This window comes from Rhipicephalus microplus, chromosome 8 (genome assembly GCF_043290135.1).
Source record: "Rhipicephalus microplus isolate Deutch F79 chromosome 8, USDA_Rmic, whole genome shotgun sequence".
NCBI lineage: Eukaryota > Metazoa > Arthropoda > Arachnida > Ixodida > Ixodidae > Rhipicephalus > Rhipicephalus microplus.
Window position 1 is genome coordinate 104252814 of NC_134707.1, and position 72089 is coordinate 104324902.

At 47.1% G+C, this 72089-nt stretch overlaps 1 protein-coding gene across 1 annotated transcript; it reads right to left on the reverse strand.

Annotated features, from left to right (window-relative positions):
* Positions 1–681: 681 nt before the first annotated feature.
* Positions 682–32556, reverse strand: LOC142768707 (uncharacterized). Its single transcript, XM_075870716.1, has 4 exons — positions 32381–32556; positions 26297–26394; positions 23927–24028; positions 682–852 (listed from the first exon to the last, which is right to left on the reverse strand). The coding sequence occupies exons 1-4, from the start codon at positions 32395–32397 to the stop codon at positions 728–730; spliced, it is 342 nt and encodes a 113-aa protein (XP_075726831.1). The 5' UTR covers positions 32398–32556; the 3' UTR covers positions 682–727.
* Positions 32557–72089: the final 39533 nt, after the last annotated feature.

Below are 72089 nucleotides of genomic sequence, written 5' to 3' on the forward strand. Positions count from 1 at the left end.
CACCCATACAACAGTAGTAGCACCAGACAGAGGACACTTACGCCGATGATAAAAACGTTAAAATCGCTTTCACGTTTTATTTTGCACAATGGAAAGAAATGATTGCATTGAAATACAATGAGCTGTTCAAACACCAGGGCTTCAGTTCGAACTAGTCGTAAGTTAGAGCTAACAAAATTCAGGTTAAGGAACTTCTACTGTAATCTAATGATCCAGCAAGCTATTTCAATTCGTCACTCGACAGCACATACCGTGGAAATGTATGCATGTGATAATCACAATCACTTCATTTTAAAAAATCCAGACGCCTGCGCTCTGAGATGAGTGTTGGCTTTAGGGAATACCGCAGGCCAACTGAACAACGGTTATGAGAAGTCCACGATGTGCCCACAACTTACAAAATGATGTCTTAACACGCTTCGTTGCTTGTTTTGGACTCATGAAATGCAGCAAAAAGAGATGTCCTCCATCTGCTTCACGTAAAAAGAATTTTCTCAAGATTTTAGATTTTTCGAACCTATTTCTATTGTTACCAGCCAGTGCATGTTCATGCAGGGTAAGGCATTCTCATGAAGCCCAATTAAAGTATTCGACGTTCTAAAGGATTTCGTAGCGTGATAACTTAAATCAGACTTGACTACAACGAAAAGATATGCAGTAGATTTGGTGCATACGAATTATCAACGCTTCTTTATTTATACAAATTGTTCTCGTTTCCTTTCTTTGTTCACTGCGAAATGTAAGGGTGATACTGTTTGCCATGACATTTTTGATTGAAGTACTTCTCACAGCCACGTGTGGGTCCTCTTCGGAGGTAACTTTCTCGTATGTACATTTCACACTTATGAAAATCTGAAAAAGGAATTAGGGCACCCTGAAGCTTCACCTTTAAGACTCGAACGTGATAGCGATATCCAATTCCGATTGCGTACTTAAACACTTTGTGCATGAAAACTTCTAGATCTTGCAATGCGCCCACTACGTGGAGTTAGAAAATAGGTGCAGTAACGTAAGTGCCTTTGGCAGTGAGCTACCGTCTTCGAACTAAAAAGTCATTAGAATAGTCGCATGTTCTGGCACCCGATGGCAATAGGTGTTTGTACAACGCCTTACTGCAATGCTTCCTAATGTACTGCAAAGCATTCATACAGGACGCACGTGTTTGTGAAGCATGAAAGTTACTATCACAGCATTTCTAACAAGAACACATTATTGTCACTTTATTCACAAGCAGACACGAGGCCGCGTAAAAAAACACCCACTTTCCACGCAAGTGACCCGGGTTTGGTCCCCACTCGGGCCCTGGATTTATGATGTTTTCATAATCGCGAAGCATTTCTTAGCGAACTTCGGTGACATTGAGCGTATCTATCTATCTATCTATCTATCTATCTATCTATCTATCTATCTATCTATCTATCTATCTATCTATCTATCTATCTATCTATCTATTTATCTATCTATCTATCTATCTATCAATCTATCTATCTATCTATCCATCTATCTATCTATCTATCTATCTATCTATCTATCTGTCTATCCGCCTTCGACATTTAGCTCTCATGGCCGTTATAACGTTGGTATCGACACCAAGTTTCGTATGCCATAAGATGACTCTACGACAAGCATAAGTGAATAGTCATAACATGAAAATCACGATATAAATGCCACGAATGTCATGATTTACATTTCATGGTGCGGCAGCTCTTGCGGTGGTTTCATTCACATGGCATGTCGCAAGACTTTTATGGTACGGCATGATTGCATGGCGAACACAACGACACACACAAACATAAAAACATGACATGTGTGTTATGTAACAACACAACTACGTGCCACGCTCATGATGCGCTCTTGGCCATTTCGCTAGTGCCACATATACCAGATTTGGTATTACGGAACGTAAATAGATGACAAAGGTGTGATACTGGTGAAAACGTGATAAACATGAGATGCGTGTCATGTAACAACATGACTACATGCTTCGTCCATGATGCACTCGCGGTCGTTTCGCTAGCTTCACATATACAAATTCGGTATTACGTCACATGAACGGACGACATAGGTAAATGACACATCCAAACATGATAATCACGACATGCGTGTCATGTAACAACATGACTACAATCACACTGATGATGCGCTCGCGGCCATTTGGCTAGCTTCAAATATGCCAAATTTGGTATACGTGAGGCCAATGGATTTCAAAGGTAAGTGACTGATGCAAACATAATAGTCATGAGATGAATGTCATGTGAAAACATGACTACATGCACAATCAAGACACACATACATTTCGACGTGAAGGGGGTGCGCGTGCTCGCTGGCGTTCATTTCGTCGCGTCACGCCGGCGTTGCCACGCCAGGCACTGTTTCTGCCATATACTCGCAGGCGCGCGCCACACTGCGTTGCTTTGACGCATGGGCGTTTCAGCCCGTACGGCATCCCTCCGTCACGAAAAGAGGGAAACAGAGTGTTTTCTGGGTAACACATCGGCGCAAAATTCAGCATGTCGCATTTCACGCCGGGTCCGTCGGGTCGCGCCTGGCATGAGACTATAGAGTGCTTGCAAGTTAACGTAGCGTCGCTGTGCCCAGCGTGCGCGCGCGTCAATGCTACATTGGAGTATATTGGGCCTTTCATGATGCGCTAACGGCTGTTTTTTTAGCCCTACATATACCAAGTTTGATGCTATGTGACGTCAATGAATGACGAAATATATGACTGGTGCAAACGTGATAATCATGACATGCGTGTCATATAAGAACCTTGACAACGTACCATGCTGATAGCGTGCTCACGGATGTTTTGGTAACTCCACAATTACTAAATTTTGTACTACGTGAAGTGAATAGATGACGAAGGTAAACGACACATTTGACATGATATACATGACTCTGAAGTCATGTATAGAGGGAAGGGATTTTAATGGCAAAGAAGAGAAAAGTAAGCCCCGTAACTGTCTCTCAATGGGAGGACACCTCAACAGTAGCTCACAAGGGGAGGGGGTAAAGGAGGGATTAAAAGTACAGGATTAAAAAGTAAAGAGTTAGAGAGAGAGGCGCAGGGACAGCGAACGACGGAAGTCAGGAGAAGACAGAAAAGATTGAGATGGTCGCAGGGGTCCGAGGACGAGGCACCACTCGACGAGAGTTCTTGTCGGTGTCAGGAGATGGCATAGGGCGAGCCCAGTCGGCCAGAGTTACGCTGCCATCGGAAATCGGCGTCAAGAAATGGCCTAGGGCGAGCCCAGTCAGCCAGACCTACGGTGTCGTCGGCGATCGTGAAAGCACAACCAATCGGCACGGAATCCAGCGAGTGAGTGACATGTACGGCATCAGTTATCTCCACCTCCTTACGTTGTGCTGATTTTAAAGTAACATATCAACTTTTCTCATTCGTGCTTCGCATATCATCGATTCCCACTGTACGTGAGATCTGCCAAAGTTTTTATTTGCATCATTTTTCTATTTTCGTTTGCCCATTAGTTGGTACTTTCTTGCTCACAGCCAACGATGTCAATACCGGCTCTGGCGCCGACACCATTAGTGTTAGTTGCTATTCCTCTATTCCTTGCTATGCCACTAGGGATTTAGAGCAGTCAGACTCATGCGCACCAATATATATATATATATATATATATATATATATATATATATAAGTCACCAGAAGAAGCAAACAAGCAAACGAAAAACGATGCTTTATTGCCAACGTTACGGCCAGGGACCGGCCTTCGTCAGGGCATACGGGATGTTGACGTATGCCCTGACGAAGGCCGGTCCCCGGCCGTAACGTTGGCAATAAAGCATCGTTTTTCGTTTGCTCGTTCGCTTCTTCTGGTGACTTATAACTCGACCGGAATCCAGGAAGACTTTCAAGAAATATATATATATATATATATATATATATATATATATATATATATATATATATATATATATATATATATATATATATATATATATATATATATATATACTGTTACGAGAAGGAGAAGGAGGGGTAGTCACCGATGTATTTACAGGCGGTTAAGCGAGCAGCGCCAGTCATACAGATTAGCTCGCGCCAGTCTATCTGCTTTGTCTTCTTCAACTCCATGCACTGGAACGTAGCATGATGCCCAGCGGCGGAGGCACCATCCCGGTGCTTTAAAGATCGTTATCTGACGCATTCTTGTAGGGCTTGATCCCGCGAGACGTGTACAATATCACTGGACCGCATAATAGATGATGCCGGATAGATGGGGCTGATCTCAAAGGTGACAGTTATTACTTTACACAACATACGGTAGGATCCCATGTAACGAGACAGAAGTTTTTCTGATAGGCCCAGGCGACGATGAGGAGACCAGAGTAAAACGAGGGTACCGGGAACGAAATGTACGTCTCTATATTCCCCATCGTACCGACGGCAATGGTTGGTTTGCGACGCCATAAGCCGAGCGCGAGCGCGCTGACGGGCATGATCGGCTCGCGCAATCACGTCGTGGGCATACTCGCTGGTGGACGAGGTGTGAGCCGAGATGACTGCGTCCAGTGATAAAGTCGGCTCTCTTCCGTACAATAAGTAGAACGGCGAAAATTCGCTGTGCCGTGACGGGATGAATTTTACGCGAAAGTTGCGTAGGGTAAGGCAAAGCACCAGTCTCGAAAGTCGGGCGACACGTAAATAGCCAGCATATTTGTTAAAGTGTGGTTAAACGTTCCGTGAGGCCGTTCGTTTGAGGGTGGGGAGCTGTTGTCAGTGTGTGTTGCGTAGAACAAGAACGCAGAATGCTGGCGACGACTTGGGATAGAAATGTACGGCCACGGTCTGTGAGAAGCTGTCTCGGAGCACCGTGAATCCATATAACGTCCCTTAATAAGAAGTCACCGACGTCGATTGCACAGCTGGTCGGTAGAGCTCGCGTAATAGTGTAGCGTGTAGCGTAGTCTTTAAAAACGGCTATCCATTTGTTTCCCGATATTGATGCAGGAAAAGGACCAAGCAGGTCTAACCCAACACGGTAAAATGGTTCCGTGGGTATGTCAATCTGTTGAAGATGGCCAGCGGGTAGCAGCAATGGTGTTTTACGACGTTGGCATAGGTCACACGTGGCGACGTATCGGCGTACCGAGTGAGCAAGGCCTGGCCAGAAGAAACAGCACCGGATGCGCTCGTACATGCGGGATACGCCAAGGTGTCCAGCCGTGGGAGCGTCGTGAAGTTCGATGAGAACACAGCGGCGCAAATGCTTAAGCACAACAATGAGAAGGTCGGGCCCGTCTGGTCGGAAATCGCGACGGTATAGCACACCCTTTTGAATGACAAAGTAGCGGACGAAAGCATCATTTGGGGAGGATTCCATACGGCTGATGAAATCAAGCAGCACTGGATCACGCTTCTGTTCTTCCCCAATAATAATGAAGTCGGACACTGACAAAATAGAGTTTTCCGAGGGCTCGTCAGTATTCTCACAATCGTCGACAGGGTACCGGGAGAGGCAATCGGCATTGTGGTGTAGGCGGGCAGATTTGTATACCACCGAATAAGAAAACTCTTGCAGGCGCAAAGCCCAGCGACCAACGCGGCCTGATAGATCTTTCAAAGAGTTGAGCCAGCAGAGCGCCACCGCCACCGCCCATACAAGAGCCAGGCACTCACGCTCTGTGATCGAATTATTACGTTCAGGGGCGGATAGGAGGCGGCTGGCATAAACAATACCGCAATCACGGCCATGTTGTTTCTGAGCCAGCGCTGCGCCAATGCCATGTCCGTTTCCATCTGTATTAATTTCCGTAGGGGCAGCAGGGTGGAAGTGAGCCAGAATCGTAGGAGTTGTGAGAAGAGCAACAAGAGTCAAGAACGCAGAAGCCTCTTCGGAGCCCCATGAAAATGGGACTTCTTTCTTGAGGAGCTGCGTAAGCGGCCTCAATATGTGCGCAAAATTTTTCACGAAGCGTCGGAAGTAGGAGCATAGTCCGATAAAGCTGCGTACATCCTTCGCAGATCGTGGTACAGGAAAGTTTTTGACGGCGCTGATTTTTGCCGGGTGTGGGTGTACACCGTTGGCGTCTACTAAATGGCCAAGTACTGTGATTTGATGGCGTCCAAAGTGACATTTGGACAAGTTGAGATGCAGGCCAGCGCGACGGACGATGCCTAAGATGGCTGAGAGGCGCTCCATATGAGTTTGAAATGTTGGTGAAAAGACGATGACGTCATCCAAGTAGCACAAACAGTTGGATCATTTCAATCCTCTGAGCAGGAAATTTATCATTCGTTCGAAGGTGGCTGGAGCATTACAAAGGCCGAAGGGCATGACCTTGAACTGATATAGGCCATCGGGGGTGATGAATGCCGTCTTTTCATGGTCCATTTCATCTACCTCTATATACCAGTAGCCAGAACGAAGGTCTATGGAGGAAAAATAGTGGGACCCATAGAAGCAATCAAGCACATCACCTATACGTGGTAGAGGGTACACGTCTTTTTTTGGTAATTTTGTTGAGGTATCAATAATCAACGCAGAAACGCTATGCACCGTTTTCTTGCGGACTAGCACTACAGGAGAAGCCTAAGGACTGCAGGATGGCTCAATGACGTCCTTGGCGTTGGCGAGCATTTTGTCGACCTCACATTGGATAATTTGACGCTCGGCCACCGACACTCGATATGGATGCCTATGAATGGGATGCTCTTTACCAGTGTTCATGCGGTTAGTCATATTGGTAGCTTTCACCAATGGACGGCCGCTGAGGTAAAAAACGTTGATGTGGGACAGCAGGACCCGGTGGAGCTCATCAGTCTGCTGCGGCGTTAAGTTCGAAGCGATCATCGACGTAAAAGCACCGTCGGAGCAAGCGGCAGATTGATGTTGAGCGTGGGGGTCTGAAGGAGCGGCCATCGCGAAAACATCTACCGCATTGTCTTCTAAGGTGCAGAGCAACGCCAAAGAGATCCCTTGTGGCAGAACTTGAGGTGTCAAGCTAAAGTTGACAACTGGGAGGCACGTAGAATTTCCTGCGACGGACAGAATGATGTGCGGTAATGCAACGCCACGGTTTACGAGGACATCGGTGATAGGGGTCAGAACATGGTCACCGTCGGGAACTGGTGGTATTGAGACGAGCTCTATGAGGTCAGTGTCTGTGGAGGGAGGCGTGCGTGTACCGTTGTGCCGAGGTGACTCGGCCGTTGTGCAAGAGGTCCTGTTGCGGGCAAGCGTCGACGAAGGGTACTGGTCGAACAGTTTATGAGGGCAGAATGCGCGGACAGGAAGTCGAGGCCTAAGATTACGTCGTGGGGGCAGTTATCAAGGACGGTGAAGTGGACAACTGTGTCGATCCGCAATGCTCACACGAGCGGAGCACATTTCAACGATAGATGCTATTCCACCATCCGCAACACGGACGAAGTGAGTGGTCGCAGGTGTGAGAACCTTCTTGATCTTGCGGCAAAAATCACTCGTTATCACGGAAAGTAAGCGCCGGTGTCGACATGAGCAGTCACACGTATGCCGTCTACTTGTACGTCTATAAGGTTTCATTTTGTCGGTATCGTTAAGAGAGGATTTTTTGTCAGTCCGAGCGATGCAGCGTGACCTCCGGGGCCTGCAACACTTAGTTTTCCGTCGGGGAACCTCGTGGGAAGGCGGGGAAGACGGTTGGTGGGGCTGTGGAGAACGAGACTGGCGGCGTTGGGGGTATGGAGAGTGGGAGTAGCGGTGTTCAGAAGCAGGTTCCTGGGAAAAAATGGTCACGGCTGCTCTCATCGCGATCGGCAGGACGTGCATAGAAAGAACGAGACTACGGTTGTGCAAAAGGAGGTTATACTAAAGCTTCTGGAGCGGTGGTCCCGCATACCGGCCTGTGTATCAAAGTGAAGGTGCGGCGGCCATACTGCTCAGGACAGAAGGAGAAAGCGAGTGCCTTGTAGCGCCGTAATTCTCTGCGCTCTTGCAGTGGTTCAGTATTACAGTGACAATAGAAAAATATATCCAGCACCGCATAAGAACTTCACAGCAATGGAATAGGTGGCATTACGCAGAGTTCAAACAAACACATACACGAACTTACATATGTTACATGTATTCTACCCCACATCATACAGAAATATATGTCCGCGGTGTGGGGCCACACCAACTCTGTTTCACATCACATGGGAGTGTACACATCACAATGAAGAACACCACAACATAAATACCACAGAGGTACAATGGAAGGCACTGTTGTCCAGCTCAGCTATTGCTGATCATTGCTGGCTGGGCCAACGGGTAGAAATGTTGGCTAGGACCAGTGGAGCCCTGGAATAGGAGCCCGACCATTTGAAATGATCCGCGTTATGCGCGAATAATGTTTTCTCTCTCTCTTACTTGCGGCCATGCGTTTTGTTCTAGCTACTAAAACACCTGTTTATTATTCTTAGGAGGCGAGGAAACACTGGAAGGACTTTATTGCCCATAAGCTTTACTTTCTTTTTGACACTTGGTGTTTTATGCTTGTGAAATGCCAGGCGTGCGCGGAAAGCAAAGCACAGTCACAGCGGAAGCTAGAAAAGCAGCCTTTCAGAGCCTTTTCTAACACTCTTTCGGATCCTACAAGCACAATGCTGGGTACCCACATCGCCACAAATAATCATAAATTTCGTGTAGTAAGCAAACATTCGTTATGCTATCCTTCATAATTCATTGAGGAAGAGTGGTATCCGCTACAAACTTGCTGGAAATCTTGTGAAGTTCTTATGCAGTGGCTGACGATGATGAAGAATTATGCCTCAAGAAATCTAAACGGATTCCAACATAATGCGTACTTCAAGAAACATTAAAAAAAAGAAAAAGAGCCAGGAATTAATTTCCAAAATGGTAAATAAGTATGAGACATACATCCCAGATTAATCGGGTTTGACCAACTCGGCTGTATGGTCGGCTCCCAAAATCATGGTATAGTTACTATATTAGTGATTATTTCCTATTTTTATCACTTTCCAGATCTTTGTAGTTTTTTATAATGTTTTCCTTGTTGTACTTTTTTTATTATTTAGTAAGTAATAGCGCAGTTACCGGCCATAGGATACTATATGTTTTCTTGCCAATCCGCTAGAGTGAGTATGCGCCATGGGTTACAGGCTACAAAAAAAAACAAAAAAACGAAGTGGATATGTGCCACACTTAATAGGTGGGTAAGAAAAAGTTTTCTAATGGGTTGAAGCATTGAATGGCTTACTCATTACGCATTTCGCATGGTTTGACGCCTGGTTTTTTTTACTGATCTAAAACACTTGATTACTCATATTATTGATATTGCTTTCCGACATCCACCCTGCCTAAGGCCAGTTTAGAAACGAGTTAAATGTCCTGGCGTGGCTTAGCGCTAGAATACTGGGCTGGCACGCAGCGGACCCGGGTTCCAATTCTATTTGTCATTTGTTTTTTTATTTACTTTAGTTCATAGCACAGGTTTAATGTGTAACTTATAATGCAACAAAAAGAACAAGGCGGATGTTTACAAGATATCTCATGGAAAATAAAGTGCACGAAAGAACTATATTTCTATTCACTCTTCGCGCAAACTGCGCCAGAAACATTATACCGACTAAACATAATGTTGAATCTCGCAACAAAAATGCAATAACACTAATAACGAGCACTGATAACGAGTTACCTGAAACCGAAACCCGTCAAACAATATCTTTTTCACTTCACAGATTTTGGAAAATGATCTCTCTAGTGAGCAGTGAGCGCACATTCTCTTATCAACATTTCTCATTCAATTCCTTGTAGATGCTGTGAATTTTCGTTGTATTGTATAGGCTAGCAATATTCTTTAATAGGCTCTAAGTATGATTGTCAAGTGAGCAACAGTCCAGCAGGTGAGGTTCCAACTGAACAAACAATGCTTTTTCAAACACTGTTGTTACAACGTCGACCAAAATGTTTGCTGATCTTCTATTCGAGAATTGGAGGTTCTTGCGTCGATGTTGCAGAACTCTAAGTTTTTTTTTCTGCGATACTGCAGATCTCCAAAACAATATTTGATGGACCAACAAGTCTGCCTCGGTTCTTTGCTTTTAGTCTGAGAGTTCACTCGATTGCAGCGCAGCACAACTCTCCTCACAGCTTGTGACTTTGGGGGGTGGGGGGAGGTGACTCTCAGATGAAAAGAAGATAAAAGTGAGTCCCGTAACTGTCTCTCAGGGGGAGGACACCTAAACAGTAGCTCACAAAGAATGAGGGTAAGAAGAGAATAAAAGGGATAGGAATTAAATGTATAGAGATAGAGAGAGGGGGAAGGAGAGAGCATGGCGCAAAAACAACGACATCCAGAAGTGAGGAGAAGGAAGGAAAGATAGACATGGTCGCAGAATTCTGAGGACGGGGCCCCACTCAGCGAGAGCTCTTGTCGGCGTCAGGAGATGGCGTAAGGTGAGCCAGTTCGCCAGAGCTGCGCTGTTGTCGAAGATCGCGGGGGCAAAACCAGTCGACACGAAATCCAGCAAACGGGCCCCTGGTAACAGCCCGCACCTTGCGAGCCACAAAACTCGCTATGTATTCTACGACATAATTAGAAAACGCTGTAAAGCTGTCAGGAAGGTCTACACGATGAGTGCAGTCACGCTCGTCATACAACGATTCTTATAGCGATGACCTCCTTTGCGATGTAACTGCTGTTGGCGACTCGGCAAGGCTGACGACACTTGACAACTTTAGGACAGTCACCTTATCTCGGCTGTAGTTTCCAGCATCTGATGACATTACCTCTGTGTGAATGGGGAGGCGCCTATATGCGGCTCTGAACTGGCAGGCTGTAGGGTTGTTGTTGTATCTTCCCTTTCCCCCCACACAAGCGAAAAAAATGTTTGAAATTATCTTGTGACTTCTCGTGTGTCAACACAAACTTCAATTTTTTGTGGCCACAAATGCATCGAAAAGGGCATCTACACTTCGTATGCAAACGGTAAGGCCGACAAACCCCGCTACCATGCACTGTGCAGTAGGATTTCTTTGGGAAACCTGAAACGTACAATAATGTTTCACAGCGTCTCTTCACACACGCAAGAGCAAAATATCTGTGCAAGCGAATGCATTTGTAATCACAAACCTATGTGATGGAAAGCGAGCGAGCAAAGCACGCCTATATATTACGCGTAGAAAGTTATGCCTGGTTTTGGCCTCACGCAATTTGCGCAGCCAAATGCCGCGCAAGAGCCAACCATTGTCTCTAGAAATGATCACAGTAGTCTTCCAGAGCCATCATGTTCAATGAGAGGAATAACACGTGACATAACAGGCACCAAAACAACGTGAAATCTACACACGCCACAAGGCGCTCACGCACTTTCTGCTCTGAGCAATATAGCGGCGCGTCGGCTTCAGCCGCGCAGCGCCTCCTCCACTCCAGACGTTTTAGTATAACCTCCTAGGTTGTGCAGGAGGACCCCAGCGACTCCTGCAATAGCGAGAAATGTGCCCGATTCTGTGACACGAGATGCATATCGGCTTGTCATCGTGTGTTCGCCATGCGGACGGATTACGGAACGTTGAGGGAGAGCCGGTCAGAAGGGGACGTGCAGGCGTGTATTGGGGCTGGTAGTCGGTGCGGGGGGGCGGTGAGATAGAGTGAATTCCCAAGCTGGCGATTTCCTGCCGGACGACTGCTTGGATGAGAGGTGACGTTATTGGAGGAGAAGGTTCAGGGGACGTTGGTCCCACCTTAGCTGAAGTAGCCGCTTCAAGTTCCCGCCTGGCAATTCGCGTCAAGTTGTTACAGGTGTCTGGTGGATGATATGTGTCGACACGAGGACACCGCAGTGGTGTTAGGGAGGCGCTGGAACTGATGGAAGATGCGTATGCTTTTAGCTTGTTGGAACCAGCGGCATTCTTGAACGATCGCAACAATAGATGACACATTGTTGAATACCAACAAGTTGAATGCATCGTCGGCAAAACCTTTTAGGATATGCGCAACTTTTTCAGGTTCGGACATGTTTTCGTCAGCTTGGTGGCATAGTGAGAAGACAGCCTGAATGTAAGTGGTGTAGAACTTCGTGGAAGACCGTGCGCGAGTCGGCAACTCATTTTTTGCAGCATCACGACAACCAGAGATGTTACCAAAAAGCTCACGGATCTTTTCCTTGTACCTGTCCCACCTTCTTATGTCATGCTCGTGGTTGTCAAACCAAACACGAGGGGTTTCATTGAGATAAAACATGACGTTTGCGAGAATAAGCGTGGGATCCCACCTGTAAGTGGCGCTGACGCGTTCGTAGAGGCGTAGCCACTGGTCGACGTCTGAACATTCGCTGCCCGAGAACACGCCGGAATCTTTGAATGCGGGAAGCGTCACGAAAGTTGTGGTGGGCGCTGGGTTGACAGGCCGGGCAGAAGGGCGGGCGACCGGAGAGGATGTAGCCGAGTCTTGAGTGGTCATGTTGAAAGCCACGAGGGAGCGTCCGCTTCGGAATTCCGTGGCGAAGATGGGGATCGCACAACTCTACCAAATATGTTACCAGAAGGAGACAGACTCGAAGGGGTACTCACCAATGTATTTACAGCCCCGGTTAAGCGAGCAGCGCCAGCCACACAGATTAGCTGGCGCCAGTCTATCTGCTTTGTCTTCTTCAACTCCATGCACTGGCACGCAGCAATATATATATAAATATATATATATATAAATATATATATATATATTTTATCTATATCTTGTAAGGCGAGATATAATGGTGACAATTGAAAGCAGGACGCTTCACAAGCGTGTAAACACATCACTAGTGATTCAGTATAACAGAAGGCATGAATAGTAATTCCAAAACTATGACAAAAGTAACTAACAAATTTTACAAAAAGCAGATAGCAACAATGAAAAAAAGTCAGTTTCTTAGGACTAAAGCTAGCTATCAATAATTTCAAGGGCTGCGAAGAATCCAACAAAAACCGAAGAAAGTCGATACAGTGAAAGCGCGTAGCGAAAAGCCTGCGTGTTTGATGAATTTTAGTTGGCCGTGATCATGCTAGAACATACTTCTGCAAAGAAAAAAGAACTTTAGCTTGCACAAACTTTCCCCCATAGGTGATGCTACAGCGTTGAACCTTTGTTTATAATAAGGTTCACAGCTTTATCTGTCATGGTCTCAAAAGAGACCTCATTCTACTGCAATAGGTGTTAATTTATTGAAAGAATAACCGGACTATTACTTGCCTGGACAGAGTTATGTTAGGTAGTGTTGTAGCATGTGGTTTCTAGATATTGTCGCGGGTTATAAATACAGAAGGAACACGGGCAGTGGGACTTGTAGAGGCGCTCTCAGAGAAAGCCGCTAAGATTGTCCTCTTCTTCACTTTGCTGTGCTGCGCCTCTCGAGCAAATCCGCGTTCTTCGCTGTCGTCGCTATCTCGCCGCCAAATGCAGCTATGCACGTGGCATTACCTTCCCGCCAGAGTGAGCGTAGCCCCGATGCTCAACAGGTAGAGATGCGGCCAGCGAGTGTTTACATCACTGAGAGTGGTAAAGTTTCATGCGGACGACGTGCACTGTCTCAGGCAGAGGCTGGCGATGTTTCGAACAGGAGAAGGCGTTGGGCACGACTTCGTACGTAACGTCGCTAAGACGGCGCAAAACTTTGTAGGGTCCGAAATATCGGCGTAGGAGTTTCTCTGAGAGGCCTCGTCGTCATACAGCAAACCAAACCCAGACTCTATCTCCTGGTTGATATATGACGAATCTATGGCGAATGTTGTACCGTTGGGCGTCAAGTTGCTGCTGGTTCATTATTCTGACGTGGGCAAGCTGCCTTGCTTCCTCGGCGCGCTCAGTGAAGTCTGCGGCGTCTGTCTCTGAATCATTGCAATCGTAAGGCAGCATGGCATCAAGCACTGTCGTAACTTCTCTGCCAATCATTAGTGCGAACGGCGACATTTTTGTTGTTTCCTGGCGCGCCGCATCATACGCGAATGTGATGTACGGCCATATTAGGTCCCAATTCTTGTGTTTTACGTCCATGTACATGCAAAGCATATCAGCGATGGTCTTGTATCAGCGAAGTCGTTCTGTAAGCCCATTCGTGTGTGGGTGGTAAGCTGTCGTCTTCCTATGCACTGTGCCACTGAGCGTAAGCACAGCGCGCAAAAGCACGGCTGTAAACGCCGCACCTTTGTCTGTTATGATGACAGCTAGAGCACCATATCTCAGAACAATGTTCTCAATGAAGAACTGGGCCGCTTCAGCTGCAGTGCCACTCGCCATTGCCTTGGTCTCCGCGTATCGGGTTAGGTAGTCCGTCGCCACTACAACCCATTTGTTGCCGCTGTCCGATGTTGAGAATGGGCCCAGCAGATCCATTCCGATTCGAGAAAACAGGGTTTCTGACACGGGCACACGATGCAATAGCCCAGCGGGTTGGACAGGTGGTACCTTACGCCGCTGACAGTCAATGCATGTTCGGACGTAATGTTTAACCTCTGCTGCGATTCTTGGCCAGTAATATTTTTCTTTGATGCGTGTCAGTGTTCTTGTGAAACCGAGGTGGCCCGTAGTGGCTTCGTCATAGCATGTTTGTAAAAATTTGCTGTGGAGAGCTCTAGGAACTACCAGCAGATAGCTTCTACCTGTTGATGAAAAGTTCTTTTTGTACAGTATTCCGTCCTGTAAACAGAATGACGATAAGTTCTTCGAAAACACTCTTGGTGCATAGGCGGCTCGTCCGTTCAAGAATTCTATAAGCGAGTTGAGCTCCCGATAATCTTGTTGTTGCCGACAAATGATAGCTGCATCAACAACTCCTAAAAAACCTGGGAAATCATCATCCTCTATAGCCGGTGATTCAATCGGTGACCTTGACAAACAGTCGGCGTCGAAGTGTTGCCTTCCGGACTTGTAAACTACGGCCATGTTATACTCTTGGAGCCGTAAGCTCCATCGTGCTAAACGTCCAGATGGGTCATTCATGTTGGTCAACCAACAAAGAGAGTGATGGTCGCTTACGACTTGGAAAGCGTGGCCGTACAAGTACGGGCGGAACTTCGCAACTGCCCAAACGACGGCCAGACACTCCTCCTTCGTTGTTGAGTTGTTGGACTCGGCGCGTGTCAACGTTCTGCTAGCGTAGGCAATCACTCTCATCCACCATCTTGGCATTGGACAAGAACAGCACCTAGGCCCACATTCCTGGCGTCTGTATGGATGGCTGTTGGTGCATTTTCGTCGAATGAGCGAGGACAGGAGGAATCTGTAGACGCTGCCGCAGCTCCATGAACGAAGCTTCTTGCTCTTCACCCCATACAAATGCAATGTCTTCCCTTGTAAGGCGGGTGAGTGGAGAGGCGATGTGTCCAAAGCCTGCTATAAATCGCCGGTAGTAGGCGCAGAGACTCAGAAAACGCCTGACCGCTTTCTCATCAACAGGCCTTGCAAACTTTGCGACGGCTGCCTTTTTATCTGGGTCAGGCTTAACACCATCGCGACTAATTACGTGTCCCAGGAGAAGTGGCATTTTTCCGGTTTGAGTGTGAGTCCAGCGGACCATATGGCTTGAAGGACTGACAGTAGCTGCTTTAGATGCTCTTCAAACGTGGCCGAAAAAACGATCACGTCGTCGAGGTACCCAAGGCATGTTTTTCTTTTCAGGCCGGATGGAATGGTATTCATTAGTCTCTGATACCTGGCTGGGGCTGAGCATAGACCGAAAGGGAGGACTTTGAATTCATAAAGGCCATCTGGCGTCACGGAGGTGGTCTTTTCTCGGTCGCGCTCATCTACTTCTATTTGCCTTTATCTACTTTTAAGGTACATTGACGAGGAGTAGCGCGCATGCCGTAGCCTGTCCAAAGAGTCATCGATCTGTGGTAATGGTTAAAATTCTTTTTTTGTATCTCGCCGCTAAATGCAGCTATGCACGCGGCAATATTATAACCGGACTATCAACTTGAGTGATATTGTTAAGGTATTTCGGCCGACTGAAACAGGTCATAGTTGGACATACCCAAGAAAGGTGCCTCAGACTGAGTGAAGAAGTGGACGTTGTCGGTGAGCTGCGTTGTGGCTGCAGACTGACTACTGGTATTTTCCACGTAACGATTCGGCGGAAGTGCTGGGTGCTCTTCTGACGACGGAGTTACGCAGTGGACACCTCCTTAGGTGTCCTACCATGGCTCCGGGTGAGGATACGGCTTCGCCATCTACCTCAGTAACGACAGAAACCCGGTACGCTGCCCTAACACAACCCCGTGGTCCCAGTACCTTTACTGGAGAGGACAACGCGAATGTGGGCAAGTGGCTTAGTATGTACGAGCGCTTCAGCAAGCAATGAGGCTGGGACCCAACCGTTTTGCTTGCGAATGTCATTCTCTATCTTGACAAGACCCCTCGCATCTGGTTTAAGACCCATGAGCACGAAACCACAAGCTGGGAAATGTTTAAACAACAGCTCCGCGACCTCTTTGGCAACCCGTTTGGTCAACAGCTTGATGCCCGAAAGCGATTGACTGTACGTACACAGACGTCCACTGAGCTTTTCTTGACTTATATTCAAGACGTCTTAGCGTTGTGTCAAAGGGCCGATCCCAACATGACTGAGGCCGACAAGATTTCGCGCGTTTTAAAAGGAATTGCCGACGATGCGTTCAGCCTGCTTGTATTTACGAGCGTAACGACCATCGACGCCGTGATCAAAGACTGCCGCCGTCAAGAGCAGGCGAAGAGTCGACACATTTTGCAGCAGTTACAGCGCCTACCCAACACCGCGGCAATATCGTCTTGCGAAGCTACTCCTTGTCATCCGTCTACAACTGAAGACGTGACGCGCATCGTCCCACGTGAACTCGAGGCCGCTTACCCGGCTGCCAACAAACCGACGTTGCCCGACGCCTCAACGCCAGTTGTCGCCTTGATCCAGGCTGTTGTCCGCCATGAATTCGCTAACCTTAGTATCCTGTCCACTGCATCCACCCTGGATAATACTGGTCCCTCGATAGCTTCTGTGGACATGAGACGTCGCCGTCCGTACTCTATTCGAACCAGAAACACGTCTGAATGGCGAACAGCTGATGATAAGCCAATCTGCTTCCGCTGTGGTCGCGCAGGACACATCGCTCGTTACTGCCGCAGCCAATGGCCATCTATGTCTTCTGGCTCGTACCCCACTTACAGTAACTTATTCCGGCCACCAAACCACCGTTATCCGACCCGCACTGAGTCTACAGCATTTACTGCCCATGAGGACTACGGCCACCCTGTCCTGTCGTTACCACCGCCTCAAAGTCGCCCTTCTCGTTCAAATACGCGTCACCGTTCTCCCTCGCCATCGTTTAACCGCCGCATGTCCCAGGAAAACTAGGCTGCGCAGCTTCTGGAGGTGAAGCTCCCCTGTCGACCTTACACAAAAATCCTCTGTTGCCCTTACGTTTGAACCGGAACACCCTTGAAGTATATGTTGATGGCACACCTGTTGAAGCTTTGATAGATAATTATGAATTCGCGTTTTCGTCGTCGCATGAAGAAGGCCCTCACGCCCCCCTTGACCAGTGTTGTCCAAGCTGCAGATGGCGCAACAATCCCTGTCGTCGTTATGTGCACAGCTCAACTTACTGCAGCCGATCATCAAGTGGTTGTCCTTTTTACCGTGCTTGCAACATGTCCCTACGACCTCATACTAAGCCTCGAATCTCTTGGCGCCAATTTTGCTGTGATTAATTGCTCCACTGGTGTGCTCCGCCTTGAACTGCCACAAATCAGTGACGCCCCGTACCAACCTACATGCCGATTACAATGCAGCGACTTTGTTCACCTGCCCTCCAAAACTGTGAGGTACGTCGATTTTCTGTGCTCCCCAGCTGCGCCCGACGGTGACTATTACGCTACGCCTAACACCGACGTACTCCTTGCGCACAATTTTGCAGTGCCCTACACGGTGCTCAGCATCACAGATAACAAAACTTGTCTACCACTTGTAAATTTTGGCTACATAAATCTTGTGCTTCCACAAGGCATTTCCATGGCCAACCTGTGTCCGTAGCTCAATTAACAAATTGAAGTGCTTGCCTTAGACACCCTTGTGTCACCGCAGCACACACCACTCGCAACACATTCGGGCAGCCGTCAAATTGTAGACATGATCCCCACTGATCTTCCGCCTCCACAAGTTGAAGCCCTACAACATCTCGAGGCCTACTAGGATATTTTCGACTTTGGTGACCGAGCTCTAGGGCAGACGTCGTTTGTCCAGCATCGCATACACACCGGTGATACCAACCCTGTTCACCGCCATCCCTACAGAGTGTCTGCTTTTGAGCGGAGCATAATTGACAATATTGAACCATCCTTCTGTCCATGGGCATCCCTTGTGGTATTAAATAAAAACAAGGACAGATCGTGGCTATTTAGTGTGGACTATTGCCACCTTAACATCACCAAGAAAGACGCAAACCCTCTGCCCCGCACTGACGACGCCCTTGATTGCCTCCATGGTGCCGCCTACTTTTCTTCCATCGATCTTCGTTCTGGTTATTGGCAGATGGCCGTGGACCCCATCGACCGAGAGAAGACGGCTTTTGTAACAACCTATGGCCTCTACCAATTCAAAGCCATGCCTTTCCGCTTATGTAATGCCCCCACCTTTTTTGAACGATTGATTGACTCCCTGCTTCATGGATTCAAGTGGTCTACGTGTCTTTGTTATCTGGATGACGTGATTGTGTTTGCTCCCACTTTTGAAGAGCACCTCGCGAGACTGACGAAAATTCTTGATGTATTGTCTCGCCGGCCTTCAGCTGAATTTATCCAAGTGTTTGTTTGGTCGCCATCGCATTACAATACTTGGACATATTGTTGACGCTTAGGGCGTACAGCCTGACCCAGAAAAAGTTCGAGCTGTGAAGGACTTTCCTGTGCCAAAAACCGCCAAAGATGTCCGCAGCTTTGTGGGGCTCTGCTCCTACTTTCGGCGGTTCAACAAAAACTTCGCAGAAATCGCTCGGCCCCTAACAGATTTACTCAAAGCAAATTGGACGTTTACCTGGGGTCCCTCGCAAGCAGCAGCATTGTCCGACCTGACCACTTTGCTCACTTCTTCTCCTGTTCTGGCTCACTTCGACCCTACGGCACCGACCGAAGTCCGCACCGATGCCAGCAGTTACGGAATAGGCGCTGTGTTGGCTTAGTGACAACGTAGGCAGCATCGCGTGATAGCTTATGCCAGCAGGCTGCTGTCCTCCTCGGAGCGTAATTATTCCATCACAGAGCGCGAATGCCTAGCGCTGGTTTGGGCAGTCGCAAAAATTTTCCCTTACTTATACGGCCAACCATTTATAGTTCTCACCGACCACCACGCTCTTTGCTGGCTCGCCTCCCTCAAAGATCCGACAGGTAGTCTTGCCCGCTGGGCACTTCGCCTCTAGGAGTATTCTACACCGTAGTATTCTTACACCATCAGGAAAACTGCGCAAAGATGTGGATTGTCTGTCACGCTAACCTGTGGCCGACTGCGATCCTAGGAGCACTGATTCTGTGGGTTGCGTCCTTTCCATCTCCCAGCTACTTCATCTCGGGGACGAGCAGCGTCGTGATCCGGATATCAGCCGCCTAATACAACAGTCCGAATCTTCACCGCAAGACGCTTCTATTCGCATTTTTACATTAAAGGACCACACCTTATATCGGCACAATTTATCGCCCAATGGTCATGACCTAGTTCTGGTCATACAGAAGCACCTGCGCTCCACAGTCCCTTGCGAGCTCCATGTCTCGCCAGCCACGGGTCACCTTGTTGTGTCTCACACATATGACCGTGTGCGCCGCCGCTTCTACTGGCCTGGCCTTTCACGCTCTGTACGTTGTTTTGTCAACGCTTGTGAAATTTTTCAGCGTCGCAAAAAGCCGCCGGGGCTCCCTTCGGGATATCTTCCGCCCATCGACATCCCATCGGAGCCATTCTTCCATGTTGGTTTGGACCTTCTCGGTCCCTTCCCAACATCCGCCTCCGGAAACAAGTTGGTCGTCGTGGCTACGGATTATGCGACCCGTTATGCAGTACGCGAGCCATGTCATGCTGCGCTACAGACGTCGCTGATTTTCTACTACGCGATCTCATTTTAGTGCATGGAGCCCCTCGTCAACTGCTGACAGACCGAGGCCGTACGTTCCTTTTCAAAGCGGTTGACGATAACCTGCGTTCCTGCTCTACCCAACATAAGCTCACGACATCGTACCATCCCCAGAAAAACGGGCTTACAGAACGTTTAAACCGCACCCTGACAGACATGCTATCGAAATACGTCTCGGCCGACCATCGTGATTTGGACCTTGCACTACCCTACGTGACGTTCGCATACAATTCCTCCCGGCATCCACTTCTGGGTACTCGGCATTTTACCTTCTGTTTGGACGCGAACCATCATTGCCGTTGGATACCTTCCTGCCAGCCGCTGCGCAGTCCACTTTTTAATATGCACGCGACACTAGTACCCGAGCTGGCCATGCTCGTCAGCTTGCCCGCAGCAGAATAATGGCGTCCCAAGACTCGCAGAAGCATCGTTACGACGAGCGGCATCGTGACGACCACTTTTCGACAGGTTCCCTCATTCTTCTTTGGTCCCTTACGCGACATGTTGGTCTTTCAGAGAAACTTCTCTCTCGTTTCACGGGCCCATACCGCGGGCTTAGACGAGTGACCGGCTCTACATAAGAAATTTTCCTTGATAATCCATCAACCTCATCTGCTCTGCTGTCAAGGGACATCGTCCACGTATCAAGGCTCAAGCGTTACCACACTAATCCTCTGTGGCCCCGTAAACTCGCCTGGTTGGCGCTTTTGCCGCCGGGGGTCGTGTGACGTGATTGCTGACTGAAACGGGGCATAGTGGGACATACCCAAGAAAGGTGCCTCAGACTGAGAGTGAAGAAGTGGACGTTGTCGGTTAGCTGCGTTGTGGCTGCAGACTGGCTTGTTATTTTCCACGTAACAATAACGTAACCGGACTATCAACATGTACTTGCCAATGGCGGCTAATGGGAAATGAGAGACAGGAGAGTTCGGATTTCGCTTTCTTACGGCTTGCGCTTCGTATCTACTTCCCACCTTTAACCATTTCGAGTTCATGGTATATACTAGCTCATTGTATCCATGGCACTTCGGCTCAACGCTCTCTAAACCTTTCTAAAACTAAAAAGGTTACACCCAGCGAGTGTAACGTAGCAAACCTTTTTTTTTTCATAAAGTGCTGAATGTACATGCCAATTGCTGCTAATTGGTAATGAGAGACGGCTTTTAGGTAACGCGCGCACCGCGAACTTCTTATTGTTCAACAAAGCACAGGAGAAATCTCCCACCGGCACCACCTTGCAGGTCAAAATGTAACACTTGTTACACACTGCGACTACGACTACGAGGGACGAAAGGGTGCCACTTCAACGAGCTTCGCCCCTAAAAAGTGTTTGTCACGGGCTTTCGTACCTAGCAAAGGGGTGTTCTTCAATGATCGCGACCGGAATAAGTTGGATGGTAATTCAGACGACACAATACGTTGCACATGTTCCTCGATCTCTCATTTATTCTGATGGCGAGGAGCGGATAAGCAAACTGTATTTAAGGTGATTACTCTGTCACAACAAGATGTGAAGCTTATGAATAATTCTGTTGCTGCTCGGAGCCAACGGCGAGTGGGTTAAAACCAGGTTAGGGTTAGAGACTATAAAGTTATTCTCCGAAAAAAGGTTTCCTTTGGCCGATGCAATGAGCCTGTTTATTGCCATCGTCTACATTTTTTTTTCTTTGGAGTCTGGCGTAGTCTGGTGCAGTTTCTTTGTGAAGTCCTAATTTGTAGTACATAGTCTCCCTAAGTGGATGGCTCTTTTATGGATGGCACTTGATGGATGGCTCTTTTGGAGAGCTGCGAATGAGAACTTTTTAATGGACATAGGATTGCCCATCTCTGTGTTTCCTAAACAGTACACACTCATGAGTTGATAAAAACGTATAGCAATGGCAGCGTAGAAAAAGCTGAATGGTGTGCCAGAGTACAATTCTGAGAGGGATAAAGCTAGAATAACGTCACTGAAGCTTGCAGGCACTGACAAAATTTCTTTCTCTCCGTTGTGGGATGCATCGTTGACATAACAACTGTAATAAATTTGTTTCAGTCAAGCATATAAACAGTTATTTCAAGTTCACCCATACATATGTTTTCATAGCTTGGTGCCATCTCTGTGTGCATAGGAGTCCCACTAACCTGCACATGATACGCACAAATAAATTGAAAATTGTGCAAAGGTACGTTCACTTCTAGTACCAGCGCAAGTAAGTTTAGCACTGTCCGTTGTTTTTTTTAAAGCTGAATTAGATAGACCTGAAACACAGTAATACTGCCGCTCAACCCACAGAAACGCACACAGAAACTTGTCCACTTATGTTGACAATTTACAGAGTGGAGGTACCTGCATGCTATCTGCGGTGTTTCTTTCTTTACTGTAGCAAAAGGCATATTCAAGTGCGTTCAAGCATTATTAGCGACTGTAGTCACAGAAGTTGACCGAATGATCTTTTTGTACAGTGGGAAAAAATCGGTCGAGTCAAATGGGCAAATTCAAGTATTTTATGCGATTAGTGTGTAGCAATTTTCAAATTTCTGGAAGGCGGTCACAGGTATTTACCGCGGACAAATAAATCTGACCAAGTTTGTAAGAAAAACCAAAAACCACGCCCAGAACAGCTCATCTAACATTCACTTCGAAAATGTCTTCAATAACGACACTATTTTCTTCGCCGTTATAAGCCGTCAATCTACATACTTCATTGCGTTAAAGAGCTTTCCTCCTACAGGGCTGCTTTTCAATGCTATATTATCCTTCTCCCCCGATGCAAAAGATACGACGTAAACATAGTGAAACTCTGCACTGGTTGCACGTCTTCACTATTGTTCGGGTACAATTATTGACAACCTCAAGGCGGCGCTTCAGATCTAACGGAGCAGGAATGCTGTCAATGGCTATAGGTGCTGCGCATCTTGTGATGTATGCCAGGACGGCGTTCAAGTGAGGGCTGTGTTCCTGGCGGTTAGTTTTATGGAAGTAGTTTTACCGCTATAAGATGTGATGGCACGCCTCTACCTACGGTTCTCTGTAGACGAGTCACGTGGGACAGTTCATCGTTAGCAAGGACACGTCTGAAAAGGTGTGTGCTTTCGCAGGTCAGTCATGAGTAACTATAACAAGCACATGTTTGTTTAGCGTCAAAGCAGTTGCAACGATAGCCATTTTCTGAGGCTTCGCTTTCCGTGCTGGTAGGATGCCTCTATGTTAAAATTGTTTACATCCACTTTGAATACATTGTTTCATTTTCAGCTTCAACCATGGTTTTTGTTGCATCCTTCGGATGTGTTTCTCCATGAGCACCGCCGAGACAGACTACACATTACTGTGAGAAGTTGCCTTAAGTGATGTCGTTCTAAGTGAGAAGGTATAGTTGCTTCTTACCGTTTTGAGAAATTTACCTTCATCGTTTTGACACTCATTTTCTGTATTTATGTATTAAATGCGTTAGTGCATTTTCAAACTCAGCTCCTGCTGAACGAGAAATTTCATGGAATAGCAGACGCTACGCTCACAGAAGTCACTATGCCACTAAGGTATTTTTAATTTTGTTACCAATCTGACACATGTATGCCTGACTTCTTTTAACCTTTCTCTATATGCCCTAAACCAACGAAGTTGTAAGCAACCCTGTTGTTAAAGTTTATTTGTTAAAGAGAGCTCAACTTAGGTTCGTCGTTCGCGAGAGCCTTCAGTCGTGCACAGATGAAATCCTAAACCATGTATTCAATTAGGTGAACCTGCATATGTATATGACAGGTGGCGCTCACATCATCCATAAAGTCATTGACCTAATCACTCCTTTTTGGAGCGTCTAGATAGCTGCTGTTACTGTAAGTAGAATGACGACGATGACAGCAGGTTGTCTTACCATCAGTAATCTTGTTTCTTATGAAATATATAGTGAAAACACTGCAAGAGTAACTATCTGGTTCCGCGTATTCAAGGATTGTCTGATAATCTGGCTCAGTCCCTGAAAAAAGTTTTTGCAAAGTGAGATAACTTGTTAATTATCGGAAAAAACATATGCACATTGAAGCACAAACGCTCATGCGCAAAAGACCTTCACTGATCAATGAAGCATATAGTATCCTTCATACTTGAACATCAGCAATATTCACAAGTAAGCGTTAAAAGCCCAGTAACTGTGGGTAACAGCAAAATTTCCCGAATATAGTACCCCTCCGTCAATAACTGTTTACTTATGCTTAGTCAGTAAAGTCCCATTTAGTTAAATTTTAAAAAGACATTCTTAGCCCCTTTAGAAACAACCTGTCGATATAAGCTTTAGGTACATCAAGTTCACACATTTTTACAAGTACACGATGTTATTTTAAAACAATGATAGCTTCATACGTTCAATAAATTGTTTCCAAATGGTAAATGCCTGATAAATTGAATGAGCTGTTTATACTAAGATCTTTCATGTTTTTTTTTCTGCGTAATGCTGACAAATTTGTTATTACAATACCGACCAATTTCATTTTTTTTTGTTTATTCACCAGAATGGAAGACTTATACTTTTGAACGAGCACACGCAAGGTGGCGCGTTTAGTTACTTGCCGAACGTAGTATTTCTTCAGCATGGTGAACATACGCAAAATAACACTGCCAGTTTAACATAAAAGGCAATGATTGTGCAGAAGGCGTACTTTCTCTGAATATAAAAGTATGTTCCTCTTTCTTAGTCACCAGTAAACACAACTGCAAAAAGGAAATCAGGCACATGTCTGCCTACAAATCAATGCAATCGGCTAAGATTTTTGTGTCAAAAGCTCGCCCCCCCCCCTCCGCGCTCGTGAGAATGCGCACGATAACACGGCTAATACACCCGAATACACGAGATAAAAAAAACACGTTCATGTGCAACAACAGGCATGTCGACCACGCCAGACAAATGTGCAAAGAAATGCTAGCTCTTTCCTGTAGCTCCCACAGTAACGTAAGACCATCATTCATGTCAAAGACTCGCGAACCTGTGTTTTCAAGCCAATTGTGGAGTGACATCATGGTAGGTAAGCGAGCAGAGTGGGCGAAACTATCTTAAAGTCATCATGTAGAAATCTCTGGTTCGGTAGTCGAAGAAGTAAGTGTTCTGTTATGGTGTAGTGCCATGAGATGGTCTTACACAATTTGAAATAAGATGTTGTAGGAAGCGGTGAGTAGTTTCGGGGGCAGTTGCGCTGAGAAGGCACATTATCACTACCCGGGAAAGGCAAATACTCATTAGCGCTGCCTACGTGGAGAAACTCGTCAAGTCGGTGAACGTGAAAGAGTTTGGATTTTTATTCTATAAATCTTGCGTGTTTAGATTTTTGCGTATATTATTAATTCCCCCTGTTGTTTGTTACACTAGTGTTAGTTGCATTGAAACACTCAAATGTATATGTATGGGTGATGTCTACACAGGCATAATTGGCTTACGTTATGTTTGTGTTAATAACTCTTCCCTATGACTCTGTCTTTAGACCACAAAGAGCGTTGAGTGGCACGCAAAGAGAAGCTATGGTTAAAATGTTTGTTCTCTCACGGCGCAATTAGGGGGACTGATACGTGAGTCTTCAGAACCTGTCCAGCAATTGCTTCCCATTAACTGCTTTAGGGCCAACCCCATAGCCACTGGACCACAATGGCAGGCCCATCACAATTATCAAGAATAACTTCAGCTTAGTCATTTCATGTCACCGAAATTACTTTTCTCTTTCTGCTACACTTCTATCGCTAGATTGACCTAGATAGCTCCGTCTTTATAGGAAATAATACTGCAGAAATATGCACTTTCTTGTCGCTTGGGTCATGGACGACAAAAAATTACAAAGCATTTCTTGGTTTATTTCTTGACGTCGTGCACTCAGTGGAATAATATAAAGGAGGTTCGTCATATCTGTTAGCCGTGATCTCTGAAACTTCTGATATGCAAAATAGAACTGTTTGAGAAGTTATAGGATGAATTTTTACTTGTTATCATTTAGGATGAGTGCTCTTTGATTGGGAACAACTTATTTCTCATCGTGTAATCTCCCAGCATTTTTCAAAAGTTGCAATGCTGTCATTAAAAGGACAACGTATTATTCACACAGCAGCCCACAAAAAGACAAAAACTGGAATAGTTCACTGCAAATCAGTCTTTGCCTACGTATGTCGTTCTTTTAGGCACACACTTTTAAATTTTGGGATTGTCCCTTCCTTGAAACAGTTGGACAAGCTGGACATTTAGGATTAGACACAAAATAGTACTTACTTCCACTTTGATAGACAATCATAGATGTTGGTGGATGCATATTGTCATTTTCACTATTCTCATTGTATATAAATATTCCCGTATAGTTGCCCCCGATTCTGTAATGAGAGTGCTTTGTCACATATTGACTCATGAAGAAGTCAAACGAAAGAAAAAAAAGTACGCAGTTTTTCTTAACTTGCAGGGAAGCTGACGATATCATGGTTTTCTAGTGTATATCATTGTTTAACTTGGGTGCTTAAAGTTTATAGAGTCGCGAAACTTGCTCTATTAGAGTTAGAGGTTGATGCTCAAGCGAACCCGTATTCGGGATCGGCTTGTCGTTGTGCTTGTTCTCTCAGCATAGCTGTAGGTCTTGCATCGCAAAACGCGGGCTGCTCCGCGGGAGTAAGGAACTTCTTGTTGCAACACATTGTAGCGATCGCCTCCACATAGGCATTTTTCAGTGGTCAGGCGTGGTTCATACGGATGCGTGGATCAACGCGACGTCACTCCAAACGACGCGTAGCGGTGTTCAACCTGGCACGAATGCTCCGACGCATTGGGCCACGCAGCTGTAACCAAAGCGCAGACGCTCTTTTACTTGACGTCTCATCGGCTGCGCGTGGTGAATTGTTGCAAGGCGATGGTGCATCAAAGTTTTTTCAACGTAGGTTCGGGAAAATTACGGCTTAACAAACTTCCCTGTTTAAGAAAAGTCTCCACAATTTTTGATTCACAAATTGTGGGGACGTACTTGGGATGATAGGTGGGATTGTTGATGAGGGCGTTTCGATGGTCAAAGCATTTTTAAACTGCTCCTCCTGATAACATCATTAAAGAGGAAGCGTTATATTGCCGCGCGTATGCGCCAGTGGTGAGGAAATATCGAATACTGAGCGTCGCGATAATGGCAAACTCTGTAAACGTACCCGGCTTCGCCACAATGAAAGCATACCGATCGACGGTCAGCGGTACGCCACAAATCGGTTTTCCGACGCTGGTAGGTAAATGGGGACTCACTATTGAACCACGTTGTGGGCTTGACATTTTGGCTAAATGGCATTCGTCTTGTCAGCGAGATTGGTGCGGTTGGGAAAGTCATCGGCGGTGACTGCGGCTGTGTTTGCAGGTTTGGTGGTGGTCCAGTTATTGGAGTCTGCGGTGCTGAAGACGCGACGACGGGGCGTCGGACTGCATCAGCATAAGTAAAATGTCGTCGCTCACCATAATAGCCGGATGAAACGAGAGCCTGGCGGACCTCATCCCGGACAACATCAGCGACAAAAGACAATGCCGGCGTCGGTTCAGTTTTTGGAATTAAACCAAGCTGCCGAAGCTCCTCCCTCAAAATTTCCCGGATGACTTCCCGCCGAGGCCTGTCGTTGTCGCAGAGGCTCGCCGCAGTCGTAACAGGGCTACTCGCTCGAACGTTGACCGAGTTCTGCTGGCGGTACCATTGCTGTAGGGCCCGTTCAATAGCTGTGGCTTCTAGGGTGAACTCAACTACTGTTGTTGGCGGATTTCTCACAAGCCCAGCAAACAGTTGCTCCTTCACGCCTCGCATTAGATACCGCAGCTTTCTGTCTTCTGGCATCTCGAGATCCGCCCTGCCGAAAAGACGGGTCATGTCCTCGGCGAACATAGCGACACTCTCATTTGGTTTTTGAATTCGAGCTTCCAAGAGACGTTGCACTTTCTCCTTTCTGTCAAGACCACCAAAGATGTCAATCAGCTGGTTGTGGAAGTCGTCCCACGTAGCCATGCTTCTTTTCTTGTTGATGAACTACGTCTGGGCGTTGTCTTTCAGGTAGAAGTACACATTCGCGAGCTTGTCTTCTGGGGTGGCCCACTGGTTGTACTTCGCGCAGCGTTCGAACTGGTACAGCCAGTCTTGTGCATCTTCATAGGTCTCACCATGAAAGCAGTCAGGAATCATGGGATTCTGAAGTGTCATGTGCGATGTAGCTGCAGTGGTCATGGTGGTTGATTGAGGCAAGCGATTGCTGGCAGTTTCTGGCAAGGGATTGAGCTCGGGAGCTAGGCCTCGTAGACGGCGGCTGGAACGCTGAACTGGTGTTTCGACGGGTGGTAGTGATTCCTGGCTCGAATGTCGGGTCCGCGAAGGGGTGCCAAGCATGAAGACGTACCCAGCTCCTCCACCATTGTGACGACGCAATATTGACGAGCGCACAAAGCGCCCCAAACAAATACGATTTATCGATCGCAGGAAACAGACTGCAACGACTTCTTCGTCTTTTTCCCTCGGCCAAGGACACTCGCACTGCTTTGTTGTCCTCACCACTGGCACATACGCACGGCAATATGCTTCATCAAACGCGAAAATTTCGAATTCACTTGAGGTTCTCTCTGAGTCAGTGTCAACAGGGGTGTTGCAAATATTCATGATTACATAAGCACTCATGACATGGCTTCGTTGTGGCGTCACAAATCGGCGTCGTCGTGGTGTAACGAAGATTTGCCTGATTATGATGTTGTCACTACAAAGTGTCCTAACGTTATCGAACAGGATGTTGTCATTTCATGATACCACTGCTCGGAAAAATTTCGGCCGATCACAGAAACATTGTGAAACAGCTCTCGATGCAGGTTGCTTACTGAGAATCAATAGATTGGCTGAGAACAAAATGAATACTACTGTTCTTTGCTTTCTTGTCGTCTTAGTCAAATGCATAGGACCCTGTGATTTATTGAAACGCTGATTTTTACGGCACATTAAATAAACGTACTTATTCTTTCTTAAACATGATGTAGTGTTGCGAAGGAGACTTGCACAATGTGGAGATTGAATTCCTGCTTATTCATCGTAGCCGCGCATTGAAAATATCTTCAAAGAAGCGCCGAGAATTTTTGAACTCCAGTTTTGCATCTTGCTCCAGATTCACTGACTTTGTGCACGTATTTTCGTAAGCTGAGGAAGTCAAACAGTCCGGCAGCATACTAACTGGCGTTGTTTCTAGACAGATCTGTTTGTATTACCTGGGAAGTGTAGCCAGTATTATTTGATCACCATGTATTTCAATGTTTCTATCAACGTCCCATTTATTTATTTCAATTCCAGTGCAAATCCACTCTACTCAATGGGAGCTGTCGGCCCGCCTTCGTTCAGGGAGTGGTCATGAAGCGATGCCACATGTAAAGTAGGGCTCTTGCACCTTAAGTGAACCCAAGCACATCCCAGCAAAAAGGTGATAAACGTGTTTCTGGATGAACATGCGGTGTTTTACGTCCCAATACCCCCATATGATTATAAGAGACGCCATAGTGGAGAGCTCCGGAAGTTTCGATCACCTGGAGTTCGTTAACGTACACCCAAATCTGAGCACACGGGTGTAAAACATTTCCGCCTACAGTGGAAATGCAGCCGCCGTAGCTTGGATTCGATTCCGTGTCCAGCGGGTCTGCAGCCGAGTATCTTAGCTACTAAACCACCACGGGGACGTGTGTCTCTTCACGTGTTTCTCTTCACGAAATTTTACGTTTGTCGGGTTTGATTCTTGGTGCTCTTCCTCCTCCCTAGTAGAAATGTAGCCGCCACTTCACATCACTCTTCAAAACAGCGTGTACAGCAGCGTCACAGTGATGCTGCTCTATTGGTTCCCCACGTATCATCACGAACGGTGACAGCTACCTCAAAACACCGCATCTCTTTCAAAGCCAGGGTGACAACACCATTGTCAACGCAAAGAATGCAACACAGCACCCCACAGATCTGTACAGAACGTAACAAAAAGATAAGCAATATAATTTCTGTCGTGAGCTACCACACTAAGAGTTCCCCCCTCATGACCGCAAAGTACACGTCAAGGCTAGGCAATGGGCGAGAGTATGCAAGTAATAGAGGAGCGGGCTGTGAACGCCTAGATCGGGTACATCTGTATGACATTGAAGAAATAGGGAAGGTGCTGCTGCTCATCTAAATGATTTTACCATGGGCGTCCAACTGCAAAATGTGGAGCTGGGGAGAGTGACTCGCACGAAATCTCTAATAATAAATACAAAGCAATTCTTAATCAACTTCGGCGAGTTTGTCTGTATCTTTTTGTCTAGCCACCTACGACGTTCACCTCTCCAGGCTTTTTGGACAATGGGATTTACATCAAAGTTGGGGACGCATAACATGACTGTATGACGATCATAAGTAACAATTCACAACACTAAATTCATCCCATGTATGTCATGAATGCCATGATTTACATGTGAGAATCTTGCTGCTACTGCGGTGGCTTCCTTCACATGATATATTGCAAAACTAGTATGGTGTGAGATATTTCCGTAAACAAAATAAGTGACGGGTCCTCACATGGAAATCATGACGTCCGTGTCATCTAAGAACAAGACTACATGCCACGCTCTTGATAAGTTCGTGGTCGTTTTGCCGGTTTCACATAGACTTAATTTGGTATTTTGTGACGTGATATATGATGAAGGTATATGACTGATGCAAACATGACAGTCATGACATGCGTGTTATGTAAGAACATTACTACATTCAATTTTCATGATGCACTCGCGGTCGTTTCGCTAGCTTCATATATTCCAAGTTTGGTATTACGTGACGTGAATGGAAGACGATTGTATATATGACTGGTGCAAACATGATAACCTTGACATGCGTGTCATGTACGAACATGACTGCATGCCACGTTCATGATGCACTTACGGCCGTTTATCTAGCTTCATATATACCAAATTCGGTATTACGAGACGTAAGTAGATGACCAAGGGAATTGACACATCCAAACATAATAATCGTGACATGCTTGTCACGTAAAACATCACAACATACTAAGTTAATATCGCGCTAGCAGCCGTATTGCTAGCTTAATGTATACCAAATGTGGTATTTTGTGAAGTAATTGAACAACCAACACAAATACCAGTCGCAAACGTGATAATCATGACATGGAAGTCATCTATGGCAGAATTCGCATCCTCCTCGTAAAATTGTTTTTATTTTAGTATGACAGTTCATCCTTCCATATTTGTGCTTGTCATATCATTGATTGCCATAGTACGTGAGATCTATGATTGTTTTCTGTTTTGCGCATTACGGCCCTAGTCTTATCAGAATACTCAAGTAGCTTCTAACATATGCTACATTGATGCTCCCTGATGACTTGGCCACTAATTTATATTTTGCTTGCATCTAGAAACTTATTGTTAGCATATTACCCAGCGGAGGCAGCCCCAAGTTGCAATGACCTCGACAGGTAAAGCGACTTGGCAGTGAAGTGGCAATGAAGGAAGCTCGTAGTGCAAACTGTGTTTCCCTTCACACAAGAAGATTCAAAATTACAGATAACCTCCAAACGTGTCACAATCACCTGTTATTACAACCTATTGTTGACCGCCAGTCCCTGGAACTCGCTGCACGTCCGACCAGTCGGAGAAATGGCAAGTCGTCGTCATCTGTCTGCAGAGAATCTGCTCATTGTGGCTTTCGCAGCTTTTATATTCCCAGTTCGTGGGTCTAGCACGTTTTCCACGCTTCATACAAAAACATTATAGCCCTGGTGGCTTTTAGGTTCCTTTGGTGGTTTCTCGCGTACTTTAAATAATTTTCTAATTAGCTGATTATGTTTGCTATTGTGATACCAGATTCACAGGAACATAGCAGTACTACGGCCCTGAATCCAACACACTTTGCCGTTGAAGAACGTCTGCTTCTTTAAGGAAGCGTTAGAATTTTCGTGATCGTAATTCCCGCGCTATTCCTCATGTGACGAAACGTAGGTGAAAAAAAATACCTCTGCCTCGCTACAGCGCATGATGTTTGTACTACTCTAAAGAAATATTATTTACACAAAAATAGTTCGAATGAACCAATAGATGAGAATCAGCAAAGATTTTGCATACACACCCTGCTTTAAAAAAATCAATTCAATGTAGTTTCTGATACCGACGAAATAGTTGTGATGCTGAAATCAGTCTCGTTTTTTGCAAGATCGCCATTGGCCTTAAAAAAACAAATGTGAAGACATGTATTTATATATCCTGCGGAATTTAAACTCATGCGGGTCAGCTCATTGTGACAAAATGTTACGACAACTAAACAGCTTGTGCTAAACAATGCATACTTACTTTGTTTGTTCCATCATATCAATTTCTGTAAAATTGTATTCATTTGATGTCAGCCCGGTCTTAACACGCCGTATACATGTGGTCTCAATAGAGAAGTTATTTCTTCCACTGGACACCTCAAATGAATTGCTATATGTCTGACGATAAAGCCATAGGTATTCACTTGTATTGACGACCTGTCGTTTCACAAGCGTAGTGAAAGTTCAGACAATAGGCTTCCGTGAAATATGGAGTCTCCTATATTTTTATGAACGGTCAACAATGAAATGAAATTTTCAGCAACTGTAGCTTTTTGAAGGTCAGACCAAGGAATAAAATGACTACTACGTTTGAATTTTTTTTTAATTCTAGGAGACATCTGTGATAGCTACGTCTTTTCTATGGCGATTTTCCGGGGCTGAAGGGTTTTAGGCTCAGTTTATTATATTTTCCTCGTGGTAGCGCAGCACCTATGCTTGTTCGAATAACAAAATGCCCCACCTCCCTTGAGGGAATCGCGAGGACATGCGAATGCATTGCGCAGTGTCCATAACTCCTAGTTCCCACTAAAGCATTCGCTTTTAGGGACGAAGCTTCTTATAGCGGCACCTGTTCGTCCTCCGTAGCATGTAACAAGTATAACATTTTGACCTCCAAGGTGGTGCCGGTGAGAGACTTCTTCTATGCGTTGTTTAACAATAAAAAATTGTGCTTAATATACATGTCAATGGCTGCGAATGGGGAATGAGAGACAGGAGCATTCGGCTTTTAGTTAGCGCGCAGGCTGCGATCATCATTAGCAGCCATTGGCGTGTACATTGAGCACTATCTGACAAGAAAGGGTTGCTACGTTATACTCGCTGGGTGTAACCTCCTTAGCTTTAAGAAGGTTTAGCGAGCGTTGAGCCGCAGTGCCATGAATACAATGAACTTGTTCATACCATGAATGAACTTGAGGTGGTTAAAATGGGAAGTAGATGCGAAGCGCAAGCCGTAAGAAAGTAAAAGCCGAATTCTCCGCCTCTCATTTCCCATTAGCAGCCATTGGCATGTACACTGAACACTATCTGACTGAAAAAGTTTGCTACGTCATACTCGCTGGGCGTAACCTTGTTGGTTTTCGAAAGGTTTAGCGAGTGTTCGGCCGCAGTGCCATGAATGCAGTTAACTAGTATATACCATGAACTCGAGGTGGCTAAATGTGGGAAGTGGACACGAAGCGCAAGCCGTAAGAAAGTGTGCGTGTGCCACCTCTCGTTTAGTCCTTGGAATGTCCGCTGGATGGCGGTGCTTCTATATGGGGAATATATGATGAGAAGATGCGAGATGGTGGTACTTGGAGTTTTGAATAGATGGACGAATGGACACATAGACAGATGCATGGATGGACGCATGAATGAACGCAGGGGTGGCTGCATGGACGAACGCAGAAACGGACGCATGAACAGACGCATGCACGGACGGGCTGATGGACGCTTGGACGGTCACACTGACGGACGCAAGGACGGACGGAAGCAAGAACGAATGGATGGACGAATTCTTCGCCCCACTCTCCATCATTCACTCCATGGATATGCTGCCATTTTTTTGTCGAAGTCCCGTGCTAAAGAGGCGCGCGCCGCCACAGCCTTTTCTTCTCATGATCGGGCCGCTGGTCTCTCGAGGTGGGGGTGGGGCGTACGAACTAGCGCACGTAGTTTAATTACTGCGTCTGTCTTGCGTCAATATGATGAAAAGATGCGAGATGGTGGTACTCGAGGTGTTGAATAGATGGACAAATGGACACACAGACAGATGCATGGATGGACGCATGAACAGACGCAGGGGTGGATGCATGGATGAACGCAGGGATCGACGCACCAGCAGACGCACGCTTGGACTTTTCAACGGACGGAAGCAAAAACCAATAGACGGACGAATGCTTCGCCCCACTTTCCATCATTCACTCCGTGGATATGCTGCTAATTTTTTTACAGCGGCTGGAATTCCCCTGCCACCGAAACGCTGAGTCATTCGCACTGGAGGCGTCTGGTGCCGCCGAATGTGCCATCTACCACGAGAATAACGTGGGATAGATGTGCTGTCACCCCGTTGTGGTCGTGGCTCGCAAATGCCACTACACTATCCGGTGGTCTAGACTTCGATGATTCTCGTACACCGGAAGCAAACGAAAAAGTACTGCTTATTTTCCTGGCAAGTCGCAGTCTTGTATTGAATGAAGAGCAGAGAAAAGGATCGACGCCAGTGGCGTTGGTGGGTTCGTCTTCTTCTGCAAGACCGCGACGAGCTCGCCCTCGCCATAGACAAGCTCGTTCACTCCTTTTTCACGAAATAGGGACATGAAGTAGACACGGAATGGGCTAAGCTTCGCAACTGAATGGTTACAACGTTCAGTTACGTGAACTGTGCCTGGACAAGTAGGTAGGGCTTGGTGGCGATTGTTCAAAATGTCTAGACTAGCGCTCCTCTTGGTTGGCGGCGACCGAATTGGCACCAGACGCCGCGAAAATTGGTCTGAGAGCGATCGGCGCGGAGAGGGCCCTTTTGGCGGATTTCGCCGCCGCTGAATCGGATTCGGCGCACTTTCAGCGCCCGGAATGCTCAGTGGTAACGCGGCCTAGCATAGTTTCACACGTGAGAACCTAGCGCATGGTCGGACAATAGGAGCTGAACGCGCAAGTTCGCTCAAGCCGCTATTTCTAGCCCGGCCGTGCCTGGCGTTACAAGAAAAATGTTTTCTTTTCAACTGCAAAGTATTTCTTAGTGAACTTCAGCGACCTTGAGCGTATCTATCTATCTATCTATCTATCTATCTATCTATCTATCTATCTATCTATCTATCTATCTATCTATCTATCTATCTATCTATCTATCTATCTATCGATCTAGCCACCTACGACTTTCAGCTCTCGTGGCCGTTTCGATAATGGTATAGATACCAAACTTGGTATGGCATAACATGACTGTATAAAGAACCTATTTGACTAGTCATAACATGAGATTCGTGGCATGTCTGTCATGAACGTCATAATTTAAATTTCTTGGTTTTGCAGCCTTTGTGTTGGTTTCGTTCACATGGCATGTTGCAAAACTGGTATGGCATGGCATGATTGTATTGGTAACACAAGCGTCACATATACCAAATTTGGTATTAGAGTACGTGAGTGGATGACGAAGGTATGTGACGCAAACTCATGGTAAACATGAGATGCGTGTCATGTAACAACATGACTACATGCTACGTTAACGATGCGCTCGCGGCCGTTTCGCTAGCTTCACATTACCAAACTCGGTATTACGTGACGCGAACGGACGATATAGGTAAATGACACATCTAAACAGGATAACCACGACATGCATGTCTTGTAACAACATGACTACATGCCAAACTCATGATGCGCTTGGGGCCGTTTCGCTAGCTTCACATGTGCCAAATTTGGTATTACGTGGCAGCAATAGATGACGAAGGTATGTGACTGGTGCAACATGATAATAATGAGATGCGTGTCACGTGAGAACATGACTACATGTTAAAGTCAAGGCGCCAATATATTTTGACGTGACCCGGTGCGCGTGCTCGCAGGCATTCATTTCGTCGCGTCATGCCTGTGTTGCCACGGCAGGCGCCGGTCCTGCCATATACTCGCTGGCGCGCGCTACGCTGCGCTGCTTTGACGCATGCGTGTTTGAGCGCATCCGGGGTCCCTCCGTCACGAAAAGAGGGAGACGCACTGTTGTCTGGGTAACGCCTCAGCGTGAAATGGAGAGGCGCTGTGATTGCCATAAATCACGAACACATTTCACATGGACTCCACATTTTCACCTTGCTGCATCGTCACAAGTTCTCTTTTCTACGTCTTAAATGTGGCCCAATGTTCCAAGATTATACCAGGTACCGTTGAAAATCACAACTTCACATCGGTAAGTGATTGTTTCGCCGCTGTGAACGCAGCGCACCATGCCAGACTAGGCTAGGCCGCCATGCTTACCCTGACTCCGGCGTCGTTGCGACAAGACGCCACCTTTCTCTGTCAGCATTCGTTTTCAGAGCGCAATCCAGACAGGGAAATTGTAGTTGTCGTAACAGGAACGCCAATAAATGATGAAGATCTTGATGCAAATTATCGTCATATACTGTGTTTGCCATGCAACGCCGATGTCACCATCCTGATCCCGAGCACCGCTCACAGACAGCCGACAATGTGACCCCCAACACCCAACGCGGCAAGCCGACTCTTTGCCATGCATGACAACAGCTCGCTTCAAAGCGACGCCCACTGCCACGGTTACTACCGGAAGACTACAAAATAGTCCTGCGACCGCCGGGTTTATTACACCTAGCCGATTTGGGACCAGCTCGCCTCTCTGAAGCCTTATGCGCCGCTTCTGGATTCGAATCACCCGCAGTCCTTCAAACCGACCAGATGCGGATTCACACGACCAACAACACTATGACTGTCAGCATGCCTGATGTGAACCGTGCAATGGCTTACCTGAAGATTACCCAACTGAAAATTGCCGAGCAATCCTGTGCCTCGGCTGTGTATGCCCCTGCACCCGGTAACTTGGTTAGAGGCATAATATTTAATGCGCACAGCTTTGAAAGCGATGGCCAGATTTTCAACAATCTTCGCACCCGCAATCCAACTATTGACACCATAAGTGCTCAGTGACGGGGAAAGACCAGACACTTCGTCTTAACCATCGCTGGTTATACCCTACCCAAGGATGTCCGCTACCTTGCTTTCACGCTCTTGATGTTTTCCTTCAGAGAAAGGGTGGAGGCGTGCTTCAATTGCAGACAAAGTGGTCTCAGGACTAACATGTGTCCGAAGCCGAAACAAGAATACTGTCGTCGTTGTGGCGAAAACCACCCGCAACCTACCGACAGCCAAAAACTCAACTGCCCGGCACAATGCTCCGTTTGTAAAGGCGGCCACCTAAGCGGTGGTCGCCGCTGTAAATACCGATCTCTGAAAGGGACGCTTCCAGGACACGACAAGAGCACCGACAAGGCAACTCAGCCCCTTTCCGACTCCCTAGGGGTACTACTACCGACAATAGGAACTATCAAGAATATTTCCCGCCCCTTGGTGGAAGGAGCCCTAGTGCTACCAGACCAGACAACGGTGCTTGATCCCCGTCAAGGACCCGGAACCACCGCAGCAGACTTCCGGCCGTTCCACACGCAGAGAGCGTTGCTTGGAAGACGGACAAGCAGCAACAGCCTCTGACACAACCATTCGAAAACGAACAGGTGAGGGAGTTGGCAGAACAGGTCAAACTATTGCAACACAATTGGCTTCCGCTATCTATAAATAAACAATTAGAACGCAAACAAGCACCCGCTAGCGCAACTAATACAAACAGTACCAAACAGATCGTGGTCTGTGCCGCGCAAAAGGAAACCATTGCCACGATAGACGTAGGCGCGGTCAGGGGCACGAAACGTAAGGCTGCCGAACCAACAACCGTAATTGCCTATACTGACCCGAATGTCTCACAAATTAATGATTGAATAGAAAGAATAGAATTTCTAATCGACCAAATGTTTAGGGAGCAAACAACTCAAAACCAGCAGCTAACTGAGAGTATTGGTGCCCTTGGTATGACGCTCGCTAACCTTACAGCTCGCTTACATTCGCTTCCCGTTCTGACCAAGAGTGCAGCAGCGGCCGAAGTAATCACATCACAGACATCGTCTTCAACTCCCACGCAGCCCGTCGCTCATGAAAGTCCCACAATTTGCTCGACCCAATCTGTCAGGGCAACGCCATATTCACGAAAAGATGGCCAACGCGACTAGCACGTTCTTCTGGCAGTGTAATCGCAGGAGCTACCACAACAAACGGGCAGCTTCGCAATTTCACCTGAAATCCACCGACCCTGATATAATTGCGTTACAGGAGACAGGCTATCTTTCGAAACTGTCTAGATATGCCGCATTCAACCAATTTACCACTGCCGGTAAGGAACCGGCTAATGTCATACTGGTACAACGCAATCTCATGGCAATCCAGCATGACTTCCAATATTCAGAGATAGCTCACACTCTCGTAGAACTACTCTCCCACAAACGCTCAGATAGCAGCGTATGCGTTTTAAATTTTTATAGTCCACCCAGAGATACTAGTACTCACGTTGCCTAACTTCTAAAAAAAGTTGACAGAATAGCAGGTCACTCACAGCTGAATGGGTGAATTTATTGCCGAATATACCGAATAGGGCTACCCGAAATGTGACCGCAAGGGCACCAAATTATGAAAAACGATTGGAGACTTGCATCTTACCCTACCCACGCTCCCCGACTGACCAATCAGAATTGGGATTGGCGTCAGTCTCAACACAACTGCCGACTTGACACTTTTAAATACGCTTACGCAGTTACGTAGGGAAACATTGAACGAAATTTATGAAGCGATCATTATCTGCTTTCCATCAACGTACGCACTAATGGCTGCAAAAAGAAACAACAAAATTCACTACTAAACACGTGAAACGAGATGTCTTTCGATTCCTGAGACAAGCGCTTAAGTAATAAATGTCGAAGATCTCAATGAGTGGACTACCAATCTCACTAAAGATGCTAAACGGGCTACATGTGAAACCCTAATGCAGCGGTACAGCTTCGTCCCGGACACGAAGCTTGTGCACCTGTGGGAAGCATAAGGCAGCTTACATCGCCGAAGGCTCCGCTAAAAGCACAATTGAAAGTTGGAACGCCGACTAGCGCAAATTGACAGGGACACCGAGGAGTACTAAAAACACTTAGTCAAACACAATGCCATCAGCTATGTGATAGGCTCAACGGTCAGCAAGAAAATAAAAACACCTGGCAGCTCCTCAGGCACTTATTGGATCCTGGGCAGACTAAAAGCGTGTCGCGCAATAAAATGCATCAGCTTCTTTACAAATACACGGGCAGCAACCATGAATTATTGCAAAAACTAAAGGAAGGATCTTTAAACACACAGATAGACTCATCACAAAAATGTCTGAATACTCCGGAAATACTAACCATGAGCTAGATCGAGATATAACCGAGGCGGAAATACGTGCTGTTTGGAATAGTATTTGTACAGTGGCTTCCCCAGGGGATTATCAAACTTCCAACAAAATACTGCGTAACCTAGACGATAAGTCTACTATGGCATTTACTGACCTTATTTTGCGTCTGGAACACAACCGCCAAGTTGGAAACATCCTCGCGTAATATTTATTCCCAAGCCGGGCAAGACATTGACTCTGGAAAATCTTCGGCCTATTTCTCTTACATCATGTTTAGGAAAAGTAATGGAACACACTATTATACGATGACTAATGTGCAGAATTCAGGGACCTGCTACTCCCCACGATGATGGGATTCCGCCAGCAATTATCCACACAGGGTAAAATTCTGCAACTTCAAATTGATATATTAAATCCTAGACACACAGCGGCTAAACCAGGACCATCCCGGGCTTGGATATCACTAAAGCATATGATAATTTGTCCGATGCTGCTGTACTTGACAACTTGGTCCAAATGAACGTAAACAGTCACACTTACAATATATCAGAACTTTTCTGCATGAAAGCATAGCTGAACTAACGATTGGCGACCTCAAAAGCGACAAAATCACACTTGAAAAACGGGGCACTCCACAAAGAGCCGTGTTATAACCAATCCTATTTAACATTACGATGCGTAGCCTGCCCGCTCTCTTGGTTCAGATCCCACACAATAGGCACTCACTGTATACTGATGATTTTCCATATGAACCTGCACAGGCTCAGTTGGGCAAATCTGTGACGCGTTGCAAACAGCCGCCGACACTGTACAGGAGTGCGTAAAAAAAGTGGGCCTTAGTTGTTCTCCCAAAAAATCCGAGCTCTTAGTAATCAAAACCAAAAGCAAGAAGAATGATCCCTACAGTGGAGCGCGCTCCGCAATCGATATCACAGTAAATGGGAACGTTGTCCCCACTGTTCGCACAATCACGGTTTTAGGAAAGCTCATCCAGCATAACACGCATAACAGAACCTATGAACCAGTTATAGGCATCCGTAAAACAAACGACTAGGCTTCTAAGAAGAGTGCGAACCAAAAACCAGGGAATGGAGGAATCTGACCTATGCTAGTTAATTCACGCTTTTGTAATCAGTCAAGTCATCTTCGCGTTCTCTAACTACCAACTCAGAGAGAAGGATGTGGAAAAATTATGCTCTCTAACTAGACAAACATATTGATGCACAACAGCCGGCACAGCCTGGCTGCAAGAAAAAGAAAGACGACGTTGGTGGCTTGTTGTTGATGAACTGTCGTCATCTTGTTCGCCGAGCACGGTGCATCGTATTTAATTTGTTAAATAAGTTACCCGTAACATTATTGGTGGAGGTGGACGACTCCCGTGTATACCTCGATGGAGACGCGCAGCGGTCGCAACACCGACGACACTCTTCGGCTACTTCAACTGCCAGTGCCTCATCCCCACTGATCTCTCGATCCGAGTCGACAACCTACGTCACCCTGCCACCCCTGCGGGATCCTGGAACTTTCTCCGCTGACGGTACCGTTGACTTTGACTCCTGGCTGCACCGGTACGAGCGAGTCAGTGCTACCCACCGCTGGGATCCCACGCTCATGCTCGCCAATGTTGTGTTCTACCTCGACGGCACACCGCAGACACGGTTCAAAACCAACAAAGCTGAAATCACAAGCTGGGATTTTTCAAATCGAAGATTTGTGACCTTTTCGGCGATTCATCTGGTCGTCAGCTCGCTGCCAAGGAGACTCTCGCCACTCGCGCCCAGACGTCTACTGAATCGTACGTCTCATACATTCTTGACGTCTTGGCGCTTTGTAGCAAGGTCGACCAGCACATGTCAGAAGAAGAAAAATTTAATCACGTCCCCAAAGGGATTGCTGACAATGCCTTCGACCTGCTGGTTTTTGATAATGTCACGAGCATCGACACGATCCTGACAGAATGCCGCCGTCTAGAACAGGCTAAAGCCCGCCGCGTCACTCACGGCATCACACGCCTGCCGAACACAGCTGCTACTTCCTCTTGTGATGACGCCGTCCGCCCAGTTCCCCGATGCGACAACCTCACCCGCATCATTCGTCGCGAGATCGAGGCAGCCCAACTAGTGCCTACTCCATTTCCAACGCCTGATCCTTCACCGACCAGTATCTCACTGATACAAGCCGTTGTTCGTCAAGAATTATCGAACGTCGGCCTACACCCCATTCAACCAGTCTACTCTGCCGAGCCTTTTTATCGTGGTCCCTTCTCTCCTCGATTTGGTTCCAACTACCCTCGACAGCGCAATTTGTCCGAATGGCGTACACTGGACGACAAGCCCATATGCTTCAACTGCCGACGTGTCGGTCATGTTGCTCGCCACTGCCGTAATCACTGGGCTCTGCCGGCACACTATCGGCCTCCTACCCAGGCCACTTCTGTCCCCCAGTCGTCCTCAACATTTGATTTTGATTCCCCTATGCCGACCACATCCTCTCATTCTGCCGCACCTCTGACGAGACCTCGGTACGCCCGCTCACTATCCCCTGCTCGCCGTCAATCCCGTTCGCCCCCACAACGCCGTCCTGCCTCTCCGACCTATTCGCAGCGTCCCCGACCGGAAAACTAGGCAGTGCAGCTTCTGGAGGTGAAGCTGCATTGACGACGACCTCTGCGAGAAATCCTCGTGTAACATTGCCGACCACCCGGAATCTGTTGAACGTTACTTTAGACAATGTCCTTGACCTTGAAATGCCTCTACTTTCTGATCTGACCAACCGACCTCAAAGTCGCCTTTGCTGCACTGATTTCGCACGCCTTCCGCCTAACTGTGTCACACATATCGACCTCTTCTCTACACCACCTGTACCTGACGGCGATTACATGGTGGCACCAATTTATGCCGTGATGCTTACGCATGGCGTCGCTGTTCCGCGCACCATTTTGACAATCGTTGAAAACCGCACATGCCTTTCTATTGTCAATTTCGCCCTCACTGCCCAATTTCTTCCACAAGGTATCTCCCTGGCCAAAATTACTGCTCTACAAGACCATACGGTTGAACCCTTGATTGATTTGTGGGGTTTAACGTCCCAAAACCACCATATGGTTATGAGAGACGCCGTAGTGGAAGGCTCCGGAAATTTTGACCAGCTGGGGTTCTTTAACGTGCACCCAAATCTGAGCACACGGGCCTACAACATTTCCGCCTCCATCGGAAATGCAGCCGCCGCAAGCGGGATTCAATCCCGCGACCTGCGGGTCAGCAGCCGAGTACCTTAGCCACTAGACCACCACGGCGGGGCACGGTGTAACCCTTCAGAGTGGATGATTGCTGCACCTCAGACCATGAACCAACTCTATCACGTTCATCGGGCGTCGACGTAGACCACGTGGTACCATCAGACCTCGCTCCTGATCAAGCGGAAGCCCTTCGTCACGTCTTGGAATCCTATAGTGCCATTTTCGACTTCGCCAGCATGGCTTTAAGCCGAACGAGTGTTGTTACTCATCGTATCAATATTGGTGACGCGAGTCCCATTCACCGACGTCCATACCGTATTTCCGCGTCCGAGCACACAGTCATACAACAGGAAGTCGAAACGATGCTTGCAAAAGACATAATCGAGCCCTCCTGTAGCCTCTGGACTTCTCCTGTCGTCCTCATCAGAAAGAAGGATGGAACATGGCGCTTTCGTGTAGATTATAGGCATCTCACAAAATTACGAACAAAGATGTTTACCCCTTGCCTAGAATCGATGTTGCCTTAGACTGCCTTTACGGTGCTGCGTATTTTTCCACTATCGACCTTCCATCTGGCTATTCGCAGATCGCTGGGGATGAGATGGACCGTGAGAAGACCGCATTCGTCACTCCTGATGGGCTTTATCACTTCAAAGTTATGCCCTTAGGTCTCTGTAATGCGCTGGCCACATTCGAAAGAATGATGGACTCATTGCACCAAGGGTTTAAATGGTCAACCTGCTTATGTTATTTAGACGACGTTATCGTTTTCTCGCCCACATTCGGCTCCAATCTCAAGCGTTTATCGGCGATTCTTGAAGTTTTTCGTCAAGCCGGACTTCAACTTAACACGTCGAAATGCCACTTGCTCGTCGTGAAATAACCGTACTTGGCCACATCATCGATGCCGCAGAAGTTCGCCCGCATCCCGAAAAAAATCGCGCCGTCACGGACTTTTGTGTTCCGAATTCAACAAAGGACGTTCGCAGTTTTGTGGGCTTGTGCTCCTACTTTCGTAGGTTTGTTAAGGACTTCGCCATCATTGCACGCCCACTCACGACCCTCCTGAAGAAGGACACCAAGTTTTTCTGGGGCGCTGATCAAGCCTCATCTTTTTCCTAGTTCACGACGCTCCTTACAACACCGCCGATTTCAGCTCATTTCGATCCATCAGCTCCAACCGAGGTTCGCACTGACGCTAGTGGGCATGACATCGGGGGAGTGCTATTGCAACAGCAACGCGGACATGACCGTGTTATAGCATACGCAAGCCGCCTGCTATCTGCAGCCGAGCGCACTTATTCAATCACGGAGCGCGATTGTCTCGCTCTTGTGTGGGCAGTCGCCAAGTTTCGCCCATACTTATACGGGCGTCCATTCCGGGTTGGATGGATGGATGGATAGATGGATGTGGCTGTACCCTTTAGATCGGGCGGCGGCTAACGCCACCTAGACGTAATACTTAGTGAACTAACCATTACATTTATCTTTTTTTCCCTTTAAATACTGAAGCTGAGGATTCGTACTTCGCAGAGAAGGGTTTAATTTTCCCTCGTGCCTTGACTTTAGCCACCAATCAGATAACCTCCTTCTAGTTGAGTCTACCCGCTTGAAGTCTATTTTGCCCTCGCTGTCTCTAAACCCCAGTGCTTTGAAAAACTCTGCGCCATCATCCTGAACTATAGGGTGAAGCTCTTTACAGAACATTATCAAGTGTTCGGCAGTTTCTTCTTCCTGTCCACACGCACTGCATACTGTGTCTACCCCTTCGTATTTGGTCCGATATGTCTTGGTTCGCACTACTCCCGTCCTGGCCTCAAACAGTAGAGAACTACCCCGAGTTTTGTCATAGATCCTTTCCTTGGCAATTTCCTGCTCAAAAGTTCGATAGATCTCTAGTGCGGACTTCTTAATCATTCCCATTCTCCACATGTCAGTCTCCGTTTTCTTCACTTTCTTCTTAACCGATAGTTCTTTTTGGTTTGGCCACCCGCTGTTTTCTAAGTATTTACCAGTCAACTTCCTGGTTCGCTTCCTCCATTTTGTATTGACATTCTTCATGTACAAGTAGCTGAAAACCTTCCTAGCCCAACGCTCCTCCCCCATTTCTCTCAATCGCTTCTCAAATTTTATCTTGCTGCTAGCTTCCCTGCCCTCAAATGATGTCCATCCCATATCACCTTGTACTCCCTGATTCGGTGTATTCCCGTGAACTCCTAAAGCAAGCCTACCTATTCCACATTGCTTAATTTCTAATCTTGCTTGAACTTCTGATCTCATGCACAAGACGGCATTGCTGAACGTAAGCCCAGGAACCATGACTCCTTTCCATATTCCTCTCACAACATCATACTTATTGTAATTCCACAGTGCCCTATTTTTTATGACTGCTGCATTCCTGTTACATTTAGTCGTCACGTATATTTCGTGTTCCCTCAGATACTCGGTCCCATTGCTTATCCATACGCCCAGATATTTGTATTTATCCGTTATCTCTAGCGTGACCTCCTGTATTCTAAGCTCACTACCTTCGTCGTCATTGAAAATCATGACTGCTGATTTTTTTTTACTGAATCTAAAATTTAACCTATCTCTTTCATTACCGCAGATGTCCATCAATCTCTGCAAATCTTCCTTGTTGTTGGCCATTAGCACTATATCATCTGCGTTAATTATCATCTGCGTTAATTAACATTAATGCTGGTAGTGCCTGATCAATCAGTTATCCTTGTTTGACTAAAGAGAGGTTGAAGCCAAGTCCACTTCCCTCCAATTTGGCCTTTAATCCTTGTAGGTACATCATGAATAATAAGGGTGACAGGGGAAACCCCTGCCTAAGCCCCCGTTTTACCTCTGCAGGCTTGGATACCTGTTTTTCCCACTTTATAACTACGTTACTACCTTTATAGATATCCTTTAAAAGATTAGTGACTACATGTTTCACGACTGGTGTGTCCAGTATTCCCCACAGTTCCTCTTGAACCACGCTATCGTACGCTCCCTTGATATCCAAAAATGCTAGCCACAGGGGCCTGTGTTCCTTTTTTGCTATTTCGATGCACTGCGTCAGTGAGAACAGATTATCTCCAACCTCCTGGGTTTCCGAAACCCATTCTGCAGTTCCCCCAGCACCCCCTCATCCTCCATCCATGCCTGCAGTCTTTCTTTTATAATCTGCATCGCCAGCCTGTGGACCACTGATGTCACTGTTATAGGACGGTAGTTGTTTATGTCAGCTTTGTCCCCCTTTCCTTTATAGATCATGCTCATCCTGCTAAGTTTCTATCCATCGGGAACTTCATCGCCGACTATTATTGTGCTCACTGCCTCTCTCAAAGCCTGCTTAGACTTCTGACCTAATGTCTTTATCAGCCTAATTGGAATGCCATCTGGGCCTGTTGATGTACTACTAGGAACCCTTTTCTCAGCCCTTTCCCACTCTCGTTGTGAAAATAAAGTCACTGCACCACTTCATTCGTCCTTGTCCATTGTGGTGCATAAAGTACTTCTTTGTTGAAGTTTTTCTGTAACCTTTGTTCTTATATATTCAATAGCTTCGTCCCCTTCTAGTCTAGCACCTTGGGCTGTAGTTATAAAACTCTGCTCTAGGCTCGTCTCATTTCTTAGGGAGTTTAGATGGTTTCAAAATTTCGCAGCTGCCTTTCTATCTTTTTTATGTACTTCTGCCAGCCACTGAGCTCCCTTTCTTCTAATCTTTTCATTGATCAGAAGGGATGCATCCCTTCTACAGCTTAGAAAGGTTCCCGTTTTTTTTCAACAACATCTGTCGGTTTACCCCGCTGCTTAGCATGTCTGTGTTCCCTAGAGGCTTCCTGACGTTTTGCTATGGCTCTCTTAATTTCCTCATCCCACCAACTTTTTGGTTTGTGTCTTCTTTTCCGGGATGACTTGTCCCCCGTCTTAGCAAGCTCTAGCTCAAAGAGTCTAATTAGATTCGTGGATGTCCACACTGTCTTATTATCCTGCGTGATTACTTTCTCAATTTGTTTAGTGGATATTTCACTTTGCCTTTCTGGATAAAAATTTTCCTGTAGTTGCTCATCTTGTATCCTTCCCACTTTCACTTTCCAACACTTAGCTTCATACGTTTGTGACCACTACCCAGACTTCTGGAGCCACCTTTATCTATGTGCATTTCCCTGAGCTTATCATACATCCTATGTGACTTCAGTGCATAATCTATCGTCGACTGCAGCCTTCCTACCTCCCATGTTATTTGCCCTTCACACTTCTCGGTACTGTTGCAAATGATCAAATCAAGCCTTTCACACATATCCATGATCATTTTGCCTGTCGGATCGGTATACTCGTCTATGTCTTCTATGTGCGCATTGATGTCTTCTAGTATATTTGTCTCGCACTCTCTTCCTAACTCCTGAATGTCCTTTGATATACACTCTAATATTGCCTGGTTTTCCTCTCTGGCCTTTGCTCCCGTCCACAAGTACACGAAACCAAGGAGCGTCATTTGACCTGCCACTTTCCCTTTCAGCCATAAATGTTCCTTGCACTCCTGCTTGACCCTTTGCCAGTCTGTACTTTTATGAATGAATGCCCCAATACCACCCCCCTTTCTACTGCCTTCTGTTCTATTAGAATATTCCCACGCGTCGTCCAGATTGTTCGGAGGTTGTTCCATGTCCCTGAGATGTGTTTCTACAAAACCGTATACCATGGGCCTCTCTTCCCTTAGCCGTTCTTCTATCTCTTCCCACTTCAGCCTGTTCCTACCACCCTGCATGTTAATATACCCTATGTCTGAATTGGCTCGGCGCTCGTGGCTACGTCTACTTATGCCCGGGACCCTACCTATCTTAGCTATTGGTGCCACTTTGGAATCGTATCTTTCCATACCACCTGTCGAAGAATCTCTCTGGTTGTTTTCCTCGTTACTAGCTATCCTGCACTGAGAAGGGCTCGCTTGCCCCCCAAAAAGCTACTGCGCGTCCTGCAAGTCACCAACCCACCTCATGACCTAGCCGCCCATCGAAGTGAATTCTGTCTCGTTGAAAACCACCCCACCTATGCACCTCTCTGTTTATTTCCACCACCTCAAAGCCTTTCTCTCGACTCATCCGCCATATCTTGTGGTTTGCGTTGACAACCGCTCTTTGCAGGTTGCTATCACGCACCGGTACCTCCGGTATCGTACATATCACTACCTGTACCTTTAGGAGAAGTGGCGCGCATGTCATCGACGCCTTTCGCCCGTGTGGCTGCGAGTCCTGCTGTATCTTCATACAAGACATCGTTTAAATCGCCTGAAATTGTCACGAGATTTCGTCTATCAGCTGTCGTTTTGAGCTTTGCGCTCCCTTGCCTCATGACTGCTTCAAGCTTGTATCCTGAGAACGCCCCTACTGCAACCCTCTTGTCACCTCTTACCCTATCTTTGATGGCTTCTGTGCATCGATTTATATTCGAGTCCGCGGCGATTATCATATGCTGTAACTTTTCAGCTTGAGCGTCCTGCACCTGGGGGCTACTTGCACCTGTGACGCCGGCTGCTTTGTTCCCTCCCAGCCCCACCATTACCTCGCTGAAGCTGGGCCTTGCGACAGTTGAACCGGCTAAACCTGTTTTTTCCAAACTTGCTAGCTCTTCCTTCTCCACAGTTCTGGTTGCCGGTTCCCTACTGTTCTCTCCGTAGGCCGCTTCTTTGTTCAGCTTCGCTAGCGCTTCCTCGGCGGACTTCAGTCTTTCTCCCATTGCCCTCGTTTTCTCTTGCTCTGTCGCCAACACAGTCTCGAGCTCAGCGATTCTCATCAGCAGTTCACTCTGGGCAACCATCATTTTCTCCATTTTTTCCTCGACCTCACATTGCCTACACTTCGCGTCAGCCGCTTCTCCATCCGCTTCTACGCTTGGGTCTACTTTCAACCCCACTCCACATCCTGAACACCTTACAGTCTTTTTAGCCATGTCTTTCTGACACCAATTATCCCTATACTCGAAAATTATTAAACTCGAGCCCTGCACTACGAAAAAAAAAGTCTAAGCTCTACTACAAAAATTTGCGTGTCAAATGTTCGCGCACCTCCCCCACGGGGTGGCAAAACAAAAATTACAAAAAAAATTCAAACACACACACCCGCGCTAACTAATAAATACCTGGTGACTGGCCTCCGAAAAAGCCGTACCATAAAATAAGCGCGTGGTAGTCACCGACCACCACGCGCTCTGCTGGCTTGCCTCACTCAAGGATCCCACAGGACGCCTCGCTCGTTGGTCCCTACGATTACAAGAATACACGTTCACCGTATCGTACAAAACAGGGTGGTCACATCAAGATGCAGATTGTTTATCACGCTACCCTGTGGAAGAGGCTGCCCACACTGACACCTTTCCCTACCTTCTGTATGTGACGCAGCTACTGAACCTTGGCCACGAACAACGCCGGGATGCTTCCCTGCGAACCATCTTTGACAAGCTTGAGTCAATGCCTCGCCACGCGTCTCTACAAATGTTCCTGGTAAAAGACGGCATCCTGTAACGCCAGTAACCTCGATCCATATGGCCATGACTTGCTCCCTCTCATACCAGCACATCTTCGTGCGACTTTTCCCAATCAACTTCATGACGCTTCTTTGGCGGGCCACTTGGGCGTCTCTCGCACATACGACCGTGTACGTCATCGTTTCTTTTGGCCTGGTCCTGCCCGCTCTGTTCGACGCTACGTCGCCGCTTGTGAGCCCTGCCAGCGCCGCAAAAAGCCATCTTCTCTACCATCTGGATTCCTTCAGCCGATCGACATTCCCATTGAACCCTTTTTTTTGAGTTGGCCTCGACCTGCTTGGCTCATTCCCGATCTCCAGCTCAGGCAACAAATGGATCGCTGTCGCCACTGACTATGCGACAAGGTACGCTATCACACGAGCACTTTCGACAAGTTGCGCAACCGATGTGCCGGACTTTCTGGTATATGATATTATTTTAGTACACGGAGCTCCACGCCAACTTCTCACTGACCGGGGCCAGACCTTCCTATGAGCTGTCGTTGATGAAATCTTGCGCTTTTTCTCTGCCAAGCACAAGTTTGCCACTTTGTACCATCCGCAAACGAACGGTCTTACGGAGCGCCTCAACCGCACCATAACCGACATGCTTTCTAAATACTTAGCGGCTGACCACCAGGACTGGGACATTCACTTGCCATTTGTGAAGTTCCCATATGATTCGTCACGTCACGACACTGCCGGCTATTCAACATTCTATCTTCTATACGGCCGAGAACCCGCCCTACCATTTGACACCTTGCTGCCCTCGGTCACTGAGTATGCCGGTGAAGCCATCGCGCTAGCTGACCACACACGCCAACTCGCCCGCACCCGCCTGCAGGCCTCACAGGAGCACCAAAGACAGCTCTACGATTACCATCATCGAAACGTGCACTTTTCACCGGGTTTCCTTGTCCTCCTCTGGTCCTCCACTCGGCGTGTAGGGCTTTCTGAAAAACTGCTGTCACGCTACACTGGACCATACCGCGTCGTTCGCCAGGTGACTGACGTTACATACGAGATTGTTCCAGCCGATTCAACGTCATCATCGTCACCTTCAAGTGACATCGTGCACATAGCTCGACTCAAGCCTTATCACCCTCCTTCTAGGCGCATCGGAGTTGCTCAAGCACCAAGACGGTGCTTCTACTGCCGGAGGGTTATGATACACAACAGCCGGTACAGCCTGGCTGCAAGAAAGAGAAAGACGACGTTGGTGGCTGGTTGTTGATGAACTGTGACCATCTTGTTTGCCGAGCACGGTGCATCGTATTTATTTAATAAATGAGTTACCCGTAACAATATAAACGTGCCCTAGGCCTACCCAGATACACAAGCACAGAAAAACTACTGTGCCTTGGTATCCACAACAGAGTAGGGGAACTAATAGAAAGGCATTTAACGGCCCAAGAAGAAAGATTCTCACTAACCAAAGCGGATTTGCACATACTCAACCGTCTCGGACGACGCACTATTTGCACGCTCAACAACAAGGTTTTCCTGCCAACGGCAACTGGTGCAGACATTAAAGTTAAACCCCTACTTAAAAATATGCTGGCAGGAATACATGACGAGAGACGAAAGGCAAGAGCAAAAAACCTCGCAAAACAATTTCAGGATCGCCGAAACGTTCTGTATGTTGACGCCGCTCCACAAGTAGGAGACCGTTACAGCATATGCGTGATAACCGGCAACGGGAACTTACTACTGCAGCCACTGTAAAAAGGCCCTTAGCATTAGAGGCAGAAGCCGCCATCGCGCTCGCCACCTCAATTCTGACTACAAATTTTATGCTGAGTGATTCCAAAAGAGCGCCCATAAATTTTACGATGGGCTGTAATGGGCCGATCGTGGCCAAGATTTTCAAAAATAAGAAACGACACAGTAAAATACTACCTATTTGGTTGCCCGCTCACCTGGGGAATCCCAGAAATGAGGCGGCCCACCGCGTAGCCCGAGGTTTATTCAACCGGGACGTGGACCCTTCCACCCTGGACTTCGCGCAGGAAGAGAAAACCACGTATAACGAAATTACAGCGTATTACCGAGAGAACCGCAAGACACACGCGGCCCCACAGGCAGATATGTCAAAGGAACAGGCCATGATCTGGAGGCAAATCAAAACAGATTTTTTGCCCAGCCCTCATCGGCTGTTTGAAATTTATCCAGAAGAGATTACACCATACTGCCGACATTTCAGCTGCGTGAAAGCTACCCAAAATCACATTCTTTGGGAATGCCAGGGTAACCCACAATCAAGAAAAATACTGCCGGCTTCCTGCCTCGAAGCCTGAGAGTCGCTCCTGTCGTCATCTGACTACCGTCTTCAGGCAGAAGTGGTTAACTGGGCCGAAACGGTTGTGGCAAGCTTTTGGTCATCACCCTTCAAACCACCGGCAAATTAAGTTTGCCGACCTTGCTATGCCATCAGTAAAGTTGTTTCTCTCTGTCTCGTAGCACGAAATGCAGCATGTCGCATTTTGCGCCGGTTGCCGTCGGGCCGCGCCGACAGACACTGGTCACACCTGGAGTCGGGCTATAGAGTACTAGCCTTTAGCTAACGTTGCGTCGCTGTGCCCAGCGTGCACGCGCGTCAATGCTACATTGGAGTATATTGGGCCCTTCATGAAGCGCTCGTGGCCATTTTGCTTGCTCCACTTGTATCAAATTTCATGTTACGTGACGTCAATGAATGGCGAAATGTATGACTGGTGCAAACATGGTAATCCTGGCACGCGTGTCATGTAGGAACATGACAACAAACCACGCTCATAGCCTCCTTGCAGCTGTTTCACTAGCTCCACATATACTAAATTTGGTATCACGTGACGTGAATAGATGACAAAGGTCGACGACACATCCAAGCATGATATTCATGACACGAAAGTCATGTAGGGCATCATTTGCCACTACCTCCTAACGTTGTGCTGATTTTAAAGGGACATAACAACATTTCTCATTCGTGCTTCGCATATCATCGATGCTCACTACACGTGGAATCTGCCATTTTTTTTTACACCAATCAGTCAATAGCGTCGTTCGCCTGAATTTGTGTATTTATATCACGAGAAATGCAGTATACGTTTCCAGCTTTAGTAGCTAGCGTGCACGAATAAAAATACTGCGAATTGAGCGAAACAAACAGCGTTCTCGTCTCGGCGTCGGCGTTTCATAGCGGCGCCTCGAGCACACATTTCTGGATATTCTTGAGAGGTTCCCTGCCAGCGAACGGCCGAGAGTGAGGCACGAGCGGACGACAAAGTTTCTGGCTGCTAGCGTCGAGGATGAGCGCACACCCGCAGCTGTAGAAATGGGAGGGTGGCAGACGGATCTCAGCCGATGCCTGACATAACGCGAAGATACGTATTCACAAAAAAATAATCCGTTGTACTCGTTTGATGAAAATACGCCATCAGATTTTTCTAAGTTCATTTCCTGGAAAGATCAGTTTGCATAGTATTTCTCCTGTAATGGTGTACATTTGTATATACCGAAAATAATTATTTCAATAGCTATGTTTAAGCAGCCCTTAAAGATAGGAATACTATAGCATTGATGAAAAGGTGGTAGGTATCATTATTATACTCAATAAGAGATACAAGATGAAGGTGTGACAGGCTTTCGTGCCTACATCCTGGCATGATGGCGCTTCAGTTGAAAGCTTCTATGAAGACGGGGAATCGGCAATGAGTAAGGTAAAAGCAGAGTATACTGTACTGATGGGAGACTTTAATGCAAAGGGAGGGATAAGGCAGGCTGGAGACCAGGCAATAGGAAATTATGGCATCGGGGCTGGAAATGCTAGAAAAGGGCTACTTGTAGAATTCGCAGAACGCAATATACGAATTTTGAATACCTTCTACCGACAACGAGGAAACGGTAAGTGAACATAAAAGAGCCCTAGCGGCAAAATTAAGAACTAAATAGACTTTATAGTGAGTGCACACCGAGGCATCGCGCAGAGTGTGGAAGTGGTAAGTGAGGTACAATGCAGAGACCATAGAACGGTACGGTCTCGAATTCACCTTGACTTGAAGAAGGAACGACAGAAACTGATGTGCAAGAAGCCAATCAATTAGCTAGCACTGAGAAGAGAAGTGCAGGAATTCAGAGTCTCGCTTCAGAACAGGTACTTGGCTCTTGTTGAGGAAACCAACCTTAGTGTAGATACAATAAATCACAATCTGACTAGTCTTATTGCGGATTGTACAGTGGAAGTTGGAGGCACGGTAGTTAGAAAGGACACTGGTAAGCTTTTCAAGGAAACGAAGAATCCCTTTAAGCGTCAAAGCATGAAAGTCTCTAGTACAACAGACAAAATACAACTGGCAGAGCTTTCGAAGTTGATTAAGCGTGAGTTATTCGATGTAACAAGGTATAACATGGAGAGAAATAAACACGTTCTGTACAACGGATGAAGCGTCAAAGCAGTGAAGAGGAACCTTGGAATGGGTGAAAATCGAATGTATGCACTTAGGGACAAAGAAGGCGAAATAACTACCAACATGGATAGAATAGTTAAAATAGCGGAGAAGTTTTACAGAGATCTGTACAGTAGCCGGAACAACCACGACCTTAATACTATAAGAACTAGCAGTAATCCAGATGACGCCCCACCAGTAATGATAGAATTAGTCAGAAAAGCCTTGGAGTGATTGCAAAGAGGCAAAGCTGCAGGTAACGATCAGGTAACATCAGATCTGCTGAAACATGGAGGACAGATCATGTTAGAAAAACTAGCCACCCTGTTTGCGAGGTGTCTTCTGACGGGAAGGGTACCATAGTTTTGGAAAAATGTTAACATCATCTTAATACATAAAAAAGGAGATGAAAAGGACTTGAAGAGTTGCAGGCCAATCAGCTTGCTCTCCGTAGTATACAAGCTATTTACAAAGGTAACTGCTAACAGAGTCAAGAAAACATTAAGATTCCATCAGCCAAACAAACAAGCTACTCAACAATCAACCACGATCATACTATCAATCAAGTAACAGAGAAATGCTCAGAATACAGCCAACCACAATACATAGCCTTCATTGACTACGAAAAGACGTTTGATTCAGTCGAAATATCAGCAGTCATGCTGACACTGCGGAATCAGGGCGTCGATGAGGCATGTGTAAACATCCTAGAAGCAATCTACAGGGGATCAAATGCTACCATAGTGCTTCATAAAGAAGGCAACGGAATACCAATCAAGAAGGTTGTAACGCAGGGGAATACAATCTCCCCAAAGCTATTTACCGCGTGCTTACAGGAGGTTTTCAGAGGCCTTGAAAGGGAACAGTTTGAGATTACAGTAATGGAGAGTACCTTACGAATCTGCGCTTCGTCGATGACATTGCACTGCTGAGTAGCTCAGGGGACGAATTGCAACTCTTGGTTACAGAGTTAGACAAGGAACGCAGAAAGGTGGGTATTAAAATCAATCTACAGAAAACGAACGTAATGTACTACAACCGCGGAAGAGAGCAGCGATTCGAGATAGGTAATAGTGCACTTCAAGTTGTTAAAGACTATGTCTACTTAGGGCAGGTAGTAACCGCAAAGCATAATAACCGTAGGTAATAACCGCGAATAACTGGAAGAATAAGAATGTTGTGGAGAACAATTGACCACCACTCTTAAGTTATGACAGGTAGATTTCCGTTATCCCTCATTGGGAAGGTGTATAACAGCTGTATCTTGCCGGTACTTAGCTACGGAGCAGAAACCTGAAGATTTACAAACAGCGTTCAGCTTAAATTGAAGAGGACGCAGCGAGCAATCAAAAGAAAAATGGTAAGTGTAATCTTAAGAGACAAGAAGAGAGCAGTGTTGATCAGGGAATTAACGGAGGTTAAGGATATTATAGTTGAAATCAGGAAGAAGAAATGGTACGGGTCGGGCATGTAGGGCGCAGACATATAACCACTGGACATTAAGGCTAACTAAGTGAATTCCCAGAAAAGGCTAGCGGGTTAGGGGGAGACAGAAGGTTAGGTGGGCAGATGAGATTAAGAAGTTTGCGGGTATAAATTGCCAGCAGCAAGCACAGGACCGAGTTAAGTGGCAGAACTAGGGAAAGGCCTTTGTACTGCCGTGGACATAGTCAAGCTGATGATCTTAATGATGATGACGATGAAATACAGGAAAAATCTCCACTATAACAAACTTACGCCTCCTCAGCAACAGTCCTTTTCAAAGCAAGCAAAGCCAAACACTACACCTTTGAGCAAGAAAAAAACAAATGCGGATTTTCAAATTTCGCTTTGAGGAGTCAAACAGATTATGTCCCCAATGAAACTTTCTCGAACTTGATATGCGCCCACTACGTGACCTTAAGGGATCAGGTACAGCAACGTGTATGCCTCCTGTGTCAGGTGGCCGGCTTAAACATTCCTGTGAGTATGAAAAGCCCATGTTCTGGCCACGATGGCTGTGTATACGCTTGTACCACGCATTACTACAGTAACATGTTTTATTGTGAAGCATGCAAACAGGGCTCGTGTATTTCTAAAGCATCAAAGCTAATTTCCATGCATTTCAAATCAGAGGAAGTTATTGTGCGCGAAACAGCTGTTTGATTAGCTTGTGTAACGTTGTCTCTCCCTACGAGTTAGTCCGAACGCACCGCGTGCCGGCTCACTCACTGGATTCCGTGCCGACCGGTTGTGCCCTCGCGATCTCCTTGAGCTCTGGGCGACTGGGTTGATCTTACGCCACCTCCCGACGCCGGTCTCCTACGACGACCACAGCGTAGCTCTGGACGACTGGATTAGCCCTACGCCATCTCCTGTCACGGACAAGAGCTCTCGCCAGTAATGCCCCGTCCCCGGACTCCTGAAACCGTGCCCATCTTTCCTGTCTGTTGCTTACTTCCGTCGCACTCTGTCCCTGCGCTTCGCTCTCTCCTTTCTCTCTCTCTATTTCTCGGCCTTTTAATCCTATTTTTTTATTTTCTTCTCTACCCCCATCCTTCGTGAGCTACTGTAGAGGTGTCCTCCCCCTGAGTGACATTCACGGGGCTCACTTTTCTCTTTTCATTTATATTCACTTCTCCCCCCCCCAACGCATCGCGTGCCGCATGTGCCAAGTAGGTTACGTCGCTGCTGCACATTGACGTAATGCTTCCATCGCAGTGTGCTCTAACGTGAAAGTAAAGACATGCGTGTCACGCCGAGCATGGTTCAATGACGCTGTCCTGCTAGAAATACTGTGTGTTGATATGAGTCCATGATTAAGATAAGTGGTGGATCTACAAGTGTCATTGCATTTACAAGATCATAAACTTAAGTAGTATAATGTGTAGTAAAATTTACATCTATGGCTGCATGAAAAGTCCTGACGTGACATGTCATCACATGAGTTACTGCATGCTTGACATTGTAGCTGTATTGCATTATATCAATTTGTACAGAGAGTGGGATCTACTGACTTTTTCATTGATGTTAGCTGACAACCATGAGGACCGCACAGCACTCTTCAATAATATCTCTAATGTGCTCGCATATTTCATATTGCCGCCAGCACGTAGTGGGTTGACAGCAAGAGCGGCTCTAAATCTGGAGGAAAAAAGAAGATCGCGTTCTTCTTTGCTCGAGAGCCAGCCACGACTGACGCATCGTCCTAGTGCTAGCTACCTGGTGCTTTATTAAATCCCCCAGTACTTGTGACTCATCGTGACAACTGGTGGAAGTGCTGGGTAGTCTCACGGATGCTACAGACCCCCCCAGGAAGCCGCGATACGAGTCCAGTGCCAGTCAATACTCCCGTGCATCGGACCAGCCGCCGAATCAGGGGATTGCCTCCGGAAGCCGACGATACTGCTCCCACCACGTCGACAAACATGACCAGCGCTTCGGTGCAAACCTCGGCGACCGGCACGGGAAGCACGACGTCGAACCGCTACACGTTGGAAAGCCCACGCGCACCGGCGACGTTCCATGGCTCGGAGCACGAAGACGTTGAGGACTGGTTGGCGGATTTCGAGCGCGTAGCCGCCTTGAATCAGTGGGACGACGCGGCGAAACTGGGTCGTGTCTACTTCTATCTCGAAGACGGGGCACGTACGTGGTATCAAAACCGAGAGGAACAGCTGACGACGTGGCCCGAATTCTCTCGTAGACTTCTGCAGACGTATGCCAGTGCTGATCGCCAAGAACGAGCTGAACGAGCTATTCTGGCCCGCGTCCAGCTGCCAAACGAAACTGTGACCACGTTCGTCGAAGACATGACGCGCCTCTTCCGACGGGCCGATTCAAGAATGACGGAGGACAAGAAGTTGCGTCACTTGATGCGCGGTGTCAAGGACCAACTTTTTGCCGGCCTCGTGCGCAGCCCTCCGAAGACGGTCGCGGAGTTCTTGTCCGAGGCCGTGACAATGGAAAAAATGCTGCAGCAGCGATCCAACCAATACAACAGGCAAGTCAATGGCATGTCTACTGCCGACATTTTCACCGCCACTAGAACCAACAACGACTATCTACGTCAACTCATCCGTGGTATAATACGTGAAGAGTTACAAAAGGCCGGTGTAACACCTCATCCTACAGTAAACTCTATTACAACTGTGATCAAGGATGAGCTGCACCAGGCCCTCCGGGACACCTTGCCTCATGATACAGCTGTGCCAGCTCCTGCTGAATACCGCCGTGAGACAACATACGCAGAAGCTTTGAAACGCCCTGCTGCATCGCCGCCATTATTCGTCCATCCTGTTCCTGCTGTTTCACTACAGTCAGCGCAGCACATGCCGTACTACGAAGGCACGTACACGCCACCACCGTTGGCCTTTGTCCCTGGTGCTTCTGTCGCCCATCGTTCAGTGCAACCAATTCAGTACATCGACGATCGGCGCACGTCTCCTCGAAAGTCTGATGTTTGGCGCACACCTGATCGCCGGCCTCTGTGCTTTCACTGTGGAGAAGCTGATCACTTGTACCGCCAGTGCCCATATCGCCGTCTTGGGCTTCGCGGCTTCTCTGCGTACTCACCGCCACCCCGTTACGGCCAGAGACCGCGCGACATCGAAAACTACCTCTCCCAGCAGCATGCACCACCATCTGCCGGGCGCCAGTCGCGCTCGCCATCACCGAGGCGATTTTCATCAACGCCCCAGCGGTATTCTACCACACGGTCTCCCAGCCCCCGTCGGGAAAACTAGACCAAGCGACCTCTGGGGGCGGGGTCGCTGAACGTCGAAGCGCTGAAGACCTCCCATTGACGCAGAACTGTACAGAAACCGGTCCGACATCGCATACTGCTGCACAGGATGGCCGACTTTCACTCGACATAGCAGTGACAATTGATGGTTGTGCAGTTAATGCGTTATTGGACACCGGCGCAGACTATTCCATACTGAGCGGGAAACTGACAACGCAGCTGAAGAAAGTCATCACGCCGTGGCATAACTCGCAGATTCGGACAGCTGGTGGCCACGTCGTTACTCCACTGGGTGCCTGCACAACTAGAGTACAGATTCAAGGGTACACATTCGTAGCAAGCTGCCTTGTTCTACGCGAATGTTCCCGTGACGTCATTCTGGGAATTGACTTTCTACAAGAAAATGGAGCTATCATTGATCTGCAAGAGCGCCGCGTCACGTTCTCAGCCCAGCGAGCAATCAACGTGCAAGATGGTGGAAGGCGTGTCGACGTACTCCGTATTTCTGAACAGAGTGTGACGCTTCCTCCACGAACAAGTGTTCTAGTCGACGTAACATGCTGTGGTTTGGGCGATGGCGATGTGGTGGCTGAGACAAATTTAGAACACCTCCTGCAGCAAGGCATTTGTGTAGCTAGAAGTGTAGTACACCTTCGTGATGGTCGATCTGAATTGCTCGTAACCAACTTTAGCAACGAGCATCGACATCTTTTCCGTGGCACTTCGATAGCGTTTGCCCACGAAGTAGCAAACGTCACCAACTGTTTCACGTCCGAAATAGTGGATACCGCCGACACGTCAATGAGTAATATTGACATCAATCCTGATCTGCCCACCGTTAACCAGACTGCACTACGAGCGCTTTTGTTCGAGTTCAGGTCTTGCTTCGCAACTTGCTCAAAGATCCGCCAGACGTCCATCACTCAACACAGGATCATCACGTACGAAGACGCACGTCCGATACACCAGAACCCCTACCGCGTGTCGGCCAAAGAACGTGAAGCAATACGTACGCAAGTCACCGAGATGCTTGACGATGGCATTATTGAACCATCGAACAGCCCGTGGTCATCTCCAGTCGTACTTGTCAAAAAGAAGGACGGGTCGCTACGCTTCTGCGTCGACTACCGAAAGCTTAACAACGTGACGAAAAAGGATGTGTATCCGCTGCCACGTATAGACGATTCGCTGGATAGACTTCGTCGTGCCCATTATTTCACTTCTCTCGATCTCAAAAGCGGGTATTGGCAAATCGAAGTAGATCAGCGAGACCGTGAGAAAACAGCCTTTGTGACTCCAGACGGCCTATACCAATTTCGAGTGCTCCCTTTTGGCTTGTGTTCAGCACCGGCAACTTTCCAGCGAATGATGGACACTGTCCTCACAGGGCTCAAGTGGCAGACTTGTCTTGTCTACCTTGATGATGTGGTGGTCTTCTCTACCACGTTTGAGCAGCACCTTCACCGCCTGCGCAGCGTGCTGGAGGCTATCCGATCGGCGGACCTCACACTAAAGCCACAGAAGTGCCACTTCGGCTATAAAGAACTAAAATTTCTTGGACATGTAGTTAGCGCCGAAGGAATCCGCCCCGATCCGGACAAGCTTGCCGCTGTTGCCGAATTACCAGCTCCTGTCGATAAGAAAGCCGTCCGGCGCTTCCTTGGTTTGTGCGCCTACTATCGCCGATTCATTCATGGCTTTTCACAGATAGCAGAACCTCTGACTCGTCTCACAAGGGACGACACGCCGTTTGTCTGGGAAAACGAGCAACAAGCAGCTTTTGATGAGCTGCGACAGCGCATGCAATCAGCGCCCGTTCTCGCTCATTTCGACGATGATGCTGACACGGAAGTCCATACCGACGCTAGTAACATTGGGCTCGGTGCAGTGCTCGTTCAGCGTCAAGAGGACATCGAAAGAGTGATAGCCTACGCCAGCCGCTCTCTATCCCGTGCCGAGGCGAATTATTCCACTACGGAGAAAGAGTGCCTCGCAGTCGTGTGGGCAATCACCAAGTTCCGCCCGTACCTTTATGGTCGTCCCTTCAAGATAGTGACGGACCATCACGCGCTCTGTTGGTTGGCAAGCCTGCGTGACCCTTCAGGTCGGCTAGCACGGTGGAGTTTGCGGCTGCAGGAATTTGATGTCACCATCGTCCATAAGTCCGGCCGTAAGCATGAGGACGCTGACACACTGTCACGCGCACCCCTTCATGTCGTCAGTCAGGAAGCAGAGGAAGACGAAGGCTTTCTGGGCGCTGTTAGTGCATCAGACTTGAGCAAACGACAGCGAGATGATGCAGAGATTCGTCCAATCATTGATCATTTAGAGGGCCAGGGCGCAATTATACCACGTCATTTATCCCGCTCGTTGACGTCGTTCTGCCTACGAGACGGTGTGCTGTACAAGAAGAACGCTCGTTCGAACAATCGTGCTTACCTCCTGGTGGTTCCTCGAGACATGCGAGACGACGTCCTCTTCGCTTGCCACGACGAACCCACATCCGGTCATCTGGGCTACTCAAGGACACTTGCCAGAGTGAGCGAGAGGTACTATTGGCCAGGACTTTCAGCAAGCGTAAAGAAGTACGTAAAGAGCTGTCGGGAATGTCAGCGCCGAAAGCAACCATCTGTTAAGCCAGCTGGTTTGCTTCAGCCCATTGAAGCACCCTGCACGCCGTTCGACCAAGTCGGCATGGACATTCTCGGGCCATTTCCTATGTCTGCGGACAGCAACAAATGGGTGATCGTCGCGACCGACTATTTGACACGCTACGCTGAAACCCAGGCGATCCCACGAGCCACGGCTTCTGAGGTAGCACAATTTTTCATGCGCCACATCGTGTTACGACACGGTGCTCCTTCCAGTGTAATAACGGACAGAGGGACGGCATTCACGGCGCAGCTTACGGACGAAGTTTTCAAACTGAGCAACACCAGACACCGAAGGACAACTGCGTACCACCCGCAAACCAACGGACTTACTGAACGACTGAACAAGACCCTCGCAGACATGATCTCAATGTACATCGACGTACAGCACAAAACATGGGACCGGATCTTGCCTTACGTGACCTTCGCGTATAATACCGCCGTGCAAGAGACCACGCGATTCACGCCATTTCGGCTTCTCTACGGCCGCGAAGTGCAGACCATGCTAGACTCAATGCTACCGTGTCAGGACGAAGACGAGTTGGCAACAGACGCCGAAGAATTCGCAGAGCGTGCCGAGGAAGCCCGGCAGCTCGCGCGACTGCACATCGGCCAGCAACAGCAGGCAGACGCACGACGTTATAATACCCGCCACAGAGAAGTGTTTTACAACCCCGGAGATCAAGTTTGGGTGTGGACGCCCGTCCGCCGCCGTGGCCTTAGTGAAAAGTTGCTGAGCCGGTACTTTGGCCCATATAAAGTGTTACGCCGCGTCAGTGACGTGAACTACGAAGTGGTTCCGGACTCAACACCCCATGCACGGAGCAGGACACGGCTGAGGCCGGACGTCGTTCATGTGTTGCGCATGAAGCCATTTATTGCGCGTTGTTCGTAACTTTTCCTTTACCGTACAGCGTTCTTTGTGTTTTTTGTTTATTTTGTGAACTTACTTTCTCGTTCATTGACGTTTCCTATGTTGGCACGCTCTTCAATTTTTACTTTCACTTCATCCGAATTTCCATTTTTTTTTCACGTGCCTATGTAGTAGCATCGCGGTGCTCCTATGTACTTCCCTTTCCTCTTTTTGGTACTTGTTTTTTTTTCTTTTCGGAAGGGGGGATAATGCCGCCAGCACGTAGTGGGTTGACAGCAAGAGCGGCTCTAAATCTGGAGGAAAAAAGAAGATCGCGTTCTTCTTTGCTCGAGAGCCAGCCACGACTGACGCATCGTCCTAGTGCTAGCTACCTGGTGCTTTATTAAATCCCCCAGTACTTGTGACTCATCGTGACAATATTAGGAAAATCAATAGCTCATTGAAGTACTCGCTATATATACAGAGTGTTTCAACTAAGAAGCACCACGCAATAAAAAATTAAAAATGAGCGCTGTGCGTTCCAACTAGCGGGCCATTGTTCTTAGCCGTATTTAGTACGTCAGAGCATTTTTCATAGCACAGCATGATAATTATCAAAATGTCAGTTACGAAGTTTTAATTGCTGCTCCTAGAGAAATAAACCTATAGAAAAATTGTAGACTTGACTCAGGAATAATAAACATACCTAAATTACAATGGGTTAACGCGCTGGTGAATTTTTTTTAGATTTTATTTTAAGTGCACGAAACTCAGAAAATACCACATGATTGTCGCCTAAATTGCGACGCTTTCAGTGCACTCAAATGCAATTTGAACAAATTAGCAAAGCCTTCTCACGCACAAAGGCCGCTTGAACGGGCTATCGGTGACTACGATGGACGTTAAGTGATAGTCGAATGGTACCGTTAAAAAAAAGAAACGTAGATTGGGGACTTCGATGAAAAAGTAGCCACCACGCGAAATGCGATACATGACCAAGGCGAGCGTACACAGCAGCTCAGGCTTTTCAACTCGAAGCATTACTTAGTAAACCTTGGCAACTTTGAGGGTATTTATCTATCTATCTAGCCGCCTACGACTTTTAGCTCTCCTGGCCGTTTCGATAATGGTATTGATACTAAACTTGATATGGCATAATATGACTGCATGAAGAACGTATTTGACTAGTCATATACATGTCATGAATGTCATGATTAAGATTTCATGGTCCTTCCACTCTTGCGTTTGTTTCGTTCGCATGGCATGTTGCAAAACTGGTATGGCATGACATTATTGCATGGCAAACCCAAGCGACAGACCCCAACATAAAAACCAAGACGTGCGTGTCATGTAAGAACATGAATACATGCCACGCTCATGATGTGCTCGCGACCGTTTCGCTAGCTTCACATGTACCGAACTAGGTATTACGTGACTCGAACAGATGACATAGGTTTATGACACATGCAAACATGATAATCTCGACATGCATGTCATGTAACAACATGACTACATGCCACACTAATGATACGCTCGTGGCCGTTTCGTTAGCTTCACATATGCCAAATTTGGTATTACGTGACCCCCATTGATCACGAAAGTATGTGACTGGTGCAAACATGAGTGATATGTGCGGTTTACAGTCTCAAAACCATCATATGATTATGAGAGGCGCCTAGTGGAGGGCTCTGGAAATTTCGACCACTCGGGGTTCTTTAACGTGCACCGAAATCTGAGCACACGGGCCTAAAACATTTCCGCCTCCATCGGAAATGCAGCCGCCGCTGCCGGGATTCCATCCTGCGACCTGCGGGTCAGCAGACGAGTACCTTGGCCCCTAGACCACTGCGGTGGGGCCAAACATAATAATCATGAGATGCGTGTCATGTGAGAACATGGCTACATGCCACAGTCAAGGTGCCAATACATTTCGACATGACGCGGTGCGCGTGCTCGCCGACATTCATTTCATCGCATCACGCCCACGTTGCCACGCCAGGCGCCCGTGTTGCCATATACTCGCAAACGCGCGCCGCGCTGCGTTGCTATGCCGCATGCGTGTTTCAGCGCGTCCGGCGTCCCTCCATCACAAAAAGAGGGAGACACAGTGTTGTCTGGGTAATGCATCGGCAATGAGTAATGTTACTCTATGGCATCGGCGCAAAATGCGGCAGGTCACATTTCAAGCCGGTTGCCGTCAGGTCACGCCGACGGACGCTGGTCGCGCCTGGCGTCAGACTATAGAGTGCTCGCGTTTCACTAACGTAGTGTCTTTGTGCCCAGCGTGCGAATTCGTCAACGCTACATTGGAGTATAATTAGCCCTTCATGATGCGCACGTGGCCGTTTTGCTGGCTCTACATGTACCTAATTTCGTGTTACGTGACGTAATTGGATGACGAAATATATGAATGGTGCAAACATGCTAACCCTGACACGCGTGTCATGTATGAACATGACAACGTACCATGCTCATCGCGTGCTCGCGGCCGTTTCGCTAGCTCCACATATAATAAATTGGGTATCACGTGACATAAATAGATGACGAAGGTAACCGACACATGAAAGCATGATAATAATGTCACGGAAGTCAGGTATGGCATCATATACCTCGACCTCGTAACGTTGTGCTGATTGTAAAGTGACAAATAAACATTTCTCCTTCATGCAAAATAACAAAAATAACAAAAACGCTGACGAAGGTGCCTCAATACGGCTTGAACTGGTATAGCGCATTACGGGGAAGAAGAAACGGCCGAGCAGACCGACACAAGAGGACAGAGCGCTAACTTCGAACTGAGCTTTATTGTCAAACTGCATCAAATATGTAGACCGGCGCAAGCATACAAAACCACCATAATGCAACGACAAGATTACACACAACATCGCACCGTCACATATCACAGATTCGTAGGCGGTTATCCTGATTAAGGAAGGCCACTTCATGTTCAGATAAAACCAAACAAGAGCGCTAATACACGTGATGCCAGCTCTTCCTATACAATGCGCTTCTATAATTTCCCGAGGTAATTGTGACGGGTGCTTTTTAACCCCTTCACATTGATCAAACATGGGGGAACATCCACAATCGCGGAAGTGAATTCCAATGTGGCCCTGGATTGCTTTGTGAACATTATAATGGTGCTCTTTTAGCCTTTCATTAAGGCAACGCCCCGTTTGGCCGAAATACCACTTACCACATGAGAGTGGAATCGCGTAAACAAACCCCGCTACACACGGCACAAAACGAGTTTTGTGCTTGGTTGAGCAACCGGTGGTACGTGATTTGAGAGGATTGACTGCTTTGCGAAGCCGCTGTAACTTATCTGGCATTGAAAACACCACTTTGACGTTGCATTTATCCCCTATCTTTTTTACCCGGTGGGAAATGTCATGCACATAGGGTAAAACAACGGGTCTTTTTCGGTCGTTAGATTGTGGCTGGGCCTCGGAGTTGCAGCCTTTCTTTATTTGTTTTAATAGCTTTTCAGCTATAGATGCCAGTAGGATAGCTGGGTACCCAGCACTCGAAAGCCTTTCAGCTTGAGCTGCAAAGCTGCGCTGCATGAAATTATGACGAGATTTCCTAAGAGGATTGATGAGACAAAGATTTGTGATGCTTCACTTAACTAACTTGGAATGGGAAGAGTCATAGGGTAAAAGAGGTTTTCCAGTTCTAGGTTCAAATATCCAGCACACATGATCATGTGAAAGAATTAAATTCAAATCAAAAAGCGTAAGCTGTTGTCAACTGGCATCTCTTGATGCCAGTGGACAAAGCAATCCAGGGCCACATTAGAATTCACTGCCGCGATTGTGGATGTTCCCCCATGTTTGATCAATGTGAAGTGGTTAAAAAGCACCCGTCACAATTAACTCGGGAAATTAAAGAAGCGCATTGTATAGCAAGAGCTGACATCATGTGTATTAGCGCCCCTTCTTTGGTTTTATCTGAACATGAAGTGGCCTTCCTTAATCAGGATAACCGCCTATGAATCTATGATATGTGACGGTGCGATATTGTGTGTAATCTTGTCGTTGCGTTAGGGTGGTTTTGTATGCTTGCGCTGGTCTACATATTTGATGCCGTTTCACAATAAAGCTCAGTTGGAAGTTAGCGCTCTGTCCTCTTGTGTCGGTCTGCTCAGCCGTTTCTTCTTCCCCGTAATGCGCTATACCAGTTCAAGTGCGACGAACCAACTCGCCCAATCTTCAACACTCGTGCCCAACAAGGCTCCCGTGCGGGGCGCCGAAACATCTTTTTAACTTTTTTGTATTTCACCTTAGTCGGCGTTTTTGTTATTTTGCACTATTTTTGTCCCCAACCAGCCGTGGTTCCGTCTAACTCTTGAATATTTCTCATTCATGCTTCGCATCTAATCAATTCCCACTGTACGTGGAATCGGCCAATTTTTTTTTCTTTTCTTTTAGGGAAATCAATGAACACGGTGGCGGGGAAGAGTGACATTGTGGAAGAGGAAGGATATAAAAATCAAGATGGGAATATGTGTAGCACAGTATTTAAGAAACGCTTGAACAAGGGAAAGTCTGAGTCTGGAACGATGCGTTTCACTAATGAAGAACTTGCGAATATGGTTTTGCCTTCGGTCGAGCAAACGAAAAAAAATGGCAGCATATCCACGGAGTGAATAATGGAGAGTAGGGCGAACAATTCGTCCGTCCATTCGTTCTTGCTTCCGTCTGTCCATGCGTCCGTCAGTGTGACCGTCCATTCGTCCATCAGCCCGTTCATGCGTGCGGCTGTTCGTGCATCCGTCCCTGCGTTCGTCCATGCAGCCGCCCCTGTGTACGTTCATGCGTACATCCATGCATCTGTCTTTGTGTCCGTTCGTACATCTATTCGACACTCCAAGTACCACCTTCTCGCATCTTTTCATCATATATTCCCCATATAGAAGCACCGCCATCCAGCGGACATTCCAAGGACTAAACGAGAGGTGGCATACGCACACTTTCTTACGGCTTGCGCTTCTGGTCCACTTCCCACCTTTAACGACCTCGAGTTCATGATATATACTAGTTCACTGTATTCGTGGCACTGCGGCCGAACGCTCGCTAAACCTTTCGAAAACCAAGGAGGTTACGCCCAGCGAGTATGACGTAGCAAACTTTCAGGGGCGAAGCTCCTTATGGCTTCGCTTGGGCGTCCCTCGTAGTACGTAACCACCAGTGGCACATACCCGAAATAGGTATAACATTTGACCTCCAAGGTGGTGCCGCTGAGAGATTTCTTCTGTGCGTTGTTTAACAATAAAAAATATTGCTCAGTGTACATGCCAATGGCTGCTAATTGGGAATGAGAGACAGGAGCATTCGGCTTTAATCAACGCGCACGCTGCGATCCCCATTAGCAGCCATTGGCATGTACATTGAGCACTATCGAACGAGAAATGGTTGCTACATTATACTCGCTGGGTTTGACCTCCTTAGTTTTAGAAAGGTTTAGCGAGCGTTGAGCCGCAGGGCCATGAATACAATGAACTAGTATATACTATAAATGAATTCGAGGTGGTTAAAGGGGGGGAAGCAGATACGAAGCGCAAGCCGTAAGAAATTAAAAGCTGAATCCTTCTGTCTCTCATTTCACATTTGCAGCCACTGGCATGTACATTGAGCACTATCTGACAGGAAAAGGTTGCTACGTTATACTCGCTGGGTGTAACCTTATTGATTTTAGAAAGGTTTAGCGAGCATTGGGCCGCAGTGCCATGAATACAGTGAACTAGTATATACCATGAACTCAAGGTGGTTGAAGGTGGGAAGTAGACCCGCAGCGCAAGCCGTAAGAGAGTGTGCGTGTGCCACCTCTCGTTTAGTTCTTTGAATGTCCACTGAATGGCGGTGCTTCTATATGGGCAATATATGATAAAAAGATGCGAGATGGTGGGACTTGGAGTGTTGAATAGATGGACGAACGGACACACAGGCAGATGCATGGATGGACGCATGAACGGACGCAGGGACGGATGCATGAACGAAGGCAGGGACGGGCGCACGAACAGGCGCATGGACGGTCACACAGACGGACGCACGGACTGACAAATGCTTCGCCCCCCTCTCCATCATTCACTCCGTGGATATGCTGCCATTTTTTTTCAGTCAGATAGTGCTCATTGTACATGCCATTGGCTCCTAATGGAAAATGAGAGGCGGAGAATTCGGCTTTTACTTTCTTACGGCTTGCGCTTCGTATCTACTTCCCAATTTTAACCACCTCTAGTTCATTCATGGTATATACAAGTTCATTGTATTCATGGCACTGCGGCTCAACGCTCGCTAAACATTTCTAAAGCTAAGGAGGTTACACCCAGCGAGTATAACGTAGCAATCCTTTCTTGTCAGATAGTGCTCAATGTAGATGCCAATGGCTGCTAATGGTGATCGCAGCCTGCGCGTTAACTAAAAGCCGATTGTTCCTGTCTCTCATTCCCCATTAGCAGCCATTGACATGTACATTGAGCACTATTTTTTATTGTTCAACAACGCACAGAAGAAGCCTCTCACTGGCACCACCTTGGAAGTCGAAATGTTATACTTGTTACATACTACGGGGGACGAACGGGTGCCACTATAAGGAGTTTCGCCCCTAAAAAGAAGACAGCAAGCAAGTTATGTTACAGCTGGCACGCAGGGATTCAATTGAAAAGTATAAAATTCGTTGGAAATTGCGAAACGCTCAAGTAGACAGGCATATAAAACCGCAGTGTCAGTGCACTAAAGGCGTGAACGATTCTCCAAAAATTCTTGCTCAAAAAGCAGCTCATTCCCACACAAGCGTGTGCGAGTTGAGCGCTGAGACCGTCGTATGCAGGAGCAGCGCTTGGCGCGTACTCGAGTGGAAAGGATTCACCTAAACCATGTTCACCTGCATCAACATATTGAAGACAAAGATTTTCAAAGTCATCTTGACTTCTGCAACTGGATGCTGATGAAGATGATCTAGGCTTCGTGATAAACATAATGTGGTCCGATCATCCCACTTCTCGCGCATTGATCACGATAATGTTCACAATGTAATCACCCAAGCGCTAGAAAACCTCACTGGCTGTTGCAGACACGACTCTAAGTGCAGTGATTTTTCAGTGTTTGGTGTGGCATTTACGACAGCAAAATTATTTGCCCACTATGTTTCGACATAACACTCACTGCAGATTGCTACATCCGGGAATTACTTATTTGCCCACTGAGTGACTCCACCTGCAATCTCCCTCTACCACGGCTTGGAAAGATGTGGTTCCAGCAAGACGAAGCTCCTCCTAACAGCAGCGGGTGAACTCAAGCATGGCTTGATCGTAAACTTCCCGGGAAATGGATAGGCCATCTTGGACCTGTAGAATGTCCTGCAAAAGCTCCACATTTGACACCACTAATTTTTTTATGGTGATACATTAGGGACCACGTCCTCACCGAAGCGACACCACCACCGGCAAGACTGAAGCTTACAATAACTGATTGAGAGCTAGATAGATAGACATGCCACGCTCGTTGTGCGCTGGCGGCTGCTCCACTAACTTCACTTATACCAAATTTGGTATAACGGGACGTGAATGTATGACGGAGGTATGATACAGGTGCGAATATAATAAACATGAGGTGCGTGTCATATAACAACATGACTACATGCTACACTCATGATGCTCTCGCGGCCATTTCACTAGCTTCACATGTACCAAACTCATTATTATACGACGCGTACGGCCGACATAGGTAAATGGCATATACATTTATGGTAATAATGACATGCGTGTCATGTGACAACATGACTACATGCCACACTCATGATGAACTCGCGGCCACTTCGCTAGCTTCACACATGCCAAATTTGGTATTACGTGACATCGATGGATGACCAAAGGATGTGACTGGTACAAACATGATAATATTGAGATTTGTGCATGTGAGAACAACACTACAAGCCGCAGTAAAGACGCTAGTACATTTCGAAGTAACGCCATGCGCGCGCTCGCCGGCGTTCATTTCGTCGCGTCACGCCGGCGTTGCGACGCCAGGCGCCGGTCCTGCCTTATACTTACGAGCGTGCACGTGCACGTGCGTCAACGTGCACGTGCGTCAACACTACAGTGGTGTATATTGAGCCCTTCATGATGCGCTCGCGGCCGTTTCCCTAGCTCCATATATACCAAATATGTTGGTAAGTGACGTCACTAAATGACAAAAGTATATGACTGGTGCAAATATGATAATCCTGACACGCGTGTCATGCCAGAACATGAACAACATACCACGCTCATAGCGAGCTCGCGGTCGTTTCGCAAGCTCTACATATAGTAAATTTGGTATCACATAAGGTGAATAGATGACGAAGGCAAACAACACATCCAAACATGATAATTATGACACGGAAGTTATGTACGGCATCATTCTCCTCTACTTCGTAACGTTGTGCTGATTTTATTATGACATATCAACCATTCTTAATCGTGCTTCGCATATGTCGTCAAACATTTTCTGCCAGACAGTGGCACATACTTGCGCGTGGGTATGTGCCTGTGTGTCGGTATGTCAATTGTGATTGCAGTGCAAGCTACTCAGTTTTATAAACACAACATATTGTCTCGTGGTCATGCTTAAGAAGAAGGCAGCGGTGAGTGTGTTCAACGTGAAAGTATTTGACCATACATGCATCCGCTTAACGCAAGTCATATCACAACAAACGACGCGCGCAGTAAACTAATATCGGCACACAGTGCAACGGTCATCCATAATCTGATGATCGTTGGCACGCGCTGTCTTCTACGCATCACATGTCAAAATTACCAGCTTTATATTGGTATTCGTGCGAGGTCTCCTAACAGAGCCGTCGTGATATGTTATCGTCGATTGTAATTTAGCACCATCCGCTGAAGTTGATCCTTGTAGCAGTGTCCAGGGCTGCGATACTCTCGAGCCCAAGCCCTTCTTATCAGCTTGCCGCTTCTGGTGTTAATAATAGTTTTCTGTTGGAATTGTTACGCATCGGTAAACATCCGGCTATATAAAACATATGCGGCTGTTCAGCAAGCCTCTGTGCGTGCTTTCTTTCGTATCTTTAGCGCCACTTTGTAAATTTTCGCACGATAAAAACATAACAGTCACCTTCTATTCGCATGCTTCGCATACGATCGACTCTCATGGTACGTAGAAAATTGCGCAATATTTTTTTTTACTTGCTGATATTGTGTTTGCGTACACGAGCTACGAAGATGGAGAAACAACGCAGCTAACGACACTTCTGATCTTATAACAGCTTTTGCTGTAATATAGGATGGTAACTTACTCGCAATTTCAATGCATTTCAGCCATAAGGTGCACATGTTTTAAAAAAAATGGCAGCGTATCCACGGAGTGAATGATGGGGAGTGGGGTGAAGCATTCGTTTCTCCATTCGTTCTTGCTTCCGTCCGTTCCTGCGTACGTCTGTGTAACCGTCCATGCGTTCATCCACCCATCCGTGCGTGCATCTGTTTGTGCGTCCATCTCTGCGTTCGTCCATGCATCCGCGCCTGCGTCCGTTCATGCAACCATCCATGCATCTGTTTGAGTGTCCGTTCGTCCATTTATTCAGCACTCCAAGTACCACCATCTCGCATCTTTTCATCATTATATTCTTCCACATAGAAGCACCGCAATCCAGCGGACATTTCAAGGACTAAACGGGAGGTGGCACATGCACACTTTCTTACGGCTTGTGCTTCGGGTTTACTTCCCACCTTTAACCACCTCGAGTTCATGGTATATAATAGTTCACTGTATTCATGACTATGCAGCCCAACGCTCGCTAAACCTTTCTAAAACCAAGGAGGTTACACCCAGCGAGTATAACGTAGCAAGCCTTTGTTGTCAGATCGTGCTCAATGTACATGCCAATAGCTGCTAATGGGGATCGCAGCGTGCGCGTTACCTAAAGGCCCGATGCTCCTGTCTCTCATTCCCCCTTAGCAGCCATTAACAGGTGCATTGAGCCCTATCTTTTATTGTTCAACAACGCACAGAAGAAATCTCTCACCGGAACCACCTTGGAGGTCAAAATTGTAAGGACCGCTATTTCGGGTATGTGCAACTGGTGGTTACGTACTGCGAGAGACGCACAAGCCACGCCATAAGGAGCTTCGCCCCTGAATAGTTTTGTGTCTATACGATATCATGCATACCCAGCAAGAACCAATAAGTCTTAGGTGTGCCTTTTATAAATTTTCAGTTTAACACTATTTAGTGGTTCTTTCTTCCGAAATCCATGACTCAGTGATACGCATACAGCTATTAACCTCTCTCTTATTTTATTGAAATAAATAAAC

Coding starts and splice junctions, on each gene's coding strand:
- LOC142768707 (XM_075870716.1), bottom strand. Junction 24,029..26,296: donor GATTGTCTATCAAAGTGGAA/GTAAGTACTATT, acceptor AACTTTTTTCAG/GGACTGAGCCAGATTATCAG. Junction 853..23,926: donor AAGAAACAAGATTACTGATG/GTAAGACAACCT, acceptor TTCCTTTTTCAG/ATTTTCATAAGTGTGAAATG.